Source organism: Triticum urartu, chromosome 3, assembly GCF_003073215.2.
Source record: "Triticum urartu cultivar G1812 chromosome 3, Tu2.1, whole genome shotgun sequence".
Taxonomy (NCBI): domain Eukaryota; kingdom Viridiplantae; phylum Streptophyta; class Magnoliopsida; order Poales; family Poaceae; genus Triticum; species Triticum urartu.
The window spans coordinates 76,930,933-77,003,021 of NC_053024.1; the positions used below are offsets into that span (position 1 = coordinate 76,930,933).

The 72,089-nt window shown below is 44.3% G+C and overlaps 1 protein-coding gene and 1 long non-coding RNA gene across 3 annotated transcripts; both read left to right on the forward strand.

Annotated features, from left to right (window-relative positions):
• Positions 1 to 328: 328 nt before the first annotated feature.
• On the forward strand, positions 329 to 2,548 carry LOC125542988. Of its 2 annotated transcripts, XR_007298213.1 has the most exons (3): positions 329 to 1,016; positions 1,924 to 2,131; positions 2,216 to 2,548. It is a non-coding gene; the product is annotated as an uncharacterized LOC125542988 (long non-coding RNA). The 2 variants fall into 2 exon arrangements; XR_007298212.1 differs by having other exon boundaries at positions 1,924 to 2,548.
• A 3,207-nt stretch (positions 2,549 to 5,755) lies between these two features.
• Positions 5,756 to 6,361, forward strand: LOC125546684 (Werner Syndrome-like exonuclease). Its single transcript, XM_048710851.1, has one exon. It carries the CDS (start codon positions 5,756 to 5,758, stop codon positions 6,359 to 6,361), a length of 606 nt encoding a protein of 201 aa, XP_048566808.1.
• Positions 6,362 to 72,089: the final 65,728 nt, after the last annotated feature.

Consider the following 72,089-nt stretch of genomic DNA (forward strand, 5'->3'; position numbering starts at 1 on the left):
GTTGTGGGAGAACGAGTCTGCAGAGACGACGTTGAATTTTATCAAGGCGGCTTCATTTTGTTTTGAACTATCCAAGAGAGACAAGGTTGCTTCATTTGCAAGCTCAAAACGCTTTATGATTGTATTCTACTTCTCTACCCAGTTCACTGAAAATATGAACCAATGCAATTGGTTGTTGGTGTTTGATCCCGTTAGTAGTATGATCAAATTTGTTTCGAGACATGCAGTCCCCAAATGCTCCACTCCCCACAATCTGACGAATGGGAGAGGGAAGCTGAGGCTATGGTCGCGCCGTTGTAGACAAACAGTTTAACACTGAGGTAATGTGATAAAAATAATCGTTTTTTCTCTCTCGTATGTTTCGGTTTATGTATGTCTACTACGTACAATTCATGTACTCCCTCTGTCCCAAAATAAGTGACTCAACTTTATACTAGCTTTACTATAAAGTTAGTACAAAATTCAGTCATTTATTTTGGGACGGAGGGAGTACTATTCTGTCCTTGCACTGCCTTCTTCTACTCCCTCTGTAAACTAATATAAGAACATTCAGATCACTAATTTAGTAATCTAAACGCTCTTATATTAGTATACAGACGGAGTAATATTTTTGTTGTATATTACTACGTTCAGTTGGTGTGAAATCCCCCAATTTTTGGTTAATCTAGGAAGTAAAAATAAGTTCAGTTTGTAGACTGTTTAAACCACTTTTAACTGAACTTGTACAAGCATCAAATCTAGGATATTTCAAGTCTCTTCACAAAAAACATATTACATAGCAATAATTTCATCTTATTGTTGTACCAATCCGATTATGAGGTGTATTCGTGGTGCCTTGAAGTGTAAAAATTGCAGTACTTTGTATTATTTTAGCTCAAGCTTACACTTGCTGACTGGACACTAAATAACATTCTTCTGTTTTTTTGTTGCAACGAGAGAATAATAATGAGATGCGCTGCCACATGGAGAACTTGGACCAATTGATAAGACACCAAATCTTGGGCACTAAATTATGTGTATGTAGTTGATCTGCATCTGAAATCTCTTTATAATAGTCGCGTATATTATAGTTAATTTCACCAATATCTGTGTATCTTTTATTTGGTTATTTGGCCTGAACCTACAGTTCAAGGTTAGTAATTATTTGGTCCGAGCCTACTATTCCTTTCCATGTCTTGTATAATTCTCTTTTTTGACATGAAGAGTTCCTGGAGGTTGGATGGCAATTTGAAAATTCCAGTGTATGCTTCAAGATGTATGCATATAATTTTTGCATATAATTTTGGAGTCTATTCATGTTGGTTCAGCATGTTTCTACTACACTCCACATCTCACAGTATTTAGAGCAGAGGGCCTTCGATAGTGAATACTGCATAAAATGGTGTTGTTCCGTGGGATGCAGAATTTGTTGTTTCATTCATCCCCTATCCTTGGTGTTGTTTTACATAGCTTATACTCATTTGCTTTGTTTCAGCGGCAGGGTATACAACATAGGAAAACTTGACTAAGCTGTTCTAAAATTCCGGTTCCATTTGGGTGATTTCTGTTTTCTTAATAAATTGGTGGGAGTGTGAGATAACTATTAAGCCAATTAGTTGCTGTGTACATTTAACAAGCGGTCAGTTGGGAGGTGATAATTATTTTTGTGTACACATAGTTTAGTCAGGGCATGCCCATGAACTGTTGCTTGCATATTGTATCATGTGAACGTAAGTGAATAAATCTTCCTTGGCTGAAATGTCATACCCGGTTTTGTGAAGTTTATATAAGCTTGCATTTTTTTTGTTGCTTTGACCATTTTCTTCTTTTCCTTTGATAGCTAAGATGCACATGTAAAATTACATAATTGGATCCTTCGGAGCCTGGTAGATTCTGTACCAATTGTCGACTTAGCACTTACCATGTGCTGCATAATTGTTTCAGATTAGCATCCTTGTACAGCAGCAAATCAACTAGGAGCCTCTCCTGAGAAGCAAAGATGTAGATTGTCCACCTCGAAGGTTATAGTTGCTAAAGAAGCTACAAGAGATTTAGAATATTTTATCTCACAACTTTCACTTCATCAGCCCAATAATGAAAGCAGAAGTATGCATTAAATATACAAAGGTCTCCACAAGGTTTGCATAAGACGGTAATGTCCCATCTTTAAATCCTCCGACATTGTGCTAGAAACTAATTTTATTACTGACTGGACATATATGCCATGCATGTTTAGTACCTTGACTCTTTATATAGACAAAGCTCTGAGGGATGAAGCGTTTGGGAGTCCGGATGAAGAATGCTTCTAAGGCGGAGAAAGAGAAGTGATGAGAATACTTCCAAACTGCTCTGAATTTTTATTTTGGCAAACTCGGACTCCTTGTTTGATAAAATACATCTGAAGAGCATTTTTGCGCACTGTTCAAATAAACTCTTCATTTTTGTGTCTCTGTCAAACAATGCATTTCAAATAATTAGGTTATTGTCCTGGGGATATTTCGACAAATGTTGTACTTATCATCCTAGATACTCCCTATTCATTACCTATATCACATTCCCATTTTATTTCTTTGGGGAATAGCACATATTGTATTTCCATTTTTAGTTTATTTAGTTGTTTGAATTAAAAAAGGTGTAGACAAACAAAAGCTATAGAAAAGGATACAAATTAAATAGAGGTGGAATTTGAAAAATGGATTGAATTGGCAGGACGTGTGTTACACGTGCACGCTTACTAGTAATTGTAAGAGATAAATCCAGTGACAACAAAACCAGAGTATTGCTAGTTTAGCTATTAGAGCTTAAATGTCATACTATGTGGCGTTGACCCTTTAAATTCAACACGACATTTCGGCTCAGGGGCCAACGCCATACTCTTTGGCACTAAGCTCTATCCAGGTGTTAGTGGACACTGGTTATTTCTCTCGTGCAAAGAGGCGACGATGGTCTATGTGCTGGAGGAGATGGATCATAATTCGTTATTCGTGGATAAAAAAAAAAGAAAACAAATCGACCTATCTACTCCCACCGTTTCAGAATATAAGATATATTTTTTGAAGTCCAACTTTCCTGTGTTTTACCAAATCCATAGAATAAACTATAAACATCTAAAATTCTAAAAGAATAAAATATAGAAATATATTTCATTTTGTGATGGAGCTAAAGATACTAATATGGTATTTTAGGTATTGGAAATATTTTTCTAATAAGTTGATCAAACATAGAAAGTTTTGAACTTTGAACAAATTAATGCACCTTGTTATTATTTTGAAATGGACAGACTATCTTTCTTAAGAATGTTTGACATAACTACCTAATGAGCCTGGTTGTCTTCCTTTAACCGACCAAGGGTTGTGGCTAAATAGGCTATAAGCCCAATCAACTATTTCATTTCAAATTATTTAAAAATGTTATTTTCACTCAATCGTAGTTCTCTGCAAATTTATTTATGGCGTACTTGCAATTTGTAATGGAGAAAAACTAATTCATTTTTTCTTCTTGAGAGAGGTGCACTAGCGGATGCAAATAAACGCAACCGTGCGAGGACATCACATAAGCACAAGTCTATAGTTGACGTATATTGGCAATAGTACTTGGCCCTCACAAATTTATACTAAGATATTTTGAATACATGGTACATTATATTTTCTATCAATAACAAAAATGCTTTGCCCAAAACAAATTTAAAACATACTATTGCAACAACAACAAAATGCTCGCAAGAAAAAAATATATCACACAGAAAAAATGTGTTGCAAATAACAAGTATTTTTTATAGCAAAAGTCATGGGTACCACCATAGGAATATAAATCAGGTTAGCAACAAATAGGTATTGCCACAAAAATAAAAAGGAAAACGTTTAGAGCCGATGCGTCGGCCGAGTATTGGGCCGGTCGAGCCGCGTGTGGTTCAATCCTCAGGGATCATGCATCTCTCACGCATCATCCCCATACCTTATCTTCTTTCCCCCACGCCCCTGACTGACTTCCTTCTTTCTTCTTCCTCTAGCCAGCTCTCTTCCCGGCGAGACCACCGCCTGTGAGGGCGCGCGCTGCCGCATCCACCTCGAGCCCTTGCTACTAACCACCGCTTTTTCAACGACGCATCTGTAGGGATGAGACGACGGCTTGGGGGCTATCACCATGGCCGCGCGTGACGGGGCGAGCACTAGATGCTACAACCAGGGGGCGACCAACGATGCCGAAGCTGCGACCAGCAAGCCAGAGGTTGGAGACGCGGCGACCATGTGCCGGAACTGGGCGGCGTCGGGGCTACACCCCCCGGTGCAAATTTGCTTGAACCGGTCGACGTCGAGGTTACAACCATGGTGAATTTTTGCTACAACCGACAAGCCTAGGTGCTACAGCCTGGATTGATTTTTGCTACAAATAGTCACGACGAGATGGAGGACGACGATTTTTTGCTACAACCGTTATTGGTTTTTGCTACTACCGACAACCAATTTTGTTGCATTGGTGACGGCGGACGACAGCAACCGGGCGACCAGGAAGATGCATTCCGTTTAACAAGATGCTACAACTGGCAACAAAAAAGCTATGACTCGCGGAGCAATATGCTGCAAGCGGCGATGGTGAAGTTTTGTGGCCAGCGATAGCGAGCACCGAGGCTGCGACCACGGTGGTGGGGCATGGAAGCTGCAACCTCATGTGCCAAAGCTACAACCGCCCGTGAAAAAGCTACAACCAGTGCCAATTTTGTTGCATCAGCGGTGAAATTTTTGGCCGGTGAGGCAGACGACTGCTACCGGCGAACAGGAAGATGCATCTCGCAGAAGAAAATGCTACAATCGGCAACAGAAAAGCTACGACTCGCGGCCCAATATGTTGCAAGCGGTGATGCTAAAGATGTGGTCGGCGACGCCACGACTAGAAAGTTGCAACCCGCATGTGAAAATGCTACGACGACGGGGACGAGTCTGTGGGCGCACGGGGAGCTGCAGCGGCAAGCCTGACGTCTAGCTGGTGGCGGCGAGCTGTTGTGGGCGTGGGGTTGATAAGCATCCATTGTGCAGCCATGCCCTCCCATGCGTGTCTGGCATGGAGAAGAAATGAGCTGAAGATGATGGGGACTTCCACAGGTGGGTTTACCATCAAGCAGATCTTGCAGGATCGAACGGTTGGCTTTCGATGAATCAAACGATGCGTGGTCGACCGGCCCAAATTTGGGCCGGCGCGCCGCCTAATAGTGGCCAAATAAAAATCATTGCAACACATCATATTACCACGAAAACCATAGCGGCCAAATAAAAATCATTGCAACACATCATATTACCACGAAACCATGATTTGCGGCAATAAACAACCACTTGTTGCAAAAACAAAAAATAAGTGGCAACAAACATACAAATTGTGGTTGTAAAAGATAAATTTTACTATTAACTAAAAAATGATAAATTCTATCACAAAAAATCGGAGTACTATATCGTTTTCTTTCCGTTGCGAAGGACTGTTGCAATGGGTAGAAATCCTAGGGTGCACTACTGACTTGATTTTGGTCAAATTTGCCAGCCAAACCACACGAGTAAAGGCCGCACGATTCCTCCAAAAGATGAATTGCTTCACTTGGAAAGCTAACAGGCAACTCCTCGGATTATGTGTCGACGATCCAAATTCCAAAATGGAGCCTTAAATTTACTAGACGCAGGTGGTTGAAGCAGCACTACAAGTTGCACTATATAAAGCGAGACCTAGCCATGAACAGCTATCACTACGACGCAAGATCTCTGCACTGGTAGCTCACGGCAGAGCGGCGAAGATGGCCACCACGCGCCACACCGTCCCCTTCGGCTCCGCCCGGATCAACACGACGGTCACCAGCGACACCGACGCCGCCGACGAGTGGGTCCGTCGCGTGCGCGCCGCGAACGACCCTGCCGGCCGCGGCCTCATCGTCGGCCTCGACTGCGAGTGGAAGCCCAATTACAGCTCGTGGACGACCTCCAAGGTCGCCATTCTGCAGCTCTGCGTCGGCACCAGCTGCCTCGTCCTCCAGATGTTCTACGCCAACCGCGTGCCGGCGGCCATCAGGGGCCTCCTCGGCGACCCCACGGTGCGGTGCGTCGGCATCGGCGTTGGCGAGGACGCCGCGAAGCTGGCCGACGACTACGGCCTCGTGTGCGCCGCGCCGGTGGACCTGGAGGCCCGCTGCAACGAGTACCTCGGCATCGGCGGCGGCCTGGGCAGGACGAGGCTGGGGCTCAAGGGCTACGCCAGGGAGGTGCTGGGCCTGACCATGGAGAAGCCGCGGCACGTGACCATGAGCAACTGGGAGAGGCGCCAGCTTGACGTCGCGCAGGTCCAGTACGCCTGCATCGACGCCTACGTCTCCTACAAGCTGGGCGAGCGTCTCCTGGACAACTGACGTACGGCTGGATACTACTGCACTTGTCACTTGGAGCTACTATTCATTATGTGGTGCTTAATCGTATTTGGTAACCTACCTTAATCGTATTCTGCAACTTTCTGTTTTCGACTTTGCCAGTGTGGTGCTGCAACTTGGAGTAAGCATGTTCTATTGTGTTGGTCGTTTGCTTGTGTTCTAGACAGTTGATGCAATGTGGCCGGGCGGATTGAAATGTTTAATTGTAGTACTTCTGAGATCAGAGATGCACTTACCTTCTGAGTTTCTGTTTGTTTTTCAGTCACCAACATGCATCAAAATGCATATCGTTTGGTATTAGAATGCCAAGAAGACCCGATCGAAAGCATACAAAAACCAAAGGAAACAAATGAAAATGCAAAACGCTAAGAAACCCAAAACCAAAACAAGCAAGAGCCAAAGAAGAGAGGATATAAACCGCTAAAAGAACAAAAACTAGTGATCAGGGCGCCAAGAGTATTTTAAATTTCTCCATTGAACTCATTTTTCTAGTTGGCAAGTTCTCTGGTCAGTTATCCTATATTGTTTGAAACACTTCTTCAATTTTCATGCATTTTGTTATGATAGCGCTTGAGAAATAACTTCGTCTAATTGGATTTAAGGATTTTTGTCATTACAAAAGTAAGGATAAGACCTTATTCCTACGAGCAGCTAGACTAAAAAGACATTTTTCTCTAAGCTGAGTTTAGGCTTTTGCTTTTGCAGCCTTTTCACTTCAGCAAAAAAAAAAAACACAAAAGCTCCTAAATAGGGGATTTTTGCTTCGGCTTTTGGTTTATGAATCAATATTTTTATATGATGGTATAAGCCAAAAGCCGAAGCAAAAAAACACATATCTAGGAGCTTTTTGACTTTTTTGTTGAAATGGAAAAGCTGCAAAAAGCATAAGCAAAAGTCAAAACAAACATGACCTTCATTCCTAACAATGTTACTACCTAGCTACCTCCTTGAAGAGCTAGTGAGACTACTGTAAAATAGGACTGACATTGTGCAAAGACGTGTACGTGGAACCCAACTATTGGCCTTTTTTGGTTCATAGGATAGCGTAGGAATAGAAATTTTGTAGGAAGTGAGATGACATGTATCTCAAATCCTATGAATAAGAATAGGAAACGAGATGTCATTTGGTTGACACCAAAGGAATTTTTTCATTGAGTCTAGGCTCATTTTTATTTTCTTATGAAATGTGGAGGATAGGAACCAATCCTATGTAAGAATAGGAATCTATTCCTACGAACCAAAGGGCTCTAAAGAAAAACATCCTATAAAAATCCTATCCTCTAGAATTCCTATGAAATTCCTCCAAACCAAAGGAGGCCCAAAGGGTTATAGCAAGTGTTGCTTTGTAAAACCGTTCGAAATACTTTCTTGTAGGCTACTGATAAGAGTTGAGAAGAACCTTTCACTATGGCAAGCGGTTATTACTGAAGACTGACCGTGAAAACTTCATAATCGTCTTGAGCCGAGAGTCGTTTGCTCTAATCGAGCCAAAGCAAGTGTTTTTTCTATCCAAACACCAATGATTTCCTGCTCATGCTTATATTTTGTCCAAGTCTTCTCTTCCCCTTCACATTGGTAATAACCAAGTCTTGGAGTTGTTTCTTTCCTAACCCTAGTTGTAGCTTGACCTGTCGTCCTTGTCTCTATCAACGCCGCAAAAAGGTGACATTAGCTCCTTTACTGTTGTTTCACATTGAGGCTAGTCAGAGTTGAATGACATGAGATGGTTCATTGTGCGGGTCCAGGGAGGATCAGGAGAAGGCATGTGGTGACTCGACGAGAGGGATCCCGAGAAGGCTCGTGGAGGCGCTTTGCAGAGGATTCTCCATCAAGGGCTTTGGTTATCTGATTAACTTATACGAGATGGGTTTCTAAACTTAGGATTAACACCACCACCAAATATAAGAGTGCTTGATTGGTGTATAAGGCTTAGTTTGTGGTTGTTGATATTCAATTGCTAGAACTTATTTTACAAATTGTTGCTCAGAAACGTTCATGAAAGTGGAAGACGTGTTGATTACCAAACAATAAAAAATAGGGAAAAAGTTGATTAGGCAAACGAGGTCACAATTCACACACACTGACATTGCCACAACTAACCTTACTTATACTACAATTGCCATATGAATATGATATGTCATGAACAAAATGACCACAATGGGTGGTAGACTTTGGGGAAAAACTTGGTTTCACCATATGAGCATATAAAAATAAAAATATGGCAAGTCAAAGCTATAATAATACCAAACACATGTTTAGGAAAAGGTGTGACGCAACTAAGACTAGATGTAGCAATTTCGGATTATTAACTAAAAATGTCAAAGTGCACTCACACCAATATAACTTGATTTTTCATATTTGTATTTTCACACCAAAAGCGCACAATTTCATAGATTTTGACTTATGGGAGAGATACCGACTTGATTGGTAGTTGTACTACTAACATGCTCGAATTTGAAAAACATGTATACAATGGGACTCTTTGTTCCAGTTGAACTTGGGATGTCCCTGAAAAATATGATATGGGCTTAGTGAACTTTTTTGGTGAAACAGTAGGGTAAAACCCCACTGACGCAAACAAAGTATATGCAACTAGGCTTGAGATAAGCCTGGAACCAAAAGAGCAAAAAAACATAAAAAGAAGAAAGCAAACAAAAAAAATACAAAAGCTCATTAAGCCATGTTATAGAAGTGTTGGCATACTTCCCTTGGTTATATCCCAACAAAGAAATTCCTGCAGATAGATTCTTTTCAAACTTAGAAAGGTCGGACCTTCAATCATGAAAATCCTATTTTTGTGGATACCCAAATGGACCAAGAAGCAACGATTATGAATTCCATAAAGAAAGGCACATCTATCTTCTTTTTCATGGTAGTGCAAGCCTCCAAGAATGCCAGATTAGGTTCCCTTTGTGGCCACAAAAAATAACAACATCATTGAGCGAAAAGAACAATGTAGGGGTGGCCGTGGAGTTTCTAGTCCCGAGCTAAAATGCACCCTCGCGAACAATAAAACCGGGAAAAATACTAAACAAAAATTCATATAATTCTTTTTTACAATAAACATTGTTGAATGTTCCGCATACATAATTTTTTCACGAAGAAAAAACTTCCTAGTGCTCTAGAAAAAAATTAGTGCTCCAAAAAGACTATTTTTGAAAGCATTTTGAGTGTTCATTTTGTTATTTTCCTAGACCTCGACAAATATGATTTCATCATGAAGTTTTACACACGGGAAGAAAATTAAGCAATGGTTGTTGTAAAAAAACTCGTTTTTTTCTGAATTTGTTTCTGTTATTTATTACTATTCATAAAGGAGCGTTTGAGCTCAGGATTAGAAGGGCACTTTCGAGTGTAGGGTTTCTTCTTGGGCGCATTTCAGAGTATAAAAATTGTAACTTTGTAAGATAAAGTTCTTTCTAGACAATATGTTTCTTCCGTACAGTCTATCATGCAAAAAGCACCCAACAAAAACATGTGCTTATATTGACAAGAGCTCTACCATATCCATTTGAAATGACCCCGGGGGGGGGGGGGCTAATACCAGCTAACACTTTATTAGCTTTATCAGGTGAATATTGATCTTCACTAGTAGATAACGGGCCATTTGTCCCGGTTCCATAGGTCCATTAGCCCCGGTTCTGGAACCGGGACTAAAGGGCTTACGAACCGGGACAGAAAGGGCTCCACGTGGCCGTTGTGGGGCGCCCAGGCAGGAGCACCTTTGATCCCGGTTGGTAGCACCAACCGGGACCAAAAGGCATCCACGCGTCAGCAGCTGGCAGGAGCAGGGGTTTTTGTTTTTTTGTTTTTGAAATGGGGGAGGTTAGGGGTTTTTGGAGGGTTAATTTAGGGGATTCTTATATTGTGTTAGCTAGCTAATAGAGAGAAGTGACCTCTCTTATCTCCGTGCTTGGTCGACTCTAGCTACTTTACGTATAGAGAGAAGTCGACACGCTAGCTAGTAAGCAAATGAAGAAACCATTAATTACACAAGATCATCATGAACGTATACAGATAGGAGTGCACATCTCTTTCTCCGAGAGATTTGTCGAACAACAAGTTTTCGTATATCTATCCGACACTACTAGCTACATATATACAATATAAGATCTCTTACAATCCCTAACATCTCATGTCTATATCAATTTCCACATGGTATTCTCCGGCTTTATGTACGACATGGTCAAGAAAGAATCCCGCCAATTCCTCTTGAATTGCTCGTATGCGATCTTGTGGTAGGAGTTCATCCCGCATCTGCCAGATCTAAATTTAAGAATAGGGTCAATACATGTATATGAATGAAACTCAACACAAATGATGGTAATAAAATAAAATTGTGAACATTTTTGCTTGCGCACTTCATATTGTTTTACAGAGTAGCCCCGCTTATTTTAGGCCGTCGCGTTGTAGATGAACTCGCAAACGTAGTATTCACAAAAATAAATTCCGGATTCCTGCCACAAGCACTTTATGAGAAATAGAGGTCAATCAAACTGATAAGCAAGCATGCTAAATGGTATTGATGAAACTAGCTAGAATCAATGGGAGATGCGCGGAACTAGGTAGTAGTACTTACTTTCGGGTGTGTAAATCGCAGCTCGCTCGGCGGTCCCAGAGAAATTACGGTGAACTCTTTCCAAACTCTGTCGGACAAAGAAAATAATTACTTGATATCAGGAAATGAACAAAGTTGCCGATATGGTTGAACTTACTTCTGGAGCATTTGAGTCATGTCCGCATAGTCCTGAGGATCTTTTTGAAGGAGATATGCCCTAGAGGCAATAATAAAGTTGTTATTTATATTTCCTTATATCATGATAAATGTTTATTATTCATGCTAGAATTGTATTAACCGGAAACTTAGTACATGTGTGAATACATAGACAAACAGAGTATCCCTAGTATGCCTCTACTTGATAGCTCGTTAATCAAAGATGGTTAAGTTTTCTAACCATAGACATGTGTTGTCATTTGATGAACGGGATCACATCATTAGAGAATGATGTGATGGACAAGACCCATCCATTAGCTTAGACTTATGATCGTTTAGTTTTATTGCTATTGCTTTCTTCATGACTTATACATATTCCTCTGACTATGAGATTATGCAACTTCCTGATACCGTAGGAACACCTTGTGTGCTATCAAACGTCACAACGTAATTGGGTGATTATAAAGATGCTCTATAGGTGTCTCCGATGGTGTTTGTTGAGTTGGCATAGATCGAGATTAGGATTTGTCACTCCGTGTATCGGAGAAGTATCTCTGGGCCCTCTCGGTAATGCACATCACTATAAGCCTTGCAAGCAATGTGACTAATGAGTTAGTTACGGGATGATGCATTACGGAACGAGTAAAGAGACTTGCCGGTAACGAGATTGAAATAGGTATGATGGTACCGACGATCGAATCTCGAGCAAGTAACATATTGATGACAAAGGGAATGATGTATGTTGTTTTGCGGTTTGACCGATAAAGATCTCCGTAGAATATGTAGGAACCAATATGAGCATCCAGGTTCCGCTATTGGTTATTGACCGGATATGTGTCTCGGTCATGTTTACATAGTTCTCGAACCTGTAGGGTCCGCACGCTTAACGCTCGATGATGATTTGTATTATGAGTTATGTGATTTGATGACCGAAGTTTGTTCGGAGTCCCGGATGAGATCACGGACATGACGAGGAGTCTCGAAATGGTCGAGAGTTAAAGATCGATATATTGGAAGGTTATATTCGGACACAAGAATGGTTCTGAAGTGACTCGGGTATTTTTCGGAGTACCGGGAGGTTACTGGAACCCCCGGGGAAGTATTGGGCCTTCATGGGCTTTATTGGAAAGGAGAGAAGGGCCGCAAGGGGTGGCCGCTGTTGGGGATCGTAGCAGAAATTTAAAATTTTCTACGCATCACCAAGATCAATCTATGGAGTCATCTAGCAACGAGAGGGAGAGGAGTGCATCTACATACCCTTGTAGATCGCGAGCGGAAGCGTTCAAGAGAACGGGGTTGATGGAGTCGTACTCGTCGTGATCCAAATCACCGATGATCCTAGCGCCGAACGGACGGCACCTCCACGTTCAACACACGTACGGAGCGGAGACGTCTCCCGCGCCTTGATCCAGTAAGGAGGAGGGAGAGGTTGAGGAAGAGAGCTCCAACAGCAGCACGACGTGGTGGTGGTGGTGGAGCGACAGTACTCCGGCAGGGCTTCGCCAAGCTCTTAACGGAGAAGGAGAGGTGTTGGGGAGGGGAGGGGCTGCGCCTTTGATGTGGTGTGCAGCCCTCCCCTTGCCCCTCTATTTATAGGGGAAGGGGGAAGGGGGCCGGCCCCCTCTAGATGAGATCTAGAGGGGGGGGGCAAGGGGAGGGGCTTGCCCCCCAAGCAAGGGGGGCGCCCCCTCTAGGGTTTCCCCCCAACCCTAGGCGCATGGGCCCAAGGGGGGGATGCGCCCAGCCCTCCAAGGGCTGGTTCCCTTTCCTCTACGGCCCATGAGGCCCTCCGAGAGAGGTGGCCCCTCCCGGTGGACCCCCAGAACCCCTCCGGTGGCTCCGGTACAATACCGATATGCCCCCGAACTTTTCCGGTGACCGTATGACAACTTCCCACATATAAATCTTCACCTCCGGACCATTCCGGAACTCCTCGTGACGTCCGGGATCTCATCCGGGACTCTGAACAACATTCGGTAATCACATACAAGTCTTCCTAATAACCCTAGCGTGATCGACCTGAAGTGTGTAGACCCTATGGGTTCGGGAATCATGCAGACATGACCGAGACAACTCTCCGACCAATAACCAACAGCGGGCTCTGGATACCCATGTTGGCTCCCACATGTTCCACGATGATCTCATCGGATGAACCATGATGTCGAGGATTCAAGCAATCTCGTATACAATTCCTTTTGTCAATCGGTACGTTACTTGCCCGAGATTCGATCGTCGGTATCCCAATACCTCGTTCAATATCGTTACCAGCAAGTCACTTTACTCGTTCCATAACACATCATCCCGTGGCCAACCCTTAGTCACATTGAGCTCATTACGATGATGTCTTACCGAGTGGGCCCAGAGATACCTCTCCGCCATACGGAGTGACAAATCCCAGTCTCGATTCATGCCAACCCAACAGACACTTTTGGAGATACCCGTAGTGCACCTTTATAGTCACCCATTTACGTTGTGACGTTTGGCACACCCAAAGTATTCCTACAGTATCTGGGAGTTGCACAATCTCATGGTCTAAGGAAAAGATACTTGACATTAGAAAAGCTTTAGCAGACGAACTACACGATCTTGCACTATGCTTAGGATTGGGTCTTGTCCATCACATCATTCTCCTAATGATGTGATCCCGTTATCAATGACATCCAATGTCCATGGTCAGGAAACCGTAACCATCTATTGATCAACGAGCTAGTCAACTAGAGGCTCACTAGGGACATGTTGTGGTTTATGTATTCACACATGTATTACGATTTCTGGATAACACAATTATAGCATGAACAATAGACAATTATCATGAACAAGGAAATATAATAATAACCATTTTATTATTGCCTCTAGGGCATATTTCCAACAGCCCCCTCTTTCCTTCTCCCTCTCTTCCTCCTACCCTCTCTCCCCTCTTGGAAAAGGAATGTGAGTCCAACTAGGATTGGGAATCCTAGTTGGACTCCCCCTATGGCGCGCGCCCCCCTTGGCCGGCCTGCACCTCCCCCCTCCTTTATATACGTGGGCTGGGGGGCACCCCAAAGCACGATAGACAATCTCTTAGCCGTGTGCGGTGCCCCTCCATAGTTCGACACCTCAGTCATATCGTCGTAGTGCTTAGGTGAAGCCCTGCGCCGGTAACTTCATCATCACCGTCGCCACGCCGTCGTGCTGACGGAACTCTCCCTCATCCTCAATTGGATTAAGAGCTTGAGGGACATCATTGTATTGAACGTGTGCTGAACACGAAGGTGCCGTATGTTCGGTACTTGGATCGGTTGGATCGTGGAGACGTTTGATAACCCACAAGTATAGGGGATCGCAACAGTTTTCGAGGGTAGAGTATTCAACCCAAATTTATTGATTCGACACAAGGGGAGCCAAAGAATATTTTCAAGTATTAACAGTTGAGTTGTCAATTCAACCGCACCTGAAAGACTTAATATCTGCAGCAAAGTATTTAGTAGCAAAGTAATATGGAAATAACGGTAACGGTGGCAAAAGTAACAATATTAGTTTTGTAGTGATTGTAACAGTAACAACGGAAAAGTAACTAAGCAAAGATCAATATGTGAAAAGCTCGTAGGCATTGGATCAGTGATGGATAATCATGTCGGATGCGATTCCTCATGCAACAATTATAACATAGGGTGACACAGAACTAGCTCCAGTTCATCAATGTAATGTAGGCATGTATTCCGAATATAGTCATACGCGCTTATGGAAAATAACTTGCATGGCATCTTTTGTCCTACCCTCCCATGGCAGCGGGGTCCTATTGGAAACTAAGGGATATTGAGGCCTCCTTTTAATAGAGTACCAGACGAAAGCATTAACACTTAGTGAATACATGAACTCCTCAAACTATGGTCATCACCGGTAAGTATCCCGATTATTGTCACTTCGGGGTTAACGGATCATAACACATAATAGGTGACTATAGACTTGCAAGATAGGATCAAGAACTCACATATATTCATGAAAACATAATAGGTTCAGATCTGAAATCATGGCACTCGGGCCCTAGTGACAAGCATTAAGCATAGCAAAGTCATAGCAACATCGATCTCAGAACATAATGGATACTAGGGATCAAACCCTAACAAAACTAACTCAATTACATGATAAATCTCATCCAACCCATCACCGTCCAGCAAGCCTATGATGGAATTACTCACGCATGGCGGTGAGCATCATGAAATTGGTGATGGAGGAAGGTTGATGATGACGATGGCGATGGATTCGCCTCTCCGGAGCCCTGAACGGACTCCAGATCAGCCCTCCCGAGAGAGATTAGGGCTTGGCGGCGGCTCCGTATTGTAAAACGCGATGAATCCTTCTCTCTGAATTTTTTCTCCCGAACGTGAATATATAGAGTTGGAGTTGAGGTCGGTGGAGCATCAGGGGGCCCACGAGGCAGGGGGCGCGCCCCCACCCTCGTGGACATGGTGTGGGCCCCCTGACATAGATTCTTTTGTCAGTATTTTTTATATATTCCAAAAATATTCTTTGTTGATTTTCAGGTCATTCCGAGAACTTTTATTTCTGCACAAAAATAACACCATGGCAATTCTACTGAAAACAGCGTAAGTCCGGGTTAGTTCTATTCAAATCATGCATGTTAGAGTCCAAAACAAGGGCAAAAGTGTTTGGAAAAGTAGATACATTGGAGACGTATCAACTCCCCCAAGCTTAAACCTTTGCTTGTCCTCAGGCAATTCAGTTGACAAATTGGAAGTGATAAAGAAAAACTTTTACAAACTCTGTTTGCTCTTGTTGTTGTAAATATGTAAAGCCATCATTCAAGTTTTCAGCAAAGATTATGAACTAACCATATTCACAATAACACTTAGGTCTCAAGTTTACTCATATCAATGGCATAATCAACTAGCGAGCAACAATAATAAATCTCGGATGACAACACTTTCTCAAAACAATCATAATATGATATAATAAGATGGTATCTCGCTAGCCCTTTCTGAGACCACAAAACATAAATGCAGAGCACCTCTGAAGATCAAGGACTGACTGGAAATTGTAATTCATGGTAAAAAAAGATCCAGTCACAGTCATACTCAATGTAAACTAATAGTAATGCATGCAAATGACAGCGGTGCTCTCCAACTAGTGCTTTTTAATAAGAGGATGATGACTCAACATAAAAGTAAATAGATAGGCCCTTCTCAGAGGGAAGCAGGGATTTTTAGTGGTGCGAGAGCTCGATTTTTGAAATAGAGATGAATAATATTTTGAGTGGTATACTTTCATTGTCAACATAACAACCGAGAGATCTCGATATCTTCCATGCTACACACATTATAGATGGTTCCCAAGCAGAATGGTAAAGTTTATACTCCCCCTACCACCAACAAACATCAATACATGGCTTGTCCGAAATAATGGGTGCCTCCAACTAACAACAATCTCGGGGGAGTTTTGTTTGTAATTATTTTAATTTAAGCATGGGACTGGGCATCCCAGTTACCAGCCATTTTCTCGTGAGTGAGGAGCGGAGTCCACTCCTCTTGAGAATAACCCGCCTAGCATGGAAAATATAGACAACACTAGTTGATACATGAGCTATTCGAGCATACAAAACAGAATTTCATTTGAAGGTTTAGAGTTTGGCACAGACAAATTTACTTGGAACGGCAGGTAGATACCACATATAGGAAGGTATGGTGGGATCATATGGAATAACTTTTTGGGCTTTATGGAAGTGGATGCACAAGCAATATTCCCGCTTAGTACAAGTGGAGGCTAGAAAGAGACTGGGAAGCGACCAGCTAGAGCGCGACAACAGTCATAAACATGCGTTAAAATTAATCAACACAGAATGCAAGCATGAGTAGGATATAATTCACCATGAACATAAATATCGTGGAGGCTATGTTGATTTTGTTTCAACTACATGCGTGAACATGTGCCAAGTCAAGCCACTCGAATCGTTCAAAGTAGGATACCACCCTATCATACCACATCACAACCATTTTAATAGCATGTTGGCATGCAAGGTAAACCATTATAAACTCCTAGTCACTTAAGCATGGCATGAGCAACTATAATCTCTAATTGTCATTGCAAACATGTTTCATTCATAATAGGCTGAATCAGGAACAATGAACTAATCATATTTACAAAAAAAAGATAGGTCGAGTTCATACCAGCATTTCTCAGCTCAATCAGTACATCATATATCGTCATTATTGCCTTTCACTTGCACGACCGAACGGTGTGGATAATAATAGTGCGCGTGCATTGGACTAAGCTGGAATCTGCAAGCATTCAATACAAGGGAGAAGACAAGGTAATATGGGCTCTTGGTTAGATCAACAATAATGCATGTGAGAGCCGCTCAACATTTTCATCAAGGTCTTCTCGTCTCACCCCCAAACAAAAGAAAATAAACAAAACTATTTATGCGGGAAAGCTCCCAACAAGCAAAAGAAGAACGAGAAATCTTTTTGGGTTTTCTTTTAATTACTACTACATGCATGGAAAGTAAACTAGCTAAAAGCTTCAACTATTTTTTTGTTTGTTTTTAAGGGTTTTCAAACACACAAGAAGAAGGCTTAAGAAGAAAATTAAACTAGCATGGATAGTACAATGAAAAAGTATGAGCACCGACAACTGGAATGAGTGTGTGAATATGAATGTAATGTCGGTGAGAAATACATACTCCCCCAAGCTTAGGCTTTTGGCCTAAGTTGGTCTATGCCCATGGATCAAAGTGGTCCCCTCCAGTGTACTGAGGAGGATCCTCGGGGTGCCACTGGTTGGCGATCTCCTCCGGATCCCACTGATAAACAGACTGTCGATAAGGGTCAGGAGATGGCTCTGGCTCTGGCTCTGAGGACCGTGTTCGCTCCCAATATGCATAAATGTCATCGGGCAGGATAATGTAGGTGCCTGAATAAATGTTAAACAAAGAAGGTGCAGGCAGGGTAATAATCTGACAAGTCTTTTCACTGAATACCAGGTTATAAATGAGTCTCTTCTCCTTATCCTCGCGAATAAAATCATGTGCTACCATACTTTTATAGTCTAAGAAAATAGGGGGCGGCACCTTTTCTTCTTTCTCATAGTGTCTAATAGGTATCTCAAAATATTTAGCAAGACGCGAAGCAAAGATACCTCCAAAAATGGGGCCCTTTGTACGGTTCAGACTCAACCGTTTAGCAACCATAGCACCTAAACTGAAAGTTCTGTCACGGAGTAAAGCATGGCACAAAATGGCGAGGTTAGGAGCACTGAGGCCCCCACTGTTCCTGCAGCCAATTAAACATCTACTAGCAAATATTACATAATAACGTAGAACAGGAAAATGTATGCTAGTAGTTCTTGCATCTAACACCTTTCTCGTTTCCCCTACAACAATCATATCAATAAATCCTGCCACATTTCGAGGATGTGGTTCCTCGACGCTGCATTCAAAAGGAAACTTGCAAACCGCACAAAAAGCATAAAGTGACATCTCCCTAAACTCATCATATAAATAAAAATCCACCGAAGGTGGTGATCTCCTAGCATGGAAATGAAAATTTTGCACAAAAATATTAGTGAGTAGGAGATACTGTTCGAGTTGGTTGTGGAGGAAGTCGGTGAGGCCTGCATTCTCAGCCAAGTAATAAAAATCATCATGAATCCCGGCTTCTCTCAAGAACTCATCACAAGGCCATTCGCACGGCCGAACCTCCACATTGCGAGGGAGATTATATTTGGGCTTCTTATTCTCTTAACTTTGCTTATCCTTCGAGCTCCGGCTCGAAGAGCCCCTCAACAATCTCTTCATCATTTCCTATGAATTTTTTTGAAATTTTCAGTGACTTAAAATAAAAGTGAACCGAACTCAACAGAATTGATAGAAACTACTCCTACAAGTGCCTAGAGGCCATATCATGCATTAAAACTACTTGGGACCATATAAATTTGACATGCAAGCTCAAGAACAGGGTCACCTAAGCATCAGAAATTTGCAATAAAAAAAGCACTAGAACAAAAACTAATTGGACCATTGGAGGAGTCACATACCAAAGAACAATCCCCCAAAGCAGTTTTGTGAATCGAGCTTTGAGCAAGGAGATAAAAAATGGCAGCAAGATGAGATAGAACTCGGGTTTGAGCTGGTGGAGGATTTTTCTGGAGGAAGACGAAGTGTGTGGGTGCAGGAATTGTTGGAAATATGCCCTAGAGGCAATAATAAAAGCATTATTATTATATTTCCTTGTTCATGATAATTGTCTTTATTCATGCTATAATTGTGTTATCCGGAAATCGTAATACATGTGTGAATAATAGACACCAACATGTCCCTAGTAAGCCTCTAGTTGACTAGCTCGTTGATCAACAGATAGTCATGGTTTCCTGACTATGGACATTGGATGTCATTGATAACGAGATCACATCATTAGGAGAATGATGTGATGGACAAGACCCAATCCTAAACATAGCACAAGATCGTATAGTTCGTTTGCTAGAGTTTTTCCAATGTCAAGTATCCTTTCCTTAGACCATGAGATCGTGTAACTCCCGGATGCTGTAGGAGTGCTTTGGGTGTACCAAACGTCACAACGTAACTGGGTGACTATAAAGGTATACTACGGGTATCTCCGAAAGTGTCTGTTGGGTTGACACGGATCAAGACTGGGATTTGTCACTCCGTATGACGGAGAGGTATCACTGGGCCCACTCGGTAATGCATCATCATTATGAGCTCAAAGTGACCAAGTTTCTGGTCACGGGATCATGCATTACGGTACGAGTAAAGTGACTTGCCGGTAACGAGATTGAACGAGGTATTGGGATACCGACGATCGAATCTCGGGCAAGTAACATACCGATTGACAAAGGGAATTGCATACGGGGTTGCTTGAATCCTCGACATCGTGGTTCATCTGATGAGATCATCGAGGAGCATGTGGGAGCCAACATGGGTATCCAGATCCCGCTGTTGGTTATTGACCGGAGAGCTATCTCGGTCATGTCTACATGTCTCCCAAACCTGTAGGGTCTACACACTTAAGGTTTGGTGATGCTAGGGTTGTAGGGATATGTATATGCAGTAACCTGAATGTTGTTCGGAGTCCCGGATGAGATCCCGGATGTCAAGAGGAGTTTCGGAATGGTCCGGAGGTAAAGAATTATATATAGGAAGTGCTATTTCGGCCATTGGGACAAGTTTCGGGGTCACCGGTATTGTACCGGGACCACCGGAAGGGTCCTGGGGGTCCACCGGGTAGGGTCACCTATCCCGGAGGGCCCCATGGGCTGAAGTGGGAAGGGACCCAGCCCAAAGTGGGCTGGGGCGCCACTCCCCTAAGGGCCCATGCGCCTAGGGTTGGGGGAAACCCTAAAGGGGGGCGCCCCCTTGCTTGGGGGGCAAGCCCCCCACCCCTTGGCCGGCGCCCCCCTAGGAGATTGCATCTCCTAGGGCCGGCGCCCCCCTAGGCCCCCTATATATAGTGGGGGGGGAGGGAGGGCCTCTCACCCCAAGCCTTTGGTGCCTCCCTCTCCCTCTCCAACACCCCCTCCTCCTCCATAGTGCTTGGCGAAGCCCTGACGGAGTACTGCAGCTCCACCACCACCACGCCGTCGTGCTGCTGCTGGAGCCATCTTCCTCAACCTCTCCTTCCCCCTTGCTGGATCAAGAAGAAGGAGACGTTACGCTGACCGTACGTGTGTTGAACGCGGAGGTGCCGTCCGTTCGGCGCTAGGATCTCCGGTGATTTGGATCACGTTGTGTACGACTTCCTCGTCCCCGTTCTTTGAACGCTTCCGCGCGTGATCTACAAAGGTATGTAGATGCAATCCAATCACTCGTTGCTAGATGAACTCATAGATGGATCTTGGTGAAACCGTAGGAATTTTTTTGTTTTCTGCAACGTTCCCCAACAGGAATAAGTGGAGGGGGGCACGTGGGGTCCACGAGGCAGGGGGTGCACCCTAGGGGAGTGGGCGCGCCCTCCACCCTCGTGGGCACATGGTGGGTCCCCCTGGTGTGTTCTCAGTGCCAAATATTCTTAAATATTCTAGAAAAAATTATATAAAACTTTCACGACGTTTGGAGAACTTATATTTTTGGGGTATTTTTTATTGCAAGGATAATTCAGAAAACTTACAGAAAATACTATTTTTTCTTAATTTAATCTAAATGACAGAAAGTAAAAAGAGGGTACAGGTAGTTGTGCTTTCTAACTTCATCCATCTCATGCTCATCAAAAGGAATCCCCTAACAAGGTTGATCAAGTCTTGTTAACAAACTCATTTCGAATAACATGAAACCGGAGAATTTTCGAATAACACTAGGTTACCTCAACAGGGATATGCACATCCCCAACAATAAGAATATCATATTTCTTCTTAACACTAGGAAGAGCAAATTCAAAACCTCCAATAGTAATTGTTGAAGTTTTTCCAATAGAATTTATACTGTGGACTTGAGGTTGTTTCCTCGGAAAGTGTACCGTATGCTCATTACCATTAACATGAAAAGTGACATTGCCTTTGTTGCAATCAATAACAGGCCATGCAATATTCAAAAAGGGTCTACCAAGAATAATAGACATACTATCGTCCTCGGGAATATCAAGAATAATAAAGTCCGTTAAAATAGTAACGTTTGCAACCACAACCGGCACATCCTTGCAAATACCGGCAGGTATAGAAGTTGATTTATCAGTCATTTGCAAAGATATTTCAGTAAGTGTCAACTTATTCAAATCAAGTCTACGATATAAAGAGAGAGGCATTACACTAACACCGGCTCCAAGATCACATAAAGCAGTTTTAACATAGTTTCTTTTAATGGAGCATGGTATAGTTGGTACTCCTGGATCTCCAAGTTTCTTTGGTGTTCCACCCTTAAAAGTATAATTAGCAAGCATGGTGGAGATTTCAGCTTCCGGTATCTTTCTTTTATTTGTAACAATATCCTTCTTGTACTTAGCATAAGGATTCATTTTAAGCATCTCAGTCAAACACATACACAAAAAGATATGTCTAATCATTTTAGCAAAGCGCTCAAAATCCTCATCATCCTTTTTCTTGGATGGTTTAGGAGGAAAAGGCATGGGTTTCTGAACCCATGTCTCTCTTTCTTTACCGTGCTTCCTAGCAACAAAGTCTCTCTTATCATAACGTTGATTCTTTGATTGTGGGTTATCAAGATCAACAACATGTTCAATCTCTACATCGTTGTTATTGCTAGGTTGAGCATCAACATGAACATCATCATTAATATTATCACTAGGTTCATGTTCATTACCATATTGTGTTACAGCATCAGAAATAGAAATATCATTGGGATTCTCAGGTGTGTCAACAACAGGTTCACTAGAAGCATGCAAAGTCCTATCATTTCTTTTTCTTCTTCTTAGAAGAACTAGATGCATCAACATTAATTATCTGAGAATCTTGCTCAATTCTCTTAGGGTGGACCTCATGATACAAAGGTTCCTGAGTCATTTTACCCCCTCTAGCCACAACTCTAACAACATTATCATTTTTGTTATTATTTAATCCATTGAGCAAATCATTCTGAGCTTTAAGTACTTGTTCTACTTGAGTGGTAACCAAAGAAGCATGTTTAATAATAAGTTGAAGTTCACCTTTAACTCTAGACATATAATCACTCAAGTGTTCAAGCATATCAGCATTACGTTTCAATTGTCTACCAACATAAGCATTGAAGTTTTCTTGTTTAACAATAAAATTATCAAACTCATCCAAGCATTGGCTAGCAGACTTATTACGAGGAATATCACCTTCATCAAATCTATAGAGAGAATTTACTTTTACTACCTATGTCGGGTTATCAAGACCATGTATTTCTTCAATAGGTGGTAAATTCTTAACATCTTCAGCTTTAATACCCTTTTCTTTCATAGATTTCTTTGCCTCTTGCATATCTTCAGTACTTAGAAATAGAATACCCCTTTTCTTCGGAGTTGGCTTAGGAGTTGTGTAACGCCCTCGATGCGGCTATATCTCCCACGTGTCGAAGCACGACTTAGAGGCATAACCGCATTGAAAGCAATGTCGCAAGTGAGGTAATCTTCACACAACCCATGTAATACATAAGGGAAAAAGATACATAGTTGGCTTACAATCGCCACTTCACACAAATACATGAATAAAGCATTTCATCAACCAAGTACAATCAGGGCCCGACTACGGAGCCAAAATAAAAGAAGAACCCCAAAAGAGACAAAGGTCCCCGATCGACCCCAACTGGGCTCCACTACTGATCAACTAGAACGAAACAACACAAAGAACAAGATCTTCAACGAGCTCCTCCTGAGCTTGGTTGCGTCATCTGCACTGACTCATCGGCACCTGCAAACTGGTTTTGGAAGTATCTGTGAGCCACAGGGACTCAGCAATCTCGCACCCTCGCGATCAAGACTATTTAAGCTTATGGTAAGGTAAAGGTATGAGGTGGAGCTGCAGCAAGCGACTAGCATATATGGTGGCTAACATACGCAAATGAGAGCGAGAAGAGAAGGCAAAGCACGGTCGATGAAAGTATGATCAAGAAGTGATCCTATAACAACCTACGTTAAGCATAACTCCAACAACCGTGTTCACTTCCCGGACCCCGCCGAGAAGAGACCATCACGGTTACACACACAGTTGATTCATTTTAATTAAGGTCGACTTCAGGTTTTCTACAACCGGACATTAACAAATTCCCATCTGCCCATAACCGCGGGCATGGCTTTCGAAAGTTCAAATCCCTGCAGGGGTGTCCCAACTTAGCCCATCACAAGCTCTCACGGTCAACGAAGGAATAGACCTCTTCCCGAGACATTTCGATCAGACTCGGTATCCCGGTACAACAAGACATTTCGACAGGGTAAAACTAAACCAGCAACACTGCCCGAATGTGCCGACAAATCCCGATAGGAGCTGCACATATCTCTTTCTCAGGGCACACTCAGATGAGCAATCCGTACAACTAAAACTAAACCTCGAGTTTCCCCGAGGGGGCGCTCCACAGGGCTCTAGTTTGGACCAACACTCAGAGGGAGCACTGGCCCGGGGGGGGTTAAAATAATGATGACCCTTGAGTCTGCAGAACCCAAGGGAAGGTGGTAGGTTGTTAGTGCAAATGGTAAAACCAATGTTGGGCATTGCTGGAAGAGCTTTACTTAAGGCGAACTGTCAAGGGGTTCCCATTATAGCCCAACCGCGTAAGGGACGCAAAATCCGGGAACATAACACCGATATGACGGAAACTAGGGCGGCAAGAGTGGAACAAAACACCAGGCATAAGGCCGAGCCTTCCACCCTTTACCAAGTATATAGATGCATTAATTAAATAAGATATATTGTGATATCCCAACCAGTAAACATGTTCCAACAAGGAACAACATCTCCATGTTCCAACAAGGAACAAACTTCAATCTTCACCTGCAACTAACAACGCTATAAGAGGGGCTGAGCAAAGCGGTAACATAGCCAAACAACGGTTTGCTAGGACAAGGTGGGTTAGAGGCTTGGTTCAACAATATGGGAGGCATGACAAGCAAGTGGTAGGTATCGCAGCATAGGCAAGCAAAAGAGCGAGCAACTAAGCAAGCAAAGATAGAAGTGATTTCGAGGGTATGGTCATCTTGCCTGAAATCCCGCAAGGAAGAAGAACGAGTCCATGAAGAAGATACACGGACGTAGACGACCGGGTCCTCACAAACGCGACGTTATCGGAACCAATCCGAAGAAGCAACACCGGAAAGAAGCAAACAACATAGTAAACAACCACGACATAGACATGGCATGATGCACAAACAATTATGATGCATGTCCGGTTTAAATATGCATGGCATGGCAAAGTGCACAAACAACACTACAAGTTAAGTGGAGCTCAATATGCAACTCTGTTGCATATTAACGAAACACCACGTGACCTTTTAGTTCTCTCTCGTTTATGTACCCAACAATATTAAATGTTCTTAGCATGGCAAGAGGGTGAAGCAAATGTAAACTACCTATCTAGTCAAGGTTAAATGAGGCCGGAAACAACGAACAACAATTCCGGTAAATCCCCATATGCATATTTTAGATTTGGTGCTGATCTGACCTAAACACAATTTTAGAGTTATTAAACATGCAAAGTAAAGCCACCATGTTAAACTAGGCAAAATTCTACCCCATTTACATATATAATTTATTTAAAACCGAGCTACGGTTATTTAGTTATGAAATAAAGCATTTTAACATGGCATAGGAGCAAATTTAGTCAAACAACATTTTAGACATTTTAAACATGGATGAAAGTGACATATTATTAAACTAGACAAAATTCTGAGCAAGTTTCATATATAAATCATTTTAATCCGATGCACGAATTGTGAGTTATTATATGCATGAACAGCAGGGACTTTTCTGTAAAATAGCAATCCTGCGGATAATAGCTAAAATCGCAAAAGAGGAAAAAAACATGCATCGGGCCGAATCTGGTGGAACTGGGCTGCTCACCACGGGCTGAGGCCCAGATTGGTGGAGGCGCGGCTGGGCTGAGGAAGAAGTGGCGCTTGTGGCCCGAGAGCAGAGAAGGGACGGCTCGGGGCGACGCGGTCAACGGGCACGGGCGCTGCTCGTCCTCCTCTGCTCGATCGAAATAGAGGAGCGGCGCGGCGAGGGATGAAGGGCACAGGGAGGTGCTTGGCGCGGCGGCGGTGGACTCCGACGCGATCCCGGCGATGCGGACGAGGTGAGGAGGAGCGGAGGGAGCCTGCACCGGGTCTGGGCGTTCGATCTGGATCATGGAAGCAGAGGCGGGGCGAGGTACTTGCTGCAGGACGGTGACGCGGGGACTTGGCGAAGGCAGCAGCGACAAACGGGTCCGAGTGCTCGAGGAGCTTGAACGACGGCAGCGGGATTCCTGCTGGCTTGCTCCGGCGGCGGGGAACTTGAGGCAGCAGCGAGGTTTGGACGGCCATGGTGGACTCCATGGGCTTGGCGGGGCGGCGCAGGTGGTCCCTGTTCAGAGAAGCGAGAGAGAGGGATGAGCGCTGGTCGAAGAAGAAGAACGGGAGGAGAAGAACGGGAGGGGCGGCGTAGCTCAGCTGCTGGTGTTGGCCCGGTGCTCCGGCGAGCGGCGACTGAAGGTCGAGGAGGAGCTCCTCTTGCTGCTCGCGCGAGACAGGGAGGAGGAATCACTCGGGCAGGAGATGGTGGTTGGCTGAGGGGATTTTTGGATCGGGGAAGAAGCTGGTTGGCTTGGCGTTGAAAACAAAGGGAGTGGCGGTGGCGTGGGGATTGGATGGATGGGACAAGGTGCCTAGGATCTAGGGTTGGTCTAGTTATATATTGAGTGGGTTAGATTAGGGGCTATCTCGTCCCTCCGATCAAAATCGGACGGTCGGGAAGAATAGGCTAGGGAGCCCAAATAAGAAAACGGTGACGTTTTGTAGATGTTTGGGGATGATCCAGACACAATGGTGACGACTGCTCGGGTCGGGTCCGGGACAGCTTTTCGGACGCGCGCGCGATGGGGGGGGGTTTGATGCACTGAGCAGAGAGGGTTTTGGGCCGTGAGATCGCATCGGACAACTCCGGAAGCGAAGAGGGGAAAGAGGATGGACTAGGTGGGCCGTGGCGAGACTGCGAGGGGGAGAAGAGAGAGAGAGAGAGCCCGGCATCTGTTTCCGAAGACCGAAAACGTCCGACGTTAGACCGACTATAATGTCGCTATAGTTACCCGTTGGGCTATCAAACGAACTCCGAAAGCGATGAAACTTGGCAGGCGGCCTACCTACAACATAAAAACACCACATGCCAACTTTCAAACCATTCCGAGAATATTTTCCGGCCATTTATAAAATACTATTTCGGACATGCCACGGGCGCGTGCAAATGTGTCTGGGCTCAGAACGGACAATGGAGTGAACGAGGAGGCCGGGACGGATGCAAGTTTTGAAAACATGATGATGCAATGCATAACACGCAAGCAATGACAAGGCAACAACAGCGAATAACTGGACGACACCTGGCACATCGGTCTCGGGGCGTTACAAGTTGGTTCAGGAAGTGTCCAATCATTTTCATTACTCAACATATTATTCAATAACAATCCAGCTTGATCAACAGTTCTTTCCCTGAAAACACAACCAGCACAACTATCCAGGTGGTCTCTGGAAGCATCGGTTAGTCCATTATAAAAGATATCAAGTATTTCTTTTTTCTTGAGAGGATGATTAGGCAAAGCATTAAGTAATCAGAGAAGCCTCCCCCAAGCTCGTGGGAGACTCTGTTCTTCAATTTGCACAAAATTATATATTTCCCTTAAGGCAGCTTGTTTCTTATGAGCGGGAAAATATTTAGCAGAGAAGTAATAAATCATATCCTAGGGACTACGCACACAACCAGGATCAAGAGAATTAAACCATATATTAGCATCACCCTTTAATGAGAATGGAAATAACTTAAGGATAAAGCAATAGCGAGTTTTCTCATCATTAGTGAACAGGGTGGCTATATCATTTAATTTAGTAAGATGTGCCACAACAGTTTCAGATTCATAGACATAAAAAGGATCAGATTCAACCAAAGTAATTAACTTAGGATCGACAGAGAAATCATAATGCTTATCGGAAATACAGATAGGTGAAGTAGCAAAAGCAGGGTCATATTTCATTCTAGCATTCAAAGACTTTTCTTTCAGCTTAGCTAACAATTTCTTAAGATCATATCTATCATTGCAAGCTAAAAAGTCTCTAACAGTTTCTTCATCCATAACATAACCCTCAGGCACAACAGGCAATTCATATCTAGGGGGAGAATCTTCATCATCACTTTCATCAATATTATCAGTTTCAATAATTTCATTCTCTCTAACCCTAGCAAGTTGTTCATCAAGAAATTCACCTAGTGGCATAGTATTATCAAGCATAGAAGTAGTTTCATCATAAGCATCATGCAAAGCAGAAGTGGCATCATCAATAACATGCGACATATCAGAATGAATAGCAGGAGTAGGTGTCACAAGTTTACTCAAAAGATAAGGTGAATCAAGTGCAGAGCTAGATGGCGGTTCCTTACCTCCCCTCATAGTTGAGGGAAAAATCTTGGTTCTTTCATCTTTCAAGTTCCTCATAGTGACCAGCAGATATAAATCCCAAGTGACTCAAAGAATAGATCTATGCTCCTCGGCAATGGCGCCAGAAAATAGTCTTGATAACCCACAAGTATAGGGGATCGCAACAGTTTTTGAGGGTAGAGTATTCAACCCAAATTTATTGATTCGACACAAGGGGTCCAAAGAATATTCTCAAGTATTAACAGTTGAGTTGTCAATTCAACCACACATGAAAGACTTAATATCTGCAGCAAAGTATTTAGTAGCAAAGTAATATGGAAATAACGATAACAGTGGCAAAAGTAACAGTATTGTTTTTGTAGTGATTGTAACAGTAACAACGGAAAAGTAACTAAGCAAAGATCAATATGTGAAAAGCTCACAAGCATTGGATCAGTGATGGATAATTATGTTGTATGTGATTCCTCATGCAATAGTTATAACATAGGGTGACACAGAACTAGCTCCAGTTCATCAATGTAATGTAGGCATGTATTCCGAATATAGTCATACGTGCTTATGGAAAAGAACTTGCATGGAATCTTTTGTCCTACCCTCCCGTGGCAGCGGGGTCCTATTGGAAACTAAGGGATATTAAGGCCTCCTTTTAATAGAGTACTGGACCAAAGCATTAACACTTAGTGATTACATGAACTCCTCAAACTACGGTCATCACCGGTAAGTATCCCGATTATTGTCACTTCGGGGTTAACGGATCATAACACATAATAGGTGACTATAGACTTGCAAGATAGGATCAAGAACTCACATATATTCATGAAAACATAATAGGTTCAGATCTGAAATCATGGCACTCGAGCCCTAGTGACAAGCATTAAGCATAGCAAAGTCATAGGAACATCAATCTCAGAACATAATGGATACTAGGGATCAAACCCTAACAAAACTAACTCGGTTACATGATAAATCTCATCCAACCCATCACCGTCCAGCAAGCCTACAATGGAATTACTCACGCACGGTGGTGAGCATCATGAAATTGGTGATGGAGGAAGGTTGATGATGACGATGGCGATGGCGATGGATTCCCCTCTCCGGAGCCTCGAACGGACTCCAGATCAGCCCTCCCGAGAGAGATTGGGGCTTGGCGGCGGCTCCGTATTGTAAAATGCGATGAATCCTTCTCTCTGATTTTTTTCTCCCCGAACGTGAATATATAGAGTTGGAGTTGAGGTTGGTGGAGCATCAAAGGGCCCACGAGGCAGGGGGCGCGCCCCCACCCTCGTGGACAGGGTGTGCCCCCCTAACATAGATTCTTTCGCCAGTATTTTTTTATATATTCCAAAAATATTCTCCGTTGATTTTCAGGTCATTTCGAGAACTTTTATTTTTGCACAAAAATAACACCATGGCAATTCTGCTGAAAACAACATCAGTACGGGTTAGTTCCATTCAAATCATGCAAGTTAGAGTTCAAAACAAGGGCAAAAGTGTTTGGAAAAGTAGATACATTGCAGACGTATCAATGTTCGACTACATCAACCGTGTTGCTAAACGCTTCCGCTTTCGGTCTACGATGGTACGTGGACACACTCTCCCCTCTCGTTGCTATGCATCTCCTAGTTAGATCTTGCGGGATCGTAGGGATTTTTTTGAATTACTATGTTTCCCTACACTTTTCGTCTCGAGTCTAAGACGGTTACTGAAGGAAATATGCCCTAGAGGCAATAATAAAGATGTTATTTATATTTCCTTATATCATGATAAATATTTACTATTCATGCTAGAATTGTATTAACTGGAAACTTAGTACATGTGTGAATACATAGACAAAACAGAGTGTCCCTAGTATTCCTCTACTTGACTATCTCGTTAATCAAAGATGGTTAAGTTCCTAACCATAGACATGTTTTGTCTAATGATGTGATGGACAAGACCCATCCGTTAGCTTAGCATAATGATCGTTAAGTTTTATTGCTATTGCTTTCTTTATGGCTTATACATATTCCTCTGACTATGAGATTATGCAACTCCTGAATACCGGAGGAACACCTTGTGTGCTATCAAATGTCACAATGTAACTGGGTGATTATAAAGATGCTCTACAGGCGTCTCCGAAGGTGTTTGTTGGGTTGGCATATATCAAGATTATGATTTGTCACTCCGAGTATCGTAGAAGTATCTCTGGGCCCTCTCAGTAATGCACATCACTATAAGCCTTGCAAGCAATGTGACTAATGAGTTAGTTACAGGATGATGTATTATGAAACGATTAAAGAGACTTTCCGGTAACGAGATTGAACTAGGTATGATGATACCGACGATCGAATCTCGGGCAAGTAACACACCGATGACAAAGGGAATAACGTATGTTGTTATTGTGGTTTGACCGATATAGATCTTTGTAGAATATGTAGGAACCAATATGAGCATCCAGGTTCCGCTATTGGTTATTGACCGGAGATGTGTCTCGGTCATGTCTACATAGTTCTCGAACCCGTAGGGTCCGCACACTTAACGTTCGATGATTTGTATTATGAGTTATGTGGTTTTGGTGACCGAAGTTTGTTCGGAGTCCCGGATGAGATCATGGACATGACGAGGAGTCTCAAAATGGTCGAGAGGTAAATATTGATATATTGGAAGGTAGTATTTGGATACCGGAAGGGTTCCGGAGTGTATCGGGTACATACCAGAGTACCGGAGGGGTTACCGGAACCCCCCGGTGGAAGATATGGGCCATATGGGCCATAGGAGGGAGGCTAACCGGCACACAAGGGGCTGGTGCGCACCCCACAAGGGAGAAGGCCGAATTGGTTTAGGGAAGGGGGCGCCACCCTCCTTTTCTTCTCCTACTCCCTCTCCTTCCTTTTCCCTCCGGTGAAGAAAGGAAAAGGGGGGGGGGGTGAATCCTACTAGGACTAGGAGTCCTAGTAGGACTCCCCCCATGGCGCGCCCCTCTTGGCTGGCCACCGATAACCCACAAGTATAGGGGATCAATTGTAGCCTCTTTCGATAAGTAAGAGTGTCGAACCCAACGGGGAGCTAAAGGTAGAACAAATATTCGCTCAAGTTCTATCGACCACTGATACAACTCTACGCATGGTTAACGTTCGCCTTACCTAGAACAAGTATGAAACTAGAAGTACTTTGTAGGTGTTGTAGGCTAGGTTTGCAAGATAATAAAGAACATGTAAATAAAAGGTAGGGGCTGTTTAGATAAAGACACAACTAAATTAGTTTCAATAGAGAGCTTTTTGTCACGAGAAAGTTATTTGTCCCTAGACAATCGATAACTAGACCGGTAATCATTATTGCAATTTTATTTGAGGGAGAGGCATAAGCTAACATACTTTCTCTTCTTGGATCATATGCACTTATGATTGGAACTCTAGCAAGCATCCGCAACTACTAAAGATCATTAAGGTAAAACCCAACCATAGCATTATAAGGCATCAAGTCCTCTTTACTCCCATACGCAAACAACCTACTTACTCGGGTCTGTGCTTCTGTCACTCTCGCCACCCACCATAAGCAAATCATGAACATATTGCAAACCCTACAGCAGGGATCCCTCATGCTTGCGCGACACAGAGAGCACCATTGGACAGCACCAATAATAAAACATGCAACTCAAACCAATCACAATCATCAATTAACCCATAGGACAAAACAGATCTACTCAAACATCATAGGATATCCATACATCATTGGGAAATAATATATAGCGTTGGATGTTTAAGTAGAGATTACAGCGGGTAAAAGAGGGGTTACACCGCTGCATAGAGGGGGAAGAGTTGGTGATGACGGCGGTGAAGTTATTGGTGTAGATCGTTGTTGCGATGATGGCGCCACCGGGAGAGAGGGGGAGAGAGAGCCCCCCCTTCTTCTTCTTCTTCTTCCTTGACCTTCCCCCTAGATGGGAGAAGGGTTTCCCCTCTGGTCCATGGCCTCCATGGCGGCGGAGGGGCGAGAGCCCCTCCAAGATTGGATCTCTCTCTCTCCCTCCCTCCCTCCCTCTCTCCCTCCCTCCCTCTCTCCCTCCCTCCCTCCCTCTCTCTCTCTCTCTCTCTCTCTCTCTCTCTCTGTTTCCTTCTGTTTCCGTGCTCCCCGATTCCGCCCTTTCACCGTTTCTTAAATTTTCGGAGATCCGTAACTTTGATTGGGCTGAAATTTTGACACGATTTTTATCCGGATACTGGCTTTCTTGCAGCGAAGGAAGGGCACCAACTGCCTTACTGAGTGGCCACGAGGGCCCAGGGCGTGCCCTACCCCCTGGGTCGCGCCCGTCACCCTCGTGGGCCCCTCGGGCATCGTCTCGTGTTGATTCCACTTCCCAAAATTCACATATATTCCAAAAAATCTCCGTAAGTTTTTATCCCGTTTGGACTCCGTTTGATATGGATTTTTTGCGAAACAAAAAACATGCAACAAACATGAACTGGCACTGGGCACATGATCAATATGTTAGTCCCAAAATAGTATAAAAAGTTGTCAAAAGTATGTAAAAGTTGTAGAATATTGGCATGGAACAATCAGAAATTATAGATACGACGGAGACGTATCAGCATCCCCAAGCTTAATTCATGCTCGTCCTCGAGTAGGTAAATGATAAAAAAGATAATTTTTGATGTGGAATGCTACCTAGCATAATCTTGATCATGTAATCTAATCATGGAATAAATGTTAAGACATGAGTGATTCAAAGCAATAGTCTATCATTTGACATTAAGACAATAATAGTTTAAGCATAGTAATAAAGCAATCGTGTCTTCTCAAAATAACATGGCCAAAGAAAGTTATCCCTACAAAATCATATGGTCTGGCTATGCTCCATCTTCATCACACAAAATATTCAAATCATGCACAACCCCGATGACAAGCCAAGCAATTGTTTCATACTTTTGATATTCTCAAACCTTTTCAACTTTCACACAATACATGAGCGTGAGCCATGGATATAGCACTATAGGTGGAATAGAATATGATGATGGGGGTTGTGTGGAGAAGACAAAAAGGGAGAAAGTCTCACATCGACGCGGCTAATCAACGGGCTATGGAGATGCTCATCAATTGATGTCAATGCGAGGAGTAGGGATTGCCATGCAACAAATGCACTAGAGCTATAAGTGTATGAAAGCTCAAACCGAAACTAAGTGGGTGTGCATCCAACTTGCTTGCTCATGAAGACCTAGGGCACTTGAGGAAGCCCATTGTTGGAATATACAAGCCAAGTTCTATAATGAAAATTCCCACTAGTATATGAAAGTGATAACTCAAGAGACTCTCTATATGAAGAACATGGTGCTACTCTGAAGCACAAGTGTGGTAAAAGGATAGTAACATTGTCCCTTCTCTTTTTTCTCTCATTTATTTTTTATTTTTTATTTTTTTGTAGGCTTCTTTGGCCTCTCTCTTTTTTGGGGGGCTTCTCTGGCCACTTTTATTTTGATAACCTCACATGGGACAATGTTCTAATAATGATGATCATCACACTTTTATTTACTTACAACTCAATATTACAACTCGATACTAGAACAAAGATATGACTCTATATGAGTGCCTCTGGCGGTGTACTGAGATGTGCAATGATCTAGCGTGGCAATGAAATCAAAAAACGGACAAGCCATGAAAACATCATGCTAGCTATCTTACGATCATGCAAAGCAATATGACAATAAATGATCAAGTCATGTATATGATGATGATGGAAGTTGCATGGCAATATATCTCAGAATGGCTATGAAAATGCCATGATAGGTAGGTATGGTGGCTGTTCTTAGGAAGATATAAGGAGGCTTATGTGTGATAGAGTGTATCATATCACGGGGTTTGGATGCACCGGCGAAGTTTGCACCGACTCTCAAGGTGAGAAAGGGCAGTGCAAGGTATCGAAGAGGCTAGCAATGATGGAAGGGTGAGAGTGCGTATAATCCATGGACTCAACATTAGTCATAAACAACTCACATACTTATTGCAAATATCTATTAGTCATCAAAACAAAGTACTACACGCATGCTCCTAGGGGGATAGATTGGTAGGAAAAGACCATTGCTCGTCCCCGACCGCCACTCATAAGGAAGACAATCAATAAATACCTCATGCTCCAACTTTGTTACATAACGGTTCACCATACGTGCATGCTATGGGAATTACAAAATTCAACACAAGTATTTCTATGATCCACAACTACCCACTAGCATGACTATAATAGCACCATCTTTATATCACAAAACTATTGCAAGGAATCAAACATATCATATTCAGTGATCTACAAGTTTTATGTAGGGTTTAATGACTAACCATGTGAATGACCAATTCCTGTCAACTCTCTAAATAGATATAAGTGAAGCAAGAGAGTTCAATTCTTTCTACAAAAGATATGCCCATGCTCTAACAAATATAAGTGAAGCAAAATAGCATTCTACAAGTGGCGGTTTTATATGTGTAGGGAAACAGGTAATCCAAACTTCAAATGATACAAGCGAAGAACATGAAGCATTCTATAAAGCCATACTCAAAAGATATAAGTGAAGTGAAAAGAGCATTCTACAAATCAACCATGGACTATCTCATACCAGCATGGTGCATCAAAGAAAATTGAAAACTAAATGCAAAATACGCTCCAAGATTTGCACATATCACATGAACGAAACGAAACCGAAAACATACCGATACTTGTTGAAGAAAGATGGGATACCTTTCGGGGCATCCCCAAGCTTAGATGCTTGAGTCTCCTTGAATATTTACTTGGGGTGCCTTGGGCATCCCCAAGCTTGAGATCTTGCCTCTCCTCCTTCTCCTCATATCGAGACCTCCTCAATCCTTGATCACTTCATCCACACAAAACTCAACAGAAAGTTCGATAAGATCCGTTAGTATAATAAAGCAAATTACTACTCTAAGTACTGTTGCAAACCAATTCATATTTTGTTTTTGCATTGTAGCTACTATAATATAACTTTTCCATGGCTTAATCCACTGATAGAAATCGATAGTTTCATCAAAACAAGCAAACAATGCATCAAAACAGAATCTATCTTAAACAGGACGGTCTGTAGTAATCTGAACATTAACCATACTTCTGGTACTCCAATTTTTTTGAAAAATAGGAAAAATAAACAATTTGTATAGAAAGACAGTGCAAAAAGTTTCAGAACCGTTTGACGTTCCAGTAAAAAAATGTAAAATCGTGCACTACAACCAAAGTTTCTGTTTCGCACCGCACAAACCAACAATGTAAACATCCTAAATGCAAATCTTGGCACATTATTTTTATAATACAATGGAATTGTATAAGGGGATAATTATTTTTGTTGAAAAGTTTCTGTAATCAAGATTCACAAAGTTTCCGTGAGCATGAACAAAGTTCAAGGAGCTCCCTCACTTCAACAATGCTTGTCTCTCTCACTTTCACTTTCCTTTTTGAAACGTTTTGGGTTCCCCTTTTTATTTTTTGTTTTTAAACTCTATAAAAGCACTCAGCAGAAATAAATGACTCTCTAAAACTTCTGGGTTGTCTCCCTGGCAGTGCTTTCTTTAAAGCCATTAAGCTAGGCATAAGGTGCTCAAGTAATGAATCCACCCGGATCCCAAGGTATATCAAAGCCAATTTGAATTAGCAATGATTTGGCATTTAGTAGTGAGCACAAAGCAACATATATCAAACATTCTTCCTATGCATCGGCATGTCATACAAGAACAATTCATGCACATCAAGTAAAGGCCAATGCATAGCATAAGAAGTTTCTTGCAATTTTATCGTGTTGGAAACATAGAGAGGTGGAGATGTAGTTCCTCTCTCATAATAATTACAAGTAGGAGCAGCAAGCACATGCATATTATATTCATCAAAATTATCATGTGCAACGGTAAAAGGCCACCCATCAATATAATCCTTAATAAGTGCAAACTTCTCCGATATAGTGTAGTTTGGAGAATTCAAAAAGGTAATAGGACTATCATGTGTGGGTGCAATAGCAACATTTTCATGTTTAACATAAGGAACAATAGCAAGTTCATCTCCATAAGCATAATTCATATTGCCATCTTGGCCACAAGAATAGCAAGCATCAAGTTCATCAAAAAGGGATATTTCAAACGAATCAACGAGATCATAGCAATTATCATGGCATTCATCCTTTGGTAAGAACAAAGGGACACTAAATAATGTATGAGTTGGAGAGTTACCCTCATTAGAAGGTGGGCACATGTAGCTAATCCGATCTTCCTCCTTTTGTTCTTCGCTCTCCTCATCATCTTTTTCATCCAATGAGCTCACAGTTTCATCAATTTCTTCTTCCATAGACTCCTGCAAAATATTAGTCTCTTCTCGGACAGCGGAGACTTTCTCAATAAATTCATCAATATCATAATTGTATTTATAATTCTCATAGCAATATTTAAGGATAGCTAAATTTTCGGGTCTATAAACTAAATCATCAAAATCTTCAAACTCTTTAAACAAAGATTCAATTTCACAAGACCCTTAAAAGAAACAAATTCTTCTATTCGTTCCACATCATAGTAATCATATATACCATTAGCATAAGAAGCTAAGGTTTCATTATCATTAAATTTGCATAAAAAGGGAAGGTGTGGAGCCTTCATCCTAGAGCAGCAAGCATAATCATATCTCAAGCATAGTTGCCGAGCATACCAATGCAACATATAAATTTGATCCCATAATAGTTTCCCTTTTTGAGTCAAGCGATAATCCCTAAAGTATTCACGTTGATCCAACGTGTCTCCCATTATATAATTAAATGGGGTTTTCTCAGGATTATTAAAGTAGTGCATAATATCTTTCACATAATGAGCATCGAGGGTTTTAGGAGGTTCCCCATCTCCATGAGTAGCAATTAAACCTATTTTTTTGGTATTTCGTGTTCCTTATCCATAACTAAAGATAGAGAACAACTTAGAACAGCAAATAAAATTGACTTAGTGATAAAGAAAACAAGCACACACGAGAATATTCACCCCACGCTATTCCTCCCTGGCAACGGCGCCAGAAAAAGGTCTTGATAACCCACAAGTATAGGGGATCAACTGTAGCCTCTTTTGATAAGTAAGAGTGTCGAATCCAACGAGGAGCTAAAGGTAGAACAAATATTCCCTCAAGTTCTATCGACCACCGATACAACTCTACGCACGCTTAACGTTCGCCTTACCTAGAACAAGTATGAAACTAGAAGTACTTTGTAGGTGTTCTAGGCTAGGTTTGCAAGATAATAAAGAGCATGTAAATAAAATCTAGGGGCTGTTTAGATAAAGACACAACTAAATTAGTTTCAGTAGAGAGCTTTTTGTCACGAGAAAGTTATTTGTCCCTAGACAATCGATAACTAGACCGGTAATCATTATTGCAATTTTATTTGAGGGAGAGGCATAAGCTAACATACTTTCTCTTCTTGGATCATATGCACTTATGATTGGAACTCTAACAAGCATCCGCAACTACTAAAGATCATTAAGGTAAAATCCAACCATAACATTATAAGGCATCAAGTCCTCTTTACTCCCATACGCAAACAACCTACTTACTCGGGTCTGTGCTTCTGTCACTCACGCCACCCACCATAAGCAAATCATGAACATATTGCAAACCCTACATTGGGGATCCCTCACGCATGCGCGACACGAAGAGCACCATAGGACAACACCAATAATAAAACATGCAACTCAAACCAATCACGATCATCAATTAACCCATAGGACAAAACGGATCTACTCAAACATCATAGGATAGCCATACATCATTGGGAAATAATATATAGCATTGAGCACCATGTTTAAGTAGAGATTACAGCGGGTAAAAGAGGGGTTACTGATATGTCTCCAACGTATCTATAATTTTTGATTGTTCCATGCTATTATATTATCTGTTTTGGATGTTAATGGGCTTTATTTTACACTTTTATATTATTTTTGGGACTAACCTACTAACCCAAGGCCCAGTGCAAATTGCTATTTTTTGCCTATTTCAGTGTTTCGCAGAAAAGGAATATCAAACGGAATCCAAACGGAATGAAATCTTCGGGAGAGCTATTTTTTGGAACAAACATGATCCAGAGGACTTGGAGTGGACGTCAAGCAATCAACGAGGAGTCCACGAGGTAGGGGGCACGCCCTCCCCCCTCGTGGCTCAACCGGCCTACTTCTTCCTCCTATATATACTCATACCCCCTGAAAACATCCATGAGCACCACGAAACCCTATTTCCATCGCCGCAACCTTCTGTACCCAAGAGATCCCATCTCGGGGCCTTTTATGGAGCTCCGCCGGAGGGGACATCGATCACGGAGGGCCTCTACATCAACTCCATGGCCCCTCCGATGATGTGTGAGTAGTTTACTTCAGACCTTCGGGTCCATAGTTATTAGCTAGATGGCTTCTTCTCTCTCTTTTAATCTCAATACAAAGTTCTCCTTGATCTTCTTAGAGATCTACTCGATGTAACTCTTTTTGCGGTGTGTTTGTCAAGATCCGATGAATTGTGGGTTTATGATCAAGTCTATCTATGAGCAATATTTGATTCTTCTCTGAAATCTTTTATGTATGATTGGTTATCTTTGCAAGTCTCTTCGAATTATTAGTTTGGGTTGGCCTACTAGATTGATCTTTCTTGCAATGGGAGAAGTGCTTAGATTTGGGTTCAATCTTGCGGTGCATGATCCCAGTGACAGAAAGGGAAACGACACGTATTGTATTGTTGCCATCGAGGATAAAAAGATGAGGTTTATATCATATTTCTTGAGTTTATCCCTCTACATCATGTCATCTTACCTAATGCGTTACTCTGTTCTTATGAACTTAATACTCTAGATGCATGCTGGATAGCGGTCGATGTGTGGAGTAATAGTAGTAGATGCAGGCAGGAGTCGGTCTACTTGTCACGGACGCGATGCCTATATACATGATCATGCCTAGATATTCTCATAATTATTCGCTTTTCTATCAATTGCTCGATAGTAATTTGTTCACCCACCGTAATACTTATGCTATCTTGAGAGAAGCCACTTGTGAAACCTATGGCCCCCGGGTCTATTCTCCATTATATTAATCCTCCATTAATAAGCTATTTCTATTACCTTTTATTTTGCAATTTTTACTTTTAATCTTTATCATAAAAATACCAAAAATATTATCATATCATCTCTATTAGATCTCACTCTCGTAAGTGACCGTGAAGGGATTGATAACCCCTTTATCGCGTTGGTTGCGAGGTTCTTATTTTTGTGTGTAGGTACGAGGGACTTGCATGTGGCCTCCTACTGGATTGATACCTTGGTTCTCAAAAACTGAGGGAAATACTTACGCTACTTTGCTGCATCACCCTTTCCTCTTCAAGGGAAAACCAACGCAGTGCTCAAGAGGTAGCAAGAAGGATTTCTGGCGCCGTTGCTAGGGAGTCTACGCACAAGTCAAGACATACCAAGTACCCATCACAAACTCTTATCCCTCGCATTAAATTATTTTCCATTTGCCTCTCGTTTTCCTCTCCCCCACTTCACCCTTGCCGTTTTATTTGCCCTCTTTTTTTTGTTCCCCTTCTCTTTTCTAGTTCGTCTCTTTTTGCTTGTTTCTTGCTTGCTTGTGTGTTGGATTGCTTGCTTGTCACGATGGCTCAAGATAATACTAAATTATGTGATTTTTCCAATACCAACAATAATGATTTTATTAGCACTCTGATTGCTCCTCTTACCGATGCTGAATCTTGTGAAATTAATGCTGCTTTGCTGAATCTTGTCATGAAAGATCCATTTTCCGGCCTTCCTAGTGAAGATGCCGCTACCCATCTAAACAACTTTGTTTATTTATGTGATATGCAAAATAAGAAAGATGTGGATAATGATATTGTTAAACTGAAGCTATTCCCATTTTCTCTTAGAGATCGTGCTAAAACTTGGTTTTCGTCTTTGCCTAAAATAGTATCGATTCACGGAATAAGTGCAAAGATGCTTTTATCTCTAAGTATTTTCCTCCCGCTAAGATAATCACTCTTAGAAACGATATTATGAATTTTAAGCAACATGATCATGAACATGTTGCACAAGCCTGGGAGAGGATGAAATTAATGATACGTAATTGCCCCACACATGGTTTGAATCTTTGGATGATTATACAATTTTTTATGCTGGATTGAACTTTGCTTCTAGAAATCTTTTAGATTCGGCCGCGGGAGGCACTTTTATGGAAATCACTTTAGGAGAAGCTACTAAACTCCTAGATAATATTATGCTTAATTATTCTCAATGGCATACTGAAAAATCTACTAATAAAAAGGTGCATGCTATAGAAGAAATTAATGTTTTGAGTGGAAAGATAGATGAAATTATGAATTTTTTGGCTAATAGGAGTGTGCCTTCTGATCCTAATGATATGCCTTTATCTACTTTGATTGAGAATAATAATGAATCTATGGATGTGAATTTGGTTGGTAGGAACAATTTTGGTAATAACGCGTATAGAGGTAATTTTAATCCTAGACCGTTTCCTAGTAATTCCTCTAATAATTATGGTAATTCCTACAACAATTCTTTTGGAAATTATAATAAGATGCCCTCTGATTTTGAATCTAATATTAAAGAATTTATTAGTTCGCAAAAGAGTTTCAATGCTTTGATTGAAGAAAATTTTTCTAAGATTGATGAGTTGGCTAGGAACGTGGATAGAATTTCTCTTGATGTTGATTCTTTGAAACTTAGATCTATTCCACCTAATCATGATATCAATGAGTCTCTCAAAGCTATGAGAATTTCCATTGATGAGTGCAAAGAAAGAACCGCTAGGATGCGTGCTAAAAAAGATTGCTTTGTGAAAGCGTGTTCTTCTAGTTTCCATGATAATAATGATGAAGATCTAAAAGTTATTGATGTCTCCCCTATTAAATCTTTGTTTTGCAATATGAATCTTGATAATGATGGGACTGGAGATGAGTCAACTTTAGTTAGAAGGCGTCCCAATGATTCAGAGTTTTTAGATCTTGATGCAAAAATTGATAAAAGTGGGATTGGAGAGGTCAAAACTTTACATAGCAATTGTCGGTGTCAAAACCGGCGGATCTTGGGTAGGGGGTCCCGAACTGTGCGTCAAGGCCGGATGGTAATAGGAGACAAGGGACACGATGTTTTTACCCAGGTTCGGGCCCTCTCGATGGAGGTAATACCCTACTCCTGCTTGATTAATATTGATGATATGGGTAGTACAAGAGTAGATCTACCACGAGATCAAGGAGGCTAAACCCTAGAAGCTAGCCTATGGTATGATTGTTGTGTATGGAGTTGATTGCCTACGGACTACAACCCTCCGGTTTATATAGACACCGGATAGGGTTAGGGTTACATAGAGTCGGTTACAATGGTAGGAGATCTTGAATATCCGCATCGCCAAGCTTGCCTTCCACGCCAAGGAAAGTCCCATCCGGACACGGGACGAAGTCTTCAATCTTGTATCTTCATAGTCCAGGAGTCCGGCTGAAGGTATAGTCCGGCTACCCGAACACCCCCTAATCCAGGACTCCCTCAGGGACCAAAGGGTAAATCCGAAAGGAGAATTGGCCTATTTGAAAGAGACTGGTCAAAAGTGTATTTTTCCGCCAAGTGGACAAGTTGAACAAGGGAATATCTTCATAGTCCAGGAGTCCGGCTGAAGGTATAGTCCGGCTACCCGAACACCCCCTAATCCAGGACTCCCTCAGAGCCCCTGAACCAGGCTTCAATGATGACGAGTCCGGCGCGCAAATTGTCTTCGGCATTGCAAGGCGGGTTCCTCCTCCAAGTCCTTCATAGAAGATTGTAAACACCAAGAGTAGTGTCCGGTTCTGCAAAATAAGCTTCCACATATTGCCATAGAGAGAATAATATTAACACAAATCAAATCTACTGACGTATTCCGCAGTGCGTCATCACACTACAGCCAAGTCCTTCACTCGAATCGTTTTCACTTTTCCACCTTAGCGTGTTTTGCGAGGCGGTTTCCTTGGCACGTCTTGTCAAAGCAGAGACCGTGTACCCCCCTTTACGGGATTCTCATCAATACGAACGTGGGTAACCCAACCGTGCCACTTATCACGACGCTTGGGAGGCAAGCGAGTTTTACTAGGCAGGTGGGGACGCACAACCGCATCCGCCCATATAAGGGGACAAGAATCCACCTTTTTACCTACGCCTTCTTCCTCCTTTACCTATCCATCTCCCGCGCACCCGAGCTCTAGCGCCCAAGCCCGCACTTCCCACCTCAACCTTCTCCAGCAATGTCCGGAGCGGGAGGCAAGTGGATGGTCTCCTCCGCCACGGAGGGCAAAGTCAAGAAGCTAAGGAAGGCTGGATACCTGTCCAAGGACATTGCGCACCGGCTTCCCGAAGAGGGGCAGCTTCTCCCCACCCCAAGGCCCCATGAGAGGGTAGTATTTCTCCCCCACTTCCTCCGCGGACTGGGTTTTCCACTCCACCCATTTGTCTGGGGGCTCATGTTCTACTACGGCCTGGATTTCCACGATCTGGCCCTGAACTTCATCCTCAACATCTCGGCGTTTATCGTCGTGTGCGAGGCTTTCCTCCGTGTCCGCCCTCATTTCGGCCTCTGGCTCAAGACCTTCAACGTCAAGCCCAAGGTGGTGCGCGGCAGCCAGGCGGAGTACGGAGGCGCCATGGCGGGCAAGATGGCCAACGTCCTATGGTTCGAGGGCTCTTTTGTGGAGACCCTAAAGGGATGGCAATCCGGGTGGTTTTACATCACCGAGCCACGCGATCCGAACTGGATCGCATCCCCCGAGTTCCGATCCGGACCCCCCATGCGGCTTATGTCCTGGAAAGAGACGGGCCTGTCGTGGGGTGACGAAAAAGAGGTGACCGGATTGCAAACATGCATCCAGGCCCTGGTGAACAAGCCAATCCGGCTTGTTCATGTAACCCAGGTTATGCTCGTCCTCCGGATCCTCCCGTGCCAACAACGGGATTTTAATCTATGGGAGTTCGACCCGGCGCAGCACCAAACCCTTAGCAGGCTCTTCGACACGACGTATGAAGATGCCTGGAAGGTGCTATTCAAGGGCGCCGAGGCTCCCGCATCCGCTTCCGAGGACCGCGGATACAGCTCGCAGCGTCACGCTAGCGAGGTAAGCTATCTTCACCTTGTACAGGATGTTAAGATTTTTTCATAGTTTGACTCTATGCGGGATCTAAACTCCCTTACCTTTGACAGGCTTGGCGAGCGATATCCGGACCGATTAACTGTCCGGCTCCGCTGCCCGAAGACCCAGCCCCAGCTCTACTAGCGAAGCTGCTGGTTCCGGCGCCTTATGTGGTGCTGGAGAAGAAGGCCAAGAAGAAGAAGACCACGGGGACTCGAAAGAGTGCCCGTAACGTGGTGGTGTCGGACTCGTCATCCGACAAGTCCGAGACGTCCTCTTCCCATGAAAACGAGGAGGAGGAAGAAGAAAACTCCCCCCCAGCGGAGGGAGGAGAGAAGAGGAAGGCCGCCCCAACGGGTGAGGCCGAGGGGTCTAGGAAAAGGAAGACCCCTCCGCCGGACTACACCCCCAACGCCGAAGAGGGCAAAGAGGAGTGGACAAACAGGGCCAAGCGTTCGGCGAAATCGTAAGTTCGGATATCAGAATAACTCATGATGTTCCTTTGTTGCACAGCTTTCCCTAATGTCGAATGTAGTTATGCAGTCTGCCCCGGGCCGAATTCGACGAATCGTCGGGCGGCTCCCTGGACTCATCGGACGTGAACTCAGTTCCGCCCGCTGTCTCCCCCCGCACTGCAGACGACGCCGAAGTGGCGTCGCGACAAACTCCGGGGCAGGAGGAGGTGGTCCTGGAGGAGCCGCAAGGCACCCTCCCGGACTCCAGGAGTGAAGGTGACAAGGCCCCCCAGGGCTCCAAGTCCGGCTTTGAGCCGGACACCGTGCCGGAATCTTCAACAGTTCCGGACCGCGGTGGGCGAACTCCTTCTAAGAGGAGCGAGCCTTCTAAGCCGGCGGCCTCCGTCCAACCGGAGGTGCCGGACAATCTATTGGAGGTGCTTGACGGCGCCTCCATCGACGAGGGGCACCATACTATTATGAGTACGGTGATCCAGAGGGTTCAGTCCGCCAAGAGCGGACTGACTGAAGCTTGCGCTAGCCTTCTGACAGGCTTCGAGGTAAGTAAAAATATGTCAAAATATTACCGCATAGACAGTAGCCCCTGATGCTCTGTTTGGCGTTTGGAAAGAAAAGCCGAATAGAGGATCTATTAAATTTCGCAGGAGTCTAACAATAAAGAGTCAATATGCGTATGCAGGCTTCGCTGCTATCCACCGCCGCACTGACTGCGGAGGTGGGTGTCCTGAAACAGGACCTCGGGCGGACCGAGCAAGAGCTCGGCCTTGCCAAGCGGTAGCTCGAGGAGAAAGAAGGTAAGAAATACCTTACAGAAGAAGGTGCCTATAAAAAGACGTGATTGCAAAAAATAACAGGATTGTACTACTTATTGTAGGGGCCACGACTGAGGTGGCGACCCTCAAGCAGGCGCTATCTGAGGCCGAAAAGAAAACGGCCGCGGAGCGCACCGAGCGAGAGAGACTTGGGGCTCAGGTTGGCGAGGTGCAGCAAGAGCTTCAGGCTCTCATGAAAAAACATGAGAGTTTGGAGCTTGAGTCAAAGGCACAAGCATCCGAGCTCGCGGCGGCCCTTGAGACTGCCAAGTCTGCCAAGGCCGAAGCCCAAAAGGCCCTCCGAGAGTTGGAGGAGATGAGGAAGATAGCAGCGGGTAAGGCATTCTTTATGCAAAGCAGAAATATAAAAGTAAACTACTTGTTACTTACCCGAATCCGAAGCTCTCCAGGGGCATTCGCAGATCTTCCCCGCAGCGTATCTGACGCCGCCGCATTCTACCGAGCTGAAGAGGGCAAATCGACGGAGAAGGTGTTCTGGTCTCAGTATTCTGAGGCCGGACACCCTATGCCCTTGAGCGACCAGCTGAAACAGCTGGTCGAGCTCCATAAGGCGGCCGAACAGGCCATGAAGGGCTTGATAGTTCGGCTGTGGCCCGGAGAGGCCCTGCCTGGGAGCTATTTCGGGTTGGTGCGGTGGCTGGTGGAGGCCTGTCCGAGGCTCGAGGTCATCAAGCGCTCCGTCTGCATCGAAGGTGCCCGTCGGGCCCTTGCCCGTGCAAAGGTGCACTGGGGGAAGCTGGACGGTGAGAAGCTTGTGAAGGACGGGCCACCGCCGGGGAAGGAGCATCGCAGGCCTAAGAAATATTACAAGGATGTTCTTGCAGGTGCCTGCCTTGTGGCGGATGAATGTACCAGGGATGTAATTTTTGAATGAACTCGCTCGTGTTTATCCTGTGCGCTAAAAACTTGTTCATATGTGCTAAGCAATGCTTATTGAATTTAATATATTATTTTCTATGCGGCCGTTTATCAAAAATTGAGAGATGGCCAATCGTTGGCTTCTGCCCCCATGCCACTAGTGCTGGGGTGTTCAGGATAAACCTGAGCACTCTTTTTCCCATGGTTGGGTCCTTCGAGGGAGGCGCTCAGCACAACGAACCAGGCAATCGGACTATAATGCTTGAACACTCTCACTTAGCCATAGAACTTTATAATTTTAAATTTCGGCGAAGCCCCTAGTTCGGAAGACCGAGTTCGGGGCGCTATCCACGCCTTGGCCGGACAAAGCCAGCTCCTCGCTCGAAGCGGCATAAGTCTTTAGGGACTCGAAAAACCTCTTGAACAGCGACCGGTCTCTCGCCTCATCATGACAGTCAGTTTTAGCTTTCTCCACTGAGGTGCTTAACCCAGCTGAACCGGGGCACAATCGCAGTGGTTCTCCTAGTGCTACCTTAGCCGATATAGCGGAACGTAAGGCACCAAAACATAGGAGCCGGGCAAACCCAACTATTGAGCCAAATCATGATTCGGAGCCGATGCATATAGTGCTATAAGTTCGGGGTGCCGCACTTGTGAAAGTGTACGGACTTCTCACACCATAATGAGGGGTACTGAAGCCCCTGGCGTGTTTGCCGTACCATGGTGTACGGGTGCGATCATGTCATTTAATAAACATATATATAAAAAGAGGATAATGCAAAAAATAGACAAAAAGCTATGCATTGTTTATAGAGAGGCTATTTATCAAAGCCGAACGATACAAGTAGTGCGATAAGCAAAAAGATATTGGACTATTTAACATGTCCTGATCAAGGGCAGGCCGCGGAATTGTATTCAAAACAGGTATACCGCTCGTAACAGAGACCACCTGGGAGTTCCATAATGCGGCATGGCTTGTCTGGCTCCCTGGATCTTGCATCGTTTGTGCGGCAGTCGAATTGCCGAACAGGTCGTCCGAAGTATGGAGTCCTGAAAGTAAGAAAAATTAAAAAAAGAATCCGGCAGCCCCTAGTACGTTTTAAGCCGTATTTTGGGCGTGCCGTTATTGTGCCCCTTCCCCTGTGCCCATGGTATTTCAAGGGCGTAGTTATGTATGCGAGGTACTGGTTTCGCTATGTCGCGAAAGCTGGGGTTGGGGCCGCATTGCTACGCTTGCTCAGAGTGTGCCAGGTGGTACTGCTGTGGGTTACTCCGGGCGCGCTTGGTAGTGTCTGGCTTTTTAATGGCCGGACTGGAGAATTGCCTGAGAAGGCTACTTTGTACCTCCGCTGCGAGAGCCGCCGTATGCTCCTCCGTACGGAGGGAGCGTTCGGTGTTTCCGTTGACCGTAATTACTCCTCGAGGGCCTGGCATCTTGAGCTTGAGATATGCGTAGTGCGGCACCGCATTGAACTTTGCGAATGCGGTTCGTCCGAGCAGGGCGTGATAGCCACTGCGAAACGGGACTATATCGAAGATTAACTCTTCGCTTCGGAAATTGTCCGGGGATCCGAAGACCACGTCAAGTGTTACTGAGCCTGTACAGTTGGCTTCTACACATGGTATAACGCCTTTAAAGGTCATTCTTGTGGGCTTAATCCTTGAGGGATCTATGCCCATTTTCCGCACTGTATCCTGATAAAGCAGGTTCAAGCTACTACCGCCGTCCATAAGGACTCTTGTGAGATGAAATCCGTCAATGATTGGGTCGAGAACCAATGCGGCGAAGCCGCCATGACGGATGCTAGTGGGATGGTCCCTTCGATCAAAAGTGATCGGGCAGGAGGACCATGGGTTGAACTTTGGGGCGACTGGCTCCATCGCGTATACGTCCCGTAGCGCACGCTTCCGCTCCCGCTTGGGAATGTGGGTTGTGTATATCATGTTCACCGTCCGCACTTGTGGGGGAAAGCCCTTCTGTCCATTGTTGTTCGGCGGCTTGGGCTCCTCGTCGTCGCTGTGCAGCCCCTTGTCTCTGTTTTCGGCCCTTAACTTGCCTGCCTGCTTGAACACCCAACAATCCCTGTTAGTGTGATTGGCTGGCCTTTCGGGGGTGCCATGTATCTGGCACAAGTGATCGAGTATTCGGTCCAAACTGGACGGGCCCTGAGTATTCTTTTTGAATGGCTTTTTTCGCTGACCGGATTTATAGCCTTTGAATCCGGCATTGACTGCCGTGTCTTCATTGCTGTCGCTGTTAACGCGGCATTTTTGCTTATCCCGATGTGTCCTTCCACTTTTGTCCTTGGTATCCGAATTACCAGGGTTCTTTGATAAGTTGTTACTGCGAGCTAGCCAGCTGTCTTCTCCCACGCAAAAGCGGGTCATGAGTGTCGTGAGGGCTGCCATGGATTTCGGCTTTTCCTGTCCCAGGTGCCGGGCAAGCCACTCATCGCGGATGTTATGCTTGAAGGCTGCTAGGGCCTCTGCGTCCGGACAGTCGACTATCTGGTTTTTCTTTGTTAGGAACCGTGTCCAGAATTGTCTGGCCGATTCCTCTGGCTGCTGAATTATGTGGCTTAAGTCGTCGGCATCCGGCGGTCGCACGTAAGTGCCCTGGAAGTTGTCGAGGAATGCGGCTTCCAGGTCCTCCCAAGAACCGATTGAGTCTGCTGGAAAGCTGTTAAGCCAATGCCGGGCCGATCCTTTAAGTTTGAGTGGGAGGTATTTGATGGCGTGTAGATCATCGCCGCGTGCCATGTGGATGTGAAGGAGATAATCCTCGATCCATACCGCCGGATCTGTTGTGCCATCGTATGATTCGATGTTTACGGGTTTGAAACCCTCTGGGATTTTATGATCCATTACTTCATTCGTGAAGCATAGCGGGTGTGCGGCGCCTCTGTACTGGGCTATATCACGACGCAGCTCGGAAGAGCTATGTCTATTGTGTTCGGCCTGGCCGGATTTGTTGTATCCGGCGTGAAGATCATTGTCACATGCCGTAGGGCGCCTGCGCGATCCGTAGATCGATCTTGTTTGTCTTGCCTTATCCTCCAGTATGTCTCGCAGGTCGGGCGCATTTTCCCGTGCCTTAGTTGAGCGGCGTTGGGGCATGGCTTGGGTGGAGGGCCGAGAGGCCTCTCTGTCGCGGCCGCGAGGTGGCCGGTCTGCCATGTCATGCGCTGGTGATGTAGGTGCTTCTTCCTCTGATCGGGGTAGCGGCCTGCGCTTCGGGTAACTCTTGGAGGGGCATTCGAGTTCATACTCTTCGGCCGCAAGGACTTCAGTCCATCTGTCAGCTAGCAAATCTTGGGCAGCTCTAAGCTATTGCTGCTTTTTCTTGAGGCTGCTTGCCGTGGCTAAAAGCCTGCGTTTAAAACGCTCTTGTTCGGCGGGGTCTGATGGTATGACGAATTTGTCGTCATCGAGGCTTGCCTCGTCTTCGGAGGGAGGCGTATAGTTATCATCCTCGACCTCTCGGTCTGCCGCTCTCTCATGAGGGCTGGCTTCTCCATCTTCCTGTGCCGAATCTTGCTGAGGTGGGTGTTCTTCGGCGCTATCCGGGGTAGCATTATCTCCCGTGCCGGAATCACCGTTTTTGCTTTGGCGGGATTTAGAGCGGCGCCGCTGACGCCGGCGCTTTGGCTGTTTCTTGGGGGCGTCATCCCCCACTGTTCCATCGCCATCTCCATCTTTTGGAGTATCCACCATATATATGTCATATGACGAGGTGGCCTTCCAGCGCCCTACAGGTGCTGGTTCCTGTTCGTCTCCTACATCGTCGTCCATGCCGTTGATGTCTTCGGAACTGAAGTCAAGCATGTCGGTTAGATCGTCGACAGTGGCTACAAAGTGGGTGGTGGGTGGGCTTTGAATTTCCTCATCGTCCGTATCCCACCCTTGCTGACCATAGTCCGGCCAGGGCTCTCCTGATAAAGAGAGAGACTTAAGAGAATTCAGGATGTCGCCAAAAGGCGAATGCTGAAAGATGTCTGCGGCGGTGAACTCCATTATCGGCGCCCAATCAGATTCGATTGGCAGGGGCGGGGGGGGGGGGGGGGTTCGGGAGTCCGGGGAGGAGTCCGGATCCTCGGAGTCACGGGTTTTGCAGAGTGCGGGGCTAGCGTTCGGCTCGATCGCTTTCGGGATCGCAGCCCCCGAGGTGACGTCCAACCGCTCATCCTCAATTGGCGCAATAGGCTCCGAGTTAGGGGTCGAAACCGATGCGCGTGTGGCCTCCAGGACACTGTCCGGGGGCAGAGCTAGATCATGCCACTCGAGATAGTGCGGCGCGCTTGGCCGTGGCTCGAGCCCGTCGAAGATCAAGTATCCGCGGATGTCAGCTATGTAGTTTAAGCTTCCAAACCTGACTTGATGGCCAGGGGCGTAGTTTTCGATCTGCTCCAGGTGGCCGAGCGAATTGGCCCGCAGAGCGAAGCCGCCGAAGACGAAGATCTGTCCGGGGAGCAAAGTCTAACCCTGGACCGCATCGTTGTTGATGATAAAAGGAGCCATCGGGCCTAAAGGTGACGACACAGAGGAAATCTCAATGAAAGCACCAATGTCGGTGTCAAAACCGGCGGATCTCGGGTAGGGGGTCCCGAATTGTGCGTCAAGGCCGGATGGTAACAGGAGACAAGGGACACGATGTTTTTACCCAGGTTCGGGCCCTCTCGATGGAGGTAATACCCTATTCCTGCTTGATTAATATTGATGATATGGGTAGTACAAGAGTAGATCTACCACGAGATCAAGGAGGCTAAACCCTAGAAGCTAGCCTATGGTATGATTGTTGTGTATGGAGTTGATTGCCTACGGACTACAACCCTCCGGTTTATATAGACACCGGGTAGGGTTAGGGTTACATAGAGTCGGTTACAATGGTAGGAGATCTTGAATATCCGCATCGCCAAGCTTGCCTTCCACGCCAAGGAAAGTCCCATCCGGACACGGGACGAAGTCTTCAATCTTGTATCATCATAGTCCAGGAGTCCGGCTGAAGGTATAGTCCGGCTACCCGAACACCCCCTAATCCAGGACTCCCTCAGCAATGAACCCACTATCTTGGATTTCAAGGAATTTAATTATGATAATTGCTCTTTGATAGATTGTATTTCCTTGTTGCAATCCGTGCTAAATTCTCCGCATGCTTATAGTCAAAATAAAGCTTTTACTAAACATATCGTTGATGCTTTAATGCAATCTTATGAAGAAAAGCTTGAATTGGAAGTTTCTATCCCTAGAAAACTTTATGATGAGTGGGAAACTACTACTAAAATTAAAATTAAAGATCATGAATGCTTTGCTTTATGTGATTTGGGTGCTAGTGTTTCCACGATTCCTAAAGCTTTGTGTGATTTGCTAGGTTTCCGTGAATTTGATGATTGTTCTTTAAACTTGCATCTTGCATATTCCACCATTAAGAAACCTATGGGAAGAATTAATGATGTTCTTATTGTTGCAAATAGGAATTATGTGCCCGTAGATTTCACTGTTCTTGATATTGATTACAATCCTTCATGTCCTATTATTCTTGGTACACCTTTCCTTAGAACGATTGGTGCAATTATTGATATGAAAGAAGGGAATATTAGATTCCAATTTCCGTTAAGGAAGGGCATGAAACACTTTTCTAGAAATAAAATTAAATTACCTTATTAATATATTATGAGAGACACTTATGGATTGCATACCAAAGATGACAATACCTAGATCTATCCTTGCTTTTATGCCTAGCTAGGGGCGTTAAACGATAGCGCTTGTTGGGAGGCAACCCAATTTTATTTTCGTTTCTTGCTTTTGATTCTGTTTAGTAATAAATAATTCATCTAGCCTCTGTTTATATGTGGTTTTATGCTTTTAATTAGTGTTTGTGCCAAGTAGAACCTTTGGGAAGACTTGGAGGAAGTCTTTGCGATCTTGCTGTAAAAAAACAGAAACTTTAGCGCTCACGAGATTCGCTGCCATTTTTTACTGGAGAGTGCCATTTAGCTAATTCTTTTTGCAGATGATTAATAGATAAATTACTCACATCAAGAAATTTATTTTAGAATTTTTGGGGTTCCATAAGTATTCGAAACCTACATATTACTACAAACTATTCTGTTTTTGACAGATTCTGTTTTTTGTGTGTTGTTTGCTTATTTTAATGAATCTATGGCTAGTAATAGAGTTTATGAACCATACAAAAGTTGGAATACAGTAGGTTTAACACCAATATAAATAAATAATGAGTTCATTACAGTACCTTGAAGTAGTGATTTGTTTTCTTTTACTAACGGAGCTCACGATATTCTCTTTTAAGTTTTGTGTTGTGAAGTTTTCAAGTTTTGGGTAAAGATTTGATGGATTATGGAACAAGGAGAGGCAAGAGCCTAAGCTTGGGGATGCCCAAGGCACCCCAAGGTAAAATCCAAGGACAACCAAAAGCCTAAGCTTGGGGATGCCCCGGAAGGCATCCCCTCTTTCGTCTTCGTCCATCGGTAACTTTACTTGGAGCTATATTTTTATTCACCACATGATATGTGTTTTGCTTGGAGCGTCTTGTATGATTTGAGTCTTTGATTTTTAGTTTACCACAATCATACTTGCTGTACACACCTTTTGGGAGAGACACACATGAATTGGAACTTATTAGAATACTCTATGTGCTTCACTTATCCCTTTTGAGCTAGATAATTTTGCTCTAGTGCTTCGCTTATATCTGTTAGAGAACGGTGGTGGTTTTATTTTGTAGAAATTATTGATCTCTAATGCTTCACTTATCTTATTTTCAGAGTCCTTTAAATCAGCATGGTAATTTGCTTTGGTTATGAATTTAGTCCTAATATGATAGGCATCCAAGATCGGTATAATAAAAACTATCATAGAAAGTGCATTGAATACTATGAGAAGTTTCATACTTGATGATTGTTTTGAGATATGATGGTGGTAATATTAGAGTATGCTAGTTGAGTAGTTGTGAATTTGAGAAATACTTGTTCTAAAGTTTGTGATTCCCGTAGCATGCACGTATGGTGAACCGTTATGTGATGAAGTCAGAGTATGATTTATTTATTGATTGTCTTCCTTATGAGTGGCGGTCGGGGACGAGCGATGGTATTTTCCTACCAATCTATCCCCCTAGGAGCATGCGCATAGTACTTTGTTTCAATAACTAATAAATTTTTGCAATAAGTATATGAGTTCTTTATGACTAATGTTTAGTCCATGGACTATACGCACTCTCACCCTTCCACCATTGATATGCTCTCTAGTACCGCGCAACTTTCGCCGGTACCATAAACCCACCATATACCTTCCTCAAAACAGCCACCATACCTACCTATTATGGCATTTCCATAGCCATTCCGAGATATATTGCCATGCAACTTTCCACCGTTCCGTTATTATGACACGCTTCATCATTGTCATATTGCTTCGCATGATCATGTAGTTGACATCGTATTTGTGGCAAAGCCACCATTCATAATTCTTTCATACATGTCACTCATGAGTCATTATCCCGGTACACCGCCGGAGGCATTCACATAGAGTCATATTTTGTTCTAAGAATTGAGTTGTAAGTAAATAAAGTGTGATGATCATCATTATTAGAGCATTGTCCCAAGTGAGGAAAGGATGATGGAGACGATGATTCCCCCACAAGTCGGGATGAGACTCCGGACGAAAAAAAGAGGCCATAAAAAGAGAAAAGAAGGACCAAATAAAAAAAGAGAAACATAGAGAAGGGACAATGTTACTATCCTTTTTCCACACTTGTGCTTCAAAGTAGCACCATGATCTTCATGATAGAGAGTCTCATATGTTATCACTTTCATATACTAGTGGGAATTTTACATTATAGAACTTGGCTTGTATATTCCAATGATGGGCTTCCTCAAATGCCCTAGGTCTTCGTGAGCGAGCAAGTTGGATGCACACCCACTTAGTTTCTTTTTGAGCTTTCATACACTTATAGCTCTAGTGCATCAGTTGCATGGCAATCCCTACTCACTCACATTGATATCTATTGATGGGCATCTCCATAGCCCATTGATATGCCTAGTTGATGTGAGACTATCTTCTCCTTTTTGTCTTCTCCACAACCACCATTCTATTCCACATATAGTGCTATGTCCATGGCTCACGCTCATGTATTGCGTGAAGATTGAAAAAGTTTGAGAACATCAAAAGTATGAAACAATTGCTTGGCTTGTCATCAGGGTGGTGCATGATTTAAATACTTTGTGTGGTGAAGATAGAGCATAGCCAAACTACATGATTTTGTAGGGATAACTTTCTTTGGCCATGTTATTTTGAGAAGACATAATTGCTTAGTTAGTATGCTTGAAGTATTATTATTGTTATGTCAACATTAAACTTTTGTCTTGAATCTTTCGGATCTGAATATACATGCCACAATAAAGAAAAATGCATTGAAGATTATGCTAGGTAGCATTCCACATCAAAAATTCTGTTTTTATCATTTACCTACTCGGGGACGAGCACGAATTAAGCTTGGGGATGCTTGATATGTCTCCAACGTATCTATAATTTTTGATTTTTCCATGCTATTATATTATCTGTTTTGGATGTTAATGGGCTTTATTTTACACTTTTATATTATTTTTGGGACTAACCTACTAACCCAAGGCCCAGTGCAAATTGTTGTTTTTTGCCTATTTCAGTGTTTCGTAGAAAAGGAATATCAAACGGAATCCAAACAGAATGAAACCTTCGGGAGAGTTATTTTTGGAACAAACATGATCCAGAGGACTTGGAGTGGACGTCAAGCAATCAACAAGGAGTTCACGAGGCAGGGGGCGCGCCTACCCCCTGGGCGTGCCCTCCCCCCTCGTGGCTCAACCGACCAACTTCTTCCTCTTATATATACTCATATACCCTGAAAACATCCAGGAGCACCACGAAACCCTATTTCCACCACCGTAACCATCTGTACCCAAGAGATCCCATCTTAGGGCCTTTTCCGGAGCTCCGCCGGAGGGGGCATCGACCGCGGAGGGCCTCTACATCAACTCCGTGCCCCCTCCGATGATGTGTGAGTAGTTTACTTCAGACCTTTGGGTCCATAGTTATTAGCTAGATGTCTTCTTCTCTCTCTTTGAATCTCAATACAAAGTTCTCCTCGATCTTCTTGGAGATCTATTCGATGTAACTCTTTTTGCGGTGTGTTTGTCGAGATCCGATGAATTGTGGGTTTATGATCAAGTCTATCTATGAACAATACTTGATTCTTCTCTGAAATCTTTTATGTATGATTGGTTATCTTTGCAAGTCTCTTCGAATTATCAGTTTGGTTTGGCCTACTGGATTGATCTTTCTTGCAATGGGAGAAGTGCTTAGCTTTGGGTTAAATCTTGCGGTGCTCGATCCCAGTGACAGAAAGGGAAACGACATGTATTGTATTGTTGCCATCGAGGATAGAAAGATGGGGTTTATATCATATTGCTTGAGCTTATCCCTCTACATCATGTGATCTTACCTAATGCGTTACTCTGTTCTTATGAAGTTAATACTCTAGATGCATGCTGGATAGCGGTCGATGTGTGGAGTAATAGTAGTAGATGCAGGCAGGAGTCGGTCTACTTGTCACAGACGTGATGCCTATATACATGATCATGCCATATATTCTCATAATTATTCGCTTCTCTATCAATTGCTCGACAATAATTTGTTCACCCGCCATAATACTTCTACTATCTTGAGAGAAGCCACTAGTGAAACCTATGACCCCCAGGTCTATTCTCCATTATATTAATCTTCCGTTAACAAGATATTTCTATTGCCTTTTATTTTGCAATCTTTACATTTAATCTTTATCAAAAAAATACCAAAAATATTATGTTATCATCTCTATCAGATCTCACTCTCGTAAGTGACCGTGAGGGGATTGACAACCCCTTTATCGCGTTGGTTGCGAGGTTCTTATTTGTTTTTGTAGGTACGAGGGACTTGCGTGTGGCCTCCTACTGGATTGATACCTTGGTTCTCAAACACTGAGGGAAATACTTACGCTACTTTGCTGCATCGCTCTTTCCTCTTCAAGGGAAAACCAACGCAGTGCTCAAGAGGTAGCAGTTACACCGCTGCATAGAGGGGGGAAGAGTTGGTGATGATGGCGGTGAAGTTGTTGGTGTAGATCGTTGTCGCGATGATGGCCCCGGCGGTGTTCCGGCGCCACCGGGAGAGAGGGGGAGAGTGCCCCCCTTCTTCTTCTTCTTCCTTGACCTTCCCCCTAGATGGGATAAGGGTTTCCCCTCTGGTCCATGGCCTCCATGGCGGCCGAGGGGCGAGAGACCCTCCGAGATTGGATCTCTCTCTCTCTCTCTCTTTGTGTGTGTGTGTGTGTTTCCTTCTGTTTCTACGCTCCCCGGTTCTGCCCTTTCACCGTTTATTAAATTCCCAGAGATCCGTAACTCTGATTGGGCTGAAATTTTGACACGAATTTTATCCGGATATTGGCTTTCTTGCGGCGAAATAAGGGCACCAACCGCCTTACAGAGTGGCCACGAGGGCCCATAGCGTGCCCTACCCCCTGGGCGCGCCCCTCACCCTCGTGGGCCCCTCGGGCATCGTCTCGCGTTGATTCCACTTCCCAAAATTCACATATATTCCAAAAAAATCTGTGTAAGTTTTTATCCCGTTTGGACTCCGTTTGATATGGATTTTCTGCGAAACAAAAAACATGCAACAAACAGGAACTGGCACTGGGCAGTGGATCAATATGTTAGTCCCAAAAATAGTATAAAAAGTTTCCAAAAGTATGTAAAAGTTGTAGAATATTGGCATGGAACAATCAGAAATTATAGATACAACGGAGACGTATTAACCACCCCCTCCTCCCCTCCTTTATATACAGGGGCGGGGGCACCCCAAAGGCACATCAATTGTTCTCTTAGCCATGTGCGGTGCCTGTCCGTGTCAAAACCGGCAGATCTCGGGTAGGGGTCCTGAACTGTGCGTCTAGGATCGATGGTAACAGGAGACGGGGGACATGATGTTTACCCAGGTTCGGGCCCTCTCTATGGAGGTAAAACCCTACGTCCTGCTTGATTGATATTGATGAATATGGGTGTTACAAGAGTTGATCTACCACGAGATCGTAATGGCTAAACCCTAGAAGTCTAGCCTATGTGGGTATGGTAATGAGTATATGTGATGTCCTTTCCGGACTATCCCCTTCAGTTTATATAGACACCGAGGGGATCTAGGGTTTACATGGAGTCGGTTACATAAGAAGGAATCTTTGGTCGCTGAGCTTGCCTTCCACGCCAAGTAGAGTCCAATCCGGACACAGTGCATTCTTCGGCTTCATGTCTTCACAGCCCATCAGTCCGGCCCATGGATAATAGGCCGGACGCCCGAGGACCCCTTAGTCCAGGACTCCCTCAGTAGCCCCTGAACCTGACTTCAATGACGAGGAGTCCGACGTGTAGATTTGTCTTCGGCATTGCAAGGCGGGTTCCATCCTTCCGAATTCCAGAATTGTCTTCAGACGAAGTAAGTATATCCTGACCTGTTACGTACACCATACACAACCACAGAGAGAATATAATATTTGCACAAATCTAATCTGTTGACTTCTTTTTTCCAACACGACATCATGTCTGTCTGGTTATAATTTCGAACCATTTTTCTTCTGCCCTCCCACGCTTCGAGACGTGGCTGCTATTGGCACCTCTTGTCGAAACAGAGATCGTGCCCCCTTATTGCGGGATTCTCATCAATGCGGGCATGGGTAACTCAACCGTGCCGTTTATACAGTCCTAGGGAACAGGAAAATCCTAAGGCGAGTGAGGAGGCATTTAATATTTGCTGCCTTTATAAGGGGATAAGGATTCCCTCTTCCTCTCCTCACGCTCTCTCTCTGTCTCCGCCTTTCTGATCTCAAGCTCCAACGCCCAAGTTCTCATCTCCTCTCCACTCAAGCAAACATGTCCGGATCTGGTGGTCAGGGCAAGTGGATGGTCTCCTCCGTCAAGGAGGAGGACATTACTAAGCTCCGGGCGGCCGGATATTTGGCGAAAGAGATCGTCCATTGCCTGCCAACCGAGGGACAAGTCGTCCCCACGTCGGAGCCCACAGAGAGGGTAGTATTCATCCTCCATTTCTTCCGCGGGCTAGGGTTTCCACTCCACCCTTTCGTCTGCGGGCTGATGTAATACTACGGGATAGCTTTCCATGATCTATCCCTGAATTCTTTCCTCAACATCTCGGCGTTTATCATCGTGTGCGAGGCCTTCCTCCGCATCCATCCCCACTTCGGGCTATGGCTGAAAATCTTCAACGTGAAGCTGAAGGTGGTGGAGGGACAGGATGCGCAGTGCGGAGGGGCCATGGGGAGCAAGCTATCCATTGTTTCATGGCCCAAAGGCACCTTTGTGGAGATAGTAAAGGAGTGGCAGAAGCAGTGGTTCTATATTACAGAACCTCACGGCACCACCTGGGCCGCAGCTGCTGAATGCTCCAGCGCTCCCATGCGACTCACCTCCTGGGTCGAGAAGAGTCCAGACTGGTGTGCACCTGACAAGCTGATAGCGCTGCAGACGCGCGTTCAAAGCATGGTGACCAAGGACATCAAGCTCGTTGACGTTATCCAGGTGATGCTAATCCGCCAGATTCTTCCGTGTCAGCCCCGCAGCCGCCCTTTATGGGAATTCAATTCAAAGAAGCACCAGACACTGAAAAGGCTCTTCGATACTTCTCACGAAGGGGTCTGGAAGTTGCTCTTTAAGGGCAACGAGAAGCCACCGACCATGGACTCAGACCGATCACAATTGTAACTGCCCCGCCAGCGAGGTATGTTACTTTTGATGTACTCCCAACTTAAATGTTTCGAGGATGATGTCTGATATTTTAGTATTGCTTCCTCAGGACTGGGTGGAGAGGGCGAAGCGGATCCAGTGTCTGGCTCCGTTGCCCGAAGAACCAGTCATCCCGCGCCTGGCGAGGATGCTGGTGCCGGCGCCATATACAGCGCCAGAGAAGAAGGCCAAGGGGAAGACCAAGGGGGCCAAGAGTGGCCCCCGTCGCAAGGGCACTTCGGACGCGACGTCCGAAGACGACGAGGCCCATTCTTCTACCCCTGAGGAAAATGACGAGTAAGAGGAGGAGGAGGAGGGAAACAACCCTCCTCCCGAGGAGAGGAAGAAGAAGAGGGTGGCCTCGGCACATCTGGAGGTGAAAGCGTCCAAAAAGGGGAAGGGCACCCTAGCGGTCAACACTGCGTGGGACGCTGACAGTAGTCCGAAACGTCACCCCCGTACTAGGCCCCAGGCCGCTTCGTAAGTGACATGGCTTATTCATGCGCATATCGGCCCTTTCTTTTTATTATTCTAACATGGTTAATCCACACTATTGCAGTCCGGCCCGTGACCTTATCCAGCGATCCTCATCTGGAGGTTCGTTGGCTCCGTCGAAGATGGCGAGCATGTCGCCACCGCCTGCTTACTCCCGCGGGGCCAGGGACGACACCGAAGTGTTATCCCGGAGGACCACGCCGAGGGGAGGAGCCCAGGACGTTGTCCGGGAGGCACCACAAGGCGGGACCTCCACTGCCGGACACACGGGGGAGTCAGTCCCCAAGGAGACTGGAAAAGAGGGCCGTATCCAGTTCGGCCTTCAGCCGAATATGATTCCGGAGACCAATATGGCTCCGGAGTCGGGCGAGCAGCCCCCTTTGAAGGAGGGGGTGCGTCGCCTCCACCGGTGGCTCCTGTCCATCCAGGAGCGCCAGATGACCTGATGGGGGCGCTACGAAGCGCCTTCGTCGTCGACGAGCACCGTATCCTTATGGGTGCGGTGATTGAGAAGGTTCAATCCGCTCCGCGGACTGAATGAAGCCTGCAGCAGCCTGTTAACAGGTTTTGAGGTAAGAAAGAGAAAAACCCCGTATAGTCCGTAGCCCCTGGGACGCTGTCCGGTGTTTGGCGAGTATGACCGGACAGGGGATCAATCCTTAATTATAAGAGGCTGACTGAATATGTATTGATAAGCAAGCGTCCCAGTTGGCCGCGACCTCGCATGCTGCCGAGGTCTCTAAGCTGAAGCGGAGGCTGGAGCGGACCGAGAACGAGCTCGACGAGGTTAAGGTTCGGCTCTAGGAGAAGCAAGGTGAGGAACGACTTGCTATATGTTCCGGAAAGGATAAGCGCTGTATATTGACAGCGGTATTGTGATATGTGCAGAAGCTGTGACCGAGGTCGAGGCCCTAAGGAAGGCCCTGGGCGAGGCCGAGGAGCAGGCTGTCCAGCAGGAGGCCGCTCGTAAGAAGCTAAATGCCCGGGTCAAAGAAGTCCACCAGGAGCTCCAGGATGCGGTGAAAAAATGCAAGGCCTTGGAGCATGATGTGTCAGTTCAAGGGACCGAACTCGCCAAGGCTCGTCAGGGCGCGGAGACCGCACGGAATGAGGCCGAGGCCGCCCTCCAGGAGATCCAGGAGGCCAAGAAGATCACGGCGGGTAAGGCATTTAAGATGCAAAGCCAGTATGCGGAGAAGCAGTACCTTTTACTAACCCGGGTTCGGAGTTCCCCAGGTGCTTTTGCGGATTTGCCACGCAGTGTATCAGACGCTGTGGAGTTCTATCAAGCCGAAGGAGGGGGATCTTCAGAGAGGCTCTTCTGGTCGCAGTATGCGGCGCCACTGCATCCCGTATCCTTCACCGATCAGCTGAAGCAGCTGGTGGAGCTGCATGGGGTGGCCGAACTAGCCATTAAGGATTTGATAATCCAGCTGTGGCCAGCCGAAGCTATGCCTAGTAGCTACTTCAGACTCGTGAGGCGGATGGTGAACGCCTGTCCTCGGCTGGACGTTATCAAGCGCTCCGTTTGTATTGAAGGTGCCCGTATGGCTTTCGCTCGCTGCAAGATGTGGTGGGCGAAGATGAACGATGTTGAAGTTGCCAGCGGGCCGCCGGAGGGCAAGGAGCACTGCACACCCGAGCGATATTTCGAGTATGTCGTAGAAGGGTCTTGACTTGTGGCAGCGCAATGCTCGCGGGACATTGTATTTGAATAAATGTATTCATGTTGCCTTTGTATCATGTGAACAAAGCCAGTTTTTGTGAAGTAATTTTATTATGCTTTGAATTGTTTCCTCCTGTGCGGCCGTGTTGTGTGTAATCTGAGGGTTGGCCAGTCGTCGGCTTCTGCCCTCACGTAGATAGTACAGAGGTGTTCGGGATGGAATCTAAACAATCTTGATCCAATTACATGGTCGTTTGAAGGAGTTGTTTAGCGCAACGAACAAGGCAATCATACTTTATGGCTTTAACGCCCTCACTTAGCCATAGGATTTTTACAATAAAGCATGGGCGTAGCCCCTGGTTTAAGCCAGAGTACTGTTAGCATATGATCGGGAAGTGCCGATCTCTCGCGTAATGCGGAAAAATCTCCAACGATTTGTAACCCTCGAGTAGCTGACCGGCTCTCGCCGCATCATGACAGTCAGTTTTCGGCTTTCTCTACTGAGGTGCTCGTCTGGTCAAAGCCAGGGCACAATCGCAGTAGTTCTCCCTTTACTACCCTAGACGATGGAGCGGAACGTAGGGTAGCAAGCACAGGAGCCGGGCAACCCAACTATTGAGCAAAGACATGATTCGGAGCCAATGCATATAATGCTAAATTCAGGGTGCCGAACTTATATAAGAAGTGTTCGGACTGTGATGCCCTATTGTGGGGCGACAGGTAGCCCCTGGCGAATATTAAACGTAAAAGAGTGTCGATGCAGCAAATAAGCAGATTGAGATAAAAACGAAGTAAGAAGCGAAAACCACAGGAACTGGGCCACGGACCATTTTTATTATAACTGGATGGGTACGTCAAGGCGTATCTTGTACAGATGGTGCGAGAAGTATCCGGCCATTTAACATGCCGGCCTCAATAGGGTGCAGCGTGCGGGTCCTGAGAAATAAGTATGAATATCGTCAAGAAGAACGTATAAAGGTTACCCTACACACCTGTGTTACTTGCCTCCGTTGTATTTCATTCCTTCTAAAGGACTTGACATCAGGCCTGCGGAAAAAGGGTGCCTGAAACAAGAAGAAGAAGTAAAAGTATGTGTGTCCGGGATCGGTCCGGCCGAATTGTAGACCCCGGGTTATCTCGTGCCTCCGTCGATGTCCATGGAATTTTGAGTGCGTAATTGTGTACGCGTGGTATGAATGCCACTACCTCATTGGGGTTGGGACGGAGGCCGAATTGCTAGTCGAGCTCTTGACGAGCCGCGTTGTCCTGTTGCAGTGTAGTACGGACCCTCTTGATGGTGTCTAGGGGCTCGGCAGCTGGATTAGAATGCTGCTTGAGAAGGCCGCTCTGTGCTTCAGCTGCTAGGGCGGTGGTCTGCTCCTCTGTTCGGAGGGAGCGTTCCGTATTGCCATTGACTGTTATGACGCCGTGTGGACCGGGCATCTTGAGCTTGAGATAAGCATAGTGTTGCACTGCGTTAAATCTAGCAAACGTGGTTTGTCCGAGCAGTGCGTGGTAGCCGCTGCGGAAGGGGACGATATCGAAGATTAACTCTTCGCTTCAGAAGTTGTCCGGAGAACCGAAGACCACCTCCAGCGTGATTGAGCCCATACAGCGGGCCTCTACACCTAGTATGACTCCTTTAAAGGTAGTCTTTGTGGGTTTGATTCGTGAGGGATTAATGCCCATCTTCCGTACTGTATCCTGGTACAGCAGGTTGAGGCTGCTTCCACCATCCATCAGGTTCTCTTGTTAGGTGGGATCCATCGATGATAGGGTCAAGGACCAGTGCGGCCGAACCGCCATGGCGGATACTGGTTAGATGATCTCGTCGATCGAAGGTGATTGGAAATGATGACCATGGGTTGAACTTTGGGGCGACTGGCTCTACCGCGTAGACGCCCCTGAGTGCTCATTTGCGCTCCTTTCTGGGGATGTGCGTGGCGTATATCATGTTCACCATTTTGACTTGGGGGGGGGGGATTTCTTCTGTCCCCCGGTGTTCGGCTGCCGGGGCTCTTCATCCTCGTACTCACTTTGTGATCCCTTTTCTTTGTTTTCGGCATTTAACTTGCCAGCCTGCTTGAAGACCCAACAATCCCTGTTGGTATGATTGGCTTGCTTATCCGGGGTGCCATGAATTTCGCACGGACGGTCGAGTATGCGGTCCAGGCTGGAAGGTCCTTCGTTGTTTCTTTTGTAGGGTTTCTTCCGTTGGCCGGACTTGGAGCCACTGAATCCGGCGTTGACTCTGGTGTCCTCGGTGTTGTCGCCATTGCTTCTGCGTTTGTGTCTATTGCGCCGGAGTTTGCCGGTGCTGTTCTTGGCCTCTGTAGGGCCTGCCTCGCTGACTGTGTTTTTGCTATGAGCTAGCCAGCTGTCCTCGCCTGCGCAAAAGCGGGTCATGAGTGCCGTAAGGGCTACCATTGACTTCGGCTTTTCTTGTCCGAGATGGCGTGCTAGCCATTCGTCACGGATGCTGTGTTTGAAGGCTACTAGGGCCTCGGCGTCCGAACAGTCGACGATCTGGTTCTTTTTGGTTAGGAACCTAGTCCAGAATTTTCTGGCCGATTCTCCGGGTTGTTGAACTATGTGGCTTAGGTCAATGGCATCTGGTGGACGGACATAAGTTCCTTCGAAGTTGTCGAGGAAAGCCTCTTCCAAGTCCTCCCAGCTGCCGATTGAGTTCTCAGGCAGGCTATTTAAACAGTGTCGAGCTGGTCCTTTGAGTTTTAATGGAAGGTATTTGATGGCGTGGAGGTCGTCTCCTCGGGCCATGTGGATGTGGAGAATGAATTCCTCGATCCATACTGCAGGATCGGTTGTGCTGTTGTATGATTCGATATTGACGGGCTTGAACCCCTCGGGGAATTCATGATCCAATACTTCATCTATGAAGCAGAGTGGGTGTGGGACGCCTCTATATCGGGCCGCATCATGCCGGAGCTCAGAAGGAGTGATGTCTACTACACAACCTTCTTCTAGTAGACGTTGTTGGGCCTCCAAGTGTAGGGGTTTGTAGGACAGTAGCAAATTTCCCTCAAGTGGATGACCTAAGGTTTATCAATCCGTGGGAGGCGTAGGATGAAGATGGTCTCTCTCAAGCAACCCTGCAACCAGATAACAAAGAGTCTCTTGTGTCCCCAACACACCCAAAACAATGGTAAATTGTATAGGTGCACTAGTTTGGCGAAGAGATGGTGATACAAGTGGTATATGGATGGTAGATAAATGTTTTTGTAATCTGAAAATATAAAAACAGCAAGGTAACTAATGATAAAAGAGAGCGTAAACGGTATTGCAATGTGTTGAAACAAGGCCTAGGGTTCATACTTTCACTAGTGAAAGTTCTCTCAATAATAATAACATAATTGGATCACATAACTATCCCTCAACATGCAACAAAGAGTCACTCCAAAGTCACTAATAGCGGAGAACAAACGAAGAGATTATGGCAGGGTACGAAACCACCTCAAAGTTATTCTTTCCAATCAATCCGTTGGGCCATTCCTATAAGTGTCACAAACAGCCCTAGAGTTCGTACTAGAATAACACCTTAAGACACAAATCAACCAAAACCCTAATGTCACCTAATGCATATAAAACATCCAAGGTTGATAATATAATAGCATGGAACAATCAAATATTATAGATACGTTGGAGACGTATCAGCATCCGCAAGCTTAATTCCCGCTCGTCCTCGAGTAGGTAAATGATAAAAACAGAATTTTTGATGTGGAATGCTACCTAACATATTTCTCTAAGTAATTTTTATTTTGGCATGAATGTTCAGATCCATAAGATTCAAGACAAAAGTTTAATATTGACATGAAAACAATAATACTTCAAGCATACTAACTAAGCAATTATGTCTCTTCAAAATAACATGGCCTAAGAAAGTTATCCCTACAAAATCATATAGTCTGGCTATGCTCCATCTTCACCACACAACGCATTCAAATCATGCACAACCCCGATGACAAGCCAAGCAATTGTTTCATACTTTTGATGTTCTCAAACTTTTTCAATCTTCACGCAATATATGAGCGTGAGCCATGGATATAGGACTATAGGTGGAATAGAATGGTGGTTGTGGAGAAAAAAAAGGAGAAGATAGTCTCACATCAACTAGGCGTATCAACGGGCTATGGAGATGCCCATCAATAGATATCAATGTGAGTGAGTAGGGATTGCCATGCAACGGATGCACTAGAGCTATAAGTGTATGAAAGCTCAAAAAGAAACTAAGTGGGTGTGCATCCAACTCGCTTGCTCAAGAAGACCTAGGGCATTTTGAGGAAGCCCATCATTGGAATATACAAGCCAAGTTCTATAATGAAATATTCCCACTAGTATATGAAAGTGACAACATAGGAGACTCTCTATCATGAAGATCATGGTGCTACTTTGAAGCACAAGTGTGGTAAAAGGATAGTAGCATTGCCCCTTCTCTCTTTTTCTCTCATTTTTTTATTTTTTTATTTGGGCCTTCTATTTTTTATGGCCTCTTTTCTCTTTTTTTTATTTGGGCTTCTTTGGCCTCTTTTATTTATTTATTTATTTATTTTCGTCCAGAGTCTCATCCTGACTTGTGGGGGAATCATAGTCTCCATCATCCTTTCCTCACTAGGACAATGCTCTAATAATGAAGATCATCACACTTTTATTTACTTACAACTCAAGAATTACAACTCGATTCTTAGAACAAGATATGACTCTATATGAATGCCTCCGGCGGTGTACCGGGATGTGCAATGACTCATGAGTGACATGTATGAAAGAATTATGAACGGTGGCTTTGCCACAAATATAATGTCAACTACATGATCATGCATAGCAATATGACAATGATGGAGCGTGTCATAATAAACAGAACGGTGGAAAGTTGCATGGCAATATATCTCAGAATGGCTATGGAAATGCCATAATAGGTAGATATGGTGGCTGTTTTGAGGAAGGTATATGGTGGGTTTATGATACCGGCGAAAGTTGCAGGGTACTAGAGAGGCTAGCAATGGTGGAAGGATGAGAGTGTGTATAATCCATGGACTCAACATTAGTCATAAAGAACTCACATACTTATTGCAAAAATTTATTAGTTATCGAAACAAAGTACTACACGCATGCTCCTAGGGGATAGATTGGTAGGAAAAGACCATCGCTCGTCCCCGACCGCCACTCATAAGGAAGGCAATCAATAAATAAATCATGCTCCGACTTCATCACATAACGGTTCACCATACATGCATGCTACGGGAATCACAAACTTCAACACAAGTATTTCTCAAATTCACAACTACTCAACTAGCATGACTCTAATATCACCATCTCCATATCTCAAAACAATCATCAAGTATCAAACTTCTCATAGTATTCAATGCACTTTATATGAAAGTTTTTATTATATCCCTCTTGGATGCCCATCATATTAAGACTAAATTCATAACCAAAGAAAATTACCATGCTGTTTAGGAATCTCAAAATAATATAAGTGACACACGAGAGTTCATCAATTTCTATAAAATAAAACCACCACCGTGCTCTAAAAAGATGTAAGTGAAGCACTAGAGCAACAACAAACTACTCTGAAAGATATAAGTGAAGATCAATGAGTAGTCGAATAATTATGCAACTATATGAAGACTCTCTAACATTTAAGAATTTCAGATCTTGGTATTTTATTCAAGCATAAAGCAAAAAAAAAGAAAATAAATTGATGCTCCAAGCAAAACACATATCATGTGGTGAATAAAAATATAGCTCCAAGTAAAGTTACCGATGAACGAAGACGAAAGAGGGGATGCCTTCCGGGGCATCCCCAAGCTTAGACTCTTGGTTGTCCTTGAATATTACCTTGTGGTTCCTTGGGCATCCCCAAGCTTAGGCTCTTGCCACTCCTTATTCCATAGTCCATCGAATCTTTACCCAAAACTTGAAAACTTCACAATACAAAACTTAACAGAAAACTCGTAAGCTCCATTAGTATAAGAAAGCAAATCACCATCATAAGGTACTGTAATGAACTCATTCTAAATTCATATTGGTGTAATATCTACTGTATTCCAACTTCTCTATGGTTCACACCCTCCGATACTACCCATAGATTCATCAAAATAAGCAAACAACACATAGAAAACAGAATCTGTCAAAAACAGAACAGTCTGTAGTAATCTGGATCAAACATATACTTCTGGAACCCCAAAAATTCTAAAATAAATTTATGTACGTGAGTAATTTATATATTAATCATCTTAAAAAAGAATTAACTAAATAGCACTCTCCAATAAAAACTGGCAGCAATTCTCGTGAGCGCTAAAGTTTCTGTTTTTTTATAGCATGATCAACAAGACTTTCCCCAAGTCTTCCCAACGGTTCTACTTGGCACAAACACTAATTAAAACATAAAAACTTAATCATAATAGAGGCTAGATAAATTATTTATTACTAACCAGGAGCAAAAATCAAGGAATAAAAATAAAATTGGGTTGCCTCCCAACAAGCGCTATCGTTTAATGCCCCTAGCTAGGCATGATGATTTCAACGATGCTCAGATAAAAGGTAAGAATTGTAACATAAAGAGAGCATCATGAAGAATACTAATAGCACATTTAAGTCTAACCCACTTCCTATGCATAGGGATTTTGTGAGCAAACAACTTGTGGGAACAAGAATCAACTTGCATAGAAAGGTAAAACAAGCATAACTTCAAAACTTTAAGCACATAGAGAGGAAACTTGATATTATTGCAATTCCTACAAGAATAAGTTCCTCCCTCATAATAATTTTCAGTAGCATCATGAATGAATTCAACAATATAACCATCACCTAAAGCATTCTTTTCATGATCTACAAGCATAGAAAATTTACTACTCTCCACATAAGCAAAATTCTTCTCATTCGGAATAGTGGGAGCATCATAAGAGACTTGAATACTATAAATTGTTTCCACATTAAAAGAGTAATGTTCAGAAAAAGGGTAATCATAATGATGACAAGTTTTATAAATATAATCATCACTACTTTTTATAGCATATGTATCATCACAATAATTATCATAAGTAGCAACTTTGTTCTCATCATAATCGATTGAAACCTCTTCCAAGATAGTGGAATCATCACTAAATAAAGTCATGACCTCTTCAAATCCACTGGCATCAATATAATCATCATAATTAGAAGGCATGCTATCATCATTATAAATTTTCATATCAAAACTTGGGAGACTAAAAATATCATCTTCATTAAACATAGCTTCCCCAAACTTGGGACAAACATTAATTGCAGCAAATATATTCTCAAAAACATCATCTTCATCAAACATAGCGTCCCCAAGCTTGGGCCTTTTCATATCATAAGCATAATCACTCTCATCGTTAATAGTATGGATAGCACCTATAGTATAGCAATTATCATATTCTTCCAAGCAAGTGCCAAAAAGATTTTCAAGATCATAAGAAGTATCATTATCTTCCACAATTATATTTTCATGAGGCACAACAGTAATAGGAGCAACATTAATTGGGAGAGATATCTTTTTACCTATCTTCCTTTTTCTTTTCTTCTTCTTCACCACATCATGTGTGCGTTCAATCCTCTTTTTGGAGCTCCTTATTAATGAGATTGGTTGAATAGGAGGCTCCTCCTCGTTACCTAATTCATCATAAGAAATAATAGGAGGGTATTGGGAAGTCTCTTCCCTTTCATTAGTATTCTCTTCATCTTCTATTTGTTTTCTTTTCTTTATGTAATTGGCAATATAAGGGTTTTCAATGCAATTCACCGCACAATACATATAAATTTCTTCTAGATCAAAACCAAGAAGTTTATAACAGGCAAATTCTGGAAGATGCCTAGTTATATGTTTCATTTCTTCGCAACCCATAAGCAAACTAAGTTCATTATAATGTGCAAGGGAAATCAACTCACCACAATTTTTGGACACGGTTAGATCATGAAACAATTTGCATCGGATAGCTAAATGACCACTTTCATTGCAAAGTCCACAAGTACGGCCAAGAAAATTTAAATCTTCAGCGCAAACATCTAGCCTTTCTTGCAACAGTTTAGTTTCTAAGTACTAATGCCTCTTGCAAAATCTATCTTCCCTAATTGGTGTGTACTTGCAAACCCAATGCACTCCACAAAAATTGACATGTTTATAGGAGACATTTTCATCATAACTAGTGCAATCATCATTAGTACTATGGATATTCAAGGAGTTCGTACTAACAACATTGCAATCATGCTCATTATTCAAAGATTTAGTGCCAAACATTTTAATGCATTCTTCTTCTAGCATTTGAGCACAATTTTCCTTTCCATCATACTCACGAAAGATATTAAAAGATGAAGCGTATGAGGCAAACTTAATTCCATATTTTTTTGTAGTTTTATTTTATAAACTAAACTAGTGATAAAACAAGAAACTAAAAGATTCGATTGCAAGATCTAAAGATATACCTTCAAGCACTCACCTCCCCGGCAACGGCGCCAGAAAAGAGCTCGATGTCTACTACACAACCTTCTTCTTGTAGACGTTGTTGGGCCTCCAAGTGTAGAGGTTTGTAGGACAGTAGAAAATTTCCCTCAAGTGGATGACCTAAGGTTTATCAATCCGTGGGAGGCGTAGGATGAAGATGGTCTCTCTCAAGCAACCCTGCAACCAAATAACAAAGAGTCTCTTGTGTCCCCAACACACCCAATACAATGGTAAATTGCATAGGTGCACTAGTTCGGCGAAGAGATGGTGATACAAGTGGTATATGGATGGTAGATAACTGTTTTTGTAATCTGAAAAATATAAAAACAGCAAGGTAATTAATGATAAAAGTGAGCGTAAACGGTATTGCAATGTGTTGAAACAAGGCCTAGGGTTCATACTTTCACTAGTGCAAGTTCTCTAAAAAATAATAACATAATTGGATCACATAACTATCCCTCAACATGCAACAAAGAGTCACTCCAAAGTCACTAATAGCGGAGAACAAACGAAGAGATTATGGTAGGGTACGAAACCACCTCAAAGTTATTCTTTCCAATCAATCCGTTGGGCTATTCCTATAAGTGTCACAAACAGCCCTAGAGTTCGTACAAGAATAACACCTTAAGACACAAATCAACCAAAACCCTAATATCACCTAGATACTCCAATGTCACCTCAAGCATCCGTGGGTATGATTATACGATATGCATCACACAATCTCAGATTCATCTATTCAACCAACACATAGAACCTCAAAGAGTGCCCCAAAGTTTCTACCGGAGAATCACGACAAAAACATGTGCCAACCCCTATGCATAGGTTCATGAGCGGAACCCGCAAGTTGATCACCAAAACATACATCAAGTGAATCACATGATATCCCATTGTCACCACAGATACGCACGGCAAGACATACATCAAGTGTTCTCAAATCTTTAAAGACTCAATCCGATAAGATAAATTCAAAGGGGAAACTCAATCCATTACAAGAGAGTAGAGGGGAGAAGAAACATAAGATCCAACTATAATAGCAAAGCTCGCGATACATCAAGATCGTGCCAAATCAAGAACACGAGAGAGAGAGATCAAATACATAGCTACTGGTACATACCCTCAACCCCGAGGGAGAACTACTCCCTCCTAGTCATGGAGAGCACTGGGATGATGAAGATGGCCACCGGAGAGGGATTCCCCCTCCGGCAGGGTGCCGGAACGGGTCTAGATTGGCTTTCGGTGGCTACGGAGGCTTCTGGCGGCGGAACTCCCGATCTATTCTGCCTCCCGATCGTTTTAGGGTATATGGATATATATAGGCGAAAGAAATACATCAGGGGAGCCACGAGGGGCCCATGAGGGTGGAGAGCACGCCCAGGGGTTAATGAACCCAATGTCATAGATTTGTGCTTTTCTGCATTCGACGATCTTCAATTGCATAATATAGTGAGGATAATTATATATACACATGCAATGAAAGAGCTGAGCTATTGTGACGCCCCGAGACCTTTGCGTCAGGTGTTTTCCAGTTATTCGCTGTCCTTGCCATGTCATTCGCTTGCGTGTTGCATCTTTGTCATGTCATCATGTGCATTGCATCATCATGTTTTCGAAACTTACATCCGTCCGGGTTTCCCCAGTTTTCTCCGTTGTCCGTTCCGAGTCCAGACACACTTGCACACGCGCGTGGCACGTCCGAAATATTATTTTATAAGTGGCCAGAAAATGTTCTCGGAATGGGTTGAAAGTTGGCATGCAGTGTTCTTATGTTGTAGGTAGGCCGTCTGCCAAGTTTCATCGCATTCGGAGTCCGTTTAACGCCCCAACGGATAACTATAGCGACAATATAGCCGGTCTAGCGTCGGACGTTTTCGGTCTCCGGAAACAGTCATCGGGTCTCTCTCTCTTCTCTTCTCTCAGCGCGAGCCCTTCTGCACAGCCCACAAGTTCCAACCGACCCCTCGCGTGCATGTCCGAAACTTCCCCGGACGCGACCCGGACAGTCGTCACCGTTGGATCCGGATCATCCCCAAACGTCTACAAAACGTCTCCGTTTTGTTAATTGGACTCCCTAGCTATTTATTCGCGATCGTCCAATTGCGATCGGAGGAACGAGGTAGCCCCTAACCTAATCTGTGATATATATATACTCCACTCCTAGTCTTTTTGGACAAACCCTAAAATATAGGGACTTGTCCCGTCAAGCCGCCGCATCCACCTCGGGATCCCTCCGAATCCATTTCCACCAACCGAAGCCGCCTCCTCCTTCCTCGTTTTCCCCATCAAGCCAACCGGCGGCCTCCCTGCGTAGCAGCGCCCCTGGCCCCGGTCCAGCCTCCTCTCGCTCTCGTGCGCGTGCACGCTGTGACGCCCGGGTAATTAGGCTACAGTGATCTCACGTTAATGGTGACACGTCACCTCTGTCACTGTAATTAATCTCGGATTAATTCAAAACCATTTCAAATTTAAATCCTAAATAAGTCAAACGAATTTTTTTTTCAAATATTAAAATAACATGTTCGGTTTGTACTAAATATTACATAGATAATTATGGTGTAGAAGATACAGTTTTATAAAATGCATAAATATTTTAAATTGAATTAAAACAGAAAAGAAAGAAATAATAAAAGAAAACAAAAAAAAACAAAAAAAAACAAACAAACAAAAAAACAAAAGGAGACCCCTTGGCCAATTGGGCCAACAGGCCCAGCTAGCCTCTACCAGCCCAACCGACCGGCCCACCCCGCACCCATAAACCGTTCCCCACTCCCCCCCACTCTCCACCGACACCCCACTCCCCCCACGAAAATATCTCCTCTCTCCCCGATTGGATCGGGAACGGAGGAGGAGGTCGCCGCGACGCCCTCGCTCGACGCCCGACGCCCCCACCGCTGGACCTCGACGGAGGGCGTCTTCACCCTCCTCCTCGCCCCCCTGTTGCCTAGTCCCTACGAATCCCGGTGAGGCCCTCGGCCTCCTCTTCCCCTCGCCCCGCCGCTGCTTGCGTCGCCCGCCCGTGGTGGCCTCATGCGTCGCATGGTCCGCGCCACCGCGCCCTCCCCCCCCCGTGCGCCCCTGTGGCTGTCCCCTGCTCGCCCAACCCCCCCACTCCCGCGCTTGCTGCTGCTTAGGGCCGTAGCCGCGTCCGCCACGGCCAGCGCCGCCTGGTGCTCCCCGCTTGCACTGCGTGCTTCTGCCTCCCCCTT

Excerpts from the sequence above, each read along its gene's own strand:
- LOC125546684 (XM_048710851.1), top strand. The coding sequence starts at position 5,756 with ATGGCCACCACGCGCCACACCGTCCCCTTCGGCTCCGCCCGGATCAAC.